The 72,089-nt window shown below is 43.9% G+C and overlaps 1 protein-coding gene across 1 annotated transcript; it reads right to left on the bottom strand.

Moving 5' to 3' along the window:
* Positions 1-16,496: 16,496 nt before the first annotated feature.
* LOC130024142 (kinesin-like protein KIF20B) lies at positions 16,497-58,118 on the bottom strand. Its single transcript, XM_056114788.1, is given in 25 exon segments — positions 16,497-16,556; positions 18,443-18,576; positions 19,397-19,531; positions 20,502-20,616; positions 22,099-22,296; positions 24,431-24,529; positions 29,987-30,163; positions 33,225-33,329; positions 33,441-33,587; positions 37,073-37,200; positions 44,252-44,312; positions 44,978-45,097; positions 45,374-45,486; positions 45,536-45,680; positions 46,258-46,417; positions 47,751-47,897; positions 48,001-48,072; positions 48,894-49,005; positions 50,701-50,928; positions 51,384-51,420; positions 52,860-53,041; positions 54,624-54,762; positions 56,898-57,014; positions 57,129-57,215; positions 57,972-58,118. Coding segments are annotated over 25 exon segments (3,165 nt in total).
* Between the last annotated feature and the right edge of the window lie 13,971 nt (positions 58,119-72,089).

Genomic DNA, 72,089 nt, shown 5'->3' with positions numbered 1-72,089 from the left:
AGAGTCTAGCCCAGATGACACCAACAGTACTTCAGTATTATGACAACCTCTTTGACAAGGAATTCAGGAGGGAGCTACTTAGGATGCTTAGGGAACTAAAAGAAACAATGGAAAGCAATGCCAATAGAAGACAAGAGGATTTGAAGGCAGAAATGAGGAAAATGCAATCAGAAATGTCAGACCTGAAAAATCTCGTAGGCGAATTGAAAAACTCAGTGGAAGGCCTCAGCAGCAGAGTAACAGCTGCTGAGAACAGAATCAGTGAGCTCGAAGATGAAGTTCAGAGACTCTCCAGAAAAGAGCAGAAAATGGAAAAGAGACTCACAATTCGGGAACAGATGGCAAGAGAAGATCGTGATGAAGCCAAGAGGGGTAACATAAGAATTATTGGAGTCCCAGAGGTACAGGAAGAAAACCTTGATGAAGAAGAAACTGTCAAAGACATCATTGCTACAACGTTTCCAGAGCTGAAGAAAACTTGTGACCATATTCAGGAGGCCCAAAGGGTACCAGCTAGAAGAAATCCGAATAAAATTACCCCAAGACACATTCTGATCAAAATGACCAAAACCTTAGACAGAGACAAAATTCTGAAAGCAGCAAGATCGAAGAAAGAAATCTCTTACAAAGGAGCATCCTTAAAATTCACAGCTGATTTTTCTGATGAAACCCTTATGGCCCGAAAACAGTGGTGGGACATAGTGAAAAAACTCAATGAAATAAATGCCTCCCCAAAAATACTTTACCTAGCGACTCTCATTCATAATAGAAGGAACAACACACAGTTTCACAGACAAACAACAGCTCAGGAACTTCATAGACTCAAAACCGTGGTTACAAGAACAACTAAATGGGCTACTTTAAGGCAAGAAAGGCCCCTCAAATACACCAAATTTCAACAAAACAATGGGACAAAATCCAATAACAATAATCTCTCTCAATATCAATGGGCTACACGCACCAATTAAAAGACATAGAGTGGCAGGATGGATTAGAAAATTGAACCCAACATTCTGCTGCCTGCAAGAAACACATCTCAATAGTCAAAGCAAACACAGACTCAGAGTCAAAGGCTGAAAAACAATCCTACAGGCAAACAGCTCCCATAAAAAAAGCTGGGGTAGCCATCCTAATATCAGACCACATCGATTTCAGAGTGAGGAAGGTCATAAGAGACAGTGAAGGTCATTTCTTATTGATCAAAGGATCTGTACAACAGGAAGAACTTACAATAATAAATGTATATGCACCTAATGAGAGACCAGCAAATTACTTAAAACAACTACTCATAGATTTGGAAAAAGACATCAACAGCAACACAATACTAGTGGGAGACTTCAACACTGCTTTGTCACCTCTTGATAGATCAACCAGACTCAAGCTTAGCAAGGACATACTTCATCTGAGGGAAACAATGGAAGAAAGGGACTTAGTAGATATATACAGGACACTTCATCCTCAAAAAGCTGAATACACATTCTTCTCAAGTGTACATGGAACATTCTCCAAGATAGACCACATGCTGAGCCACAAAACATGCCTCCAAAAAATTAAGAAGATAGAGATTGTATCGACAATCTTCTCAGACCATAATGCGCTAGAAGTAAATCACATACAAAAACAGAAAACTAAATCAAACACCTGGAAATTAAACAGTGCTCTACTGAACAATGAGTGGCTTAGACAGGAAATCAAAGAGGAAATCAAAAGATTCCTAGAAACGAATGAAAATGAGGGCACGAGTTACCAAAACTTATGGGACACAGCAAAAGCTGTGTTAAGAGGAAAGTTTATAGCTCTACAAGCATTCCTCAGGAAGGAGGAGCGAGAACACATAAGTAACCTAACCTCACAGCTTAAGAGCTTGGAGAAGGACCAAAAAAAGGAGCACAACCCGAACAGGAGAAAGGAAATAATAAAACTCAGAGCAGAGATTAACGAGATGGAAACCCAAAAAACAATCCGAAAGATCAATGAAATCAAGAGCTGGTTCTTCGAGAAAATTAACAAGATTGATAAGCCTCTAGCAAAACTCACAAAGAAAGGGAGAGAGAAAACCCTAATAAACCGAATCAGAAATGAAAAGGGGGTCATTACAACAGAAACTACAGAAATTCAAAGGATCCTCAGGGAGTACTTTGAGAAACTTTATGCCACGGAACATCAAAACCTCGAGGAAATGGATAAATTCCTAGACTCCTACAGACTCCCAAGGCTGAACCAAGAAAACCTGGAATACCTGAACAGACCTATCACCATCAAGGAAATTGAAATGGTAATAAAAAGTCTCCCCAAGCACAAAAGTCCTGGTCCGGATGGATTCACTAGTGAATTCTTCTAAATCTTTAAAGGGGACTTACTCCCAATCCTCTTTAAGCTTTTCCACGAAATTGAAATATCAAAAACACTTCCGAACAGTTTCTACGAAGCAAATATCACACTGATACCAAAAGCAGACAGAGATACCACAAAGAAAGAGAATTACAGACCGATATCCCTGATGAACACAGATGCAAAGATCCTCAACAAACTACTAGCAAATAGAATCCAACTACTCATCAAAAAGATCATACACCATGACCAAGTAGGATTCATCCCAGGGATGCAAGGATGGTTCAACATTTGGAAATCAATCAACATAATCCATCATATCAACAAAAGAAAAGATAAAAAGCATATGATTATATCAATAGATGCAGAGAAAGCATTTGACAAGATCCAGCACCCCTTTATGATGAAAACCCTAGCCAAAATGGGTATAGAGGGGACCTTCCTCAACATAATTAAAGCCATCTACCACAAGCCTACAGCAAGTATCATCCTCAATGGGGAAAAACTGAGAGCCTTCCCTCTAAGATCAGGGATGAGACAAGGATTCCCACTCTCTCCACTGCTGTTCAATATAGTACTGGAAGTACTTGCAATAGCAATTAGGCAAGAAAAAGATATTAAGGGCCTTCAGGTAGGAAAGGAAGAAATCAAGCACTCACTATTCGCAGATGATATGATACTATACTTAGAGAACCCAATAACCTCCACCAAAAAACTCCTAGAAACAATAGACTCATATAGTAAAGTTGCAGGCTCTAAAGTCAATACCCAAAAGTCCATGGCTTTCCTATATGCAAACAGTGAGAGAGAAGAAAGTAACATGAAAAAAACAATCCCGTTCACAATTGTGCCCCAGAAAATCAAGTACTTAGGAATCAGCTTAACTAAGGAAGTAAAGGACCTGTACAAAGAAAACCACAAAACGCTACTTCAGGAAATAAAAGAGGACATGAGGAAATGGAAAGATATCCCCTGCTCATGGGTCGGGAGACTTAACATTGTCAAAATGGCAATACTACCGAAAGCATTGTATAAATTCAATGCAATTCCTGTAAGGATACCCACGACATTCTTCAAAGAAATGGAGCAAACACTCCTGAAATTTATATGGAACAATAAGCCCCCACGAATAGCTAAAGCAATTCTTGGGAAAAAGAAAATGGGAGGAATCAACCTCCCGAACTTCAAACTGTACTACAAAGCAGTAATAATTAAAACAGCATGGTACTGGAACAAAGGCAGAATTGCAGACCAATGGAACAGGGTTGAATACACTGACATCTCCCCTCAAACATATGATCATCTAATCTTTGATAAAGGTGCAAGTAATGTGAAGTGGAGTAAGGAAAGCCTCTTTAACAAATTGTGCTGGCATCACTGGACGGCTACATGCAAAAAAATGGGCTCAGAACTCTGCCTAACACCGTGTACAAAAGTAAGATCAAAATGGATTAAAGACCTCAACATCAGACCAGAAACCATAAAGTACATTGAAGACAAAGTTGGCAAAACCCTCCATGACATTGAAGCTAATGGTATCTTCAAAGATGCCACGCCACTGGCCGAGCAAGTGAAAACAGAGATAGATAAATGGGACTATCTTAAACTAAGAAGCTTCTGCACCTCCAAAGAAACAGTGACAAAAATACAAAGACAGTCTACAGAATGGGAAAGGATATTCGCCGAATACACATCTGACAAGGGGTTGATATCCAGGATATACAAAATACTGGTTAAACTCCACAAGAAGAAAACATCCAACCCCATCCAAAAATGGGGCAATGAAATGAACAGAAACTTTCTCAAAGAAGAATTCTGAATGGCAAAAAAGCACATGAGAAAATGCTCTACATCATTAACCATCAGGGAGATGCAGATCAAAACCACAATGAGATACCATCTCACACCTCAGAGACTGGCCCACATTCAAAAGAACAAAAGCAACCGATGCTGGTGCGGATGTGGCGAGAAAGGGACACTCCTTCACTGTTGGTGGGAATGTCGACTAGTTCTGTAAAACAGTATGGACGATTCTCAAAAAATTAGAAATTGAGCTCCCATTTGACCCAGCAATACTACTCCTGGGAATACATCCCAGAGAGGCAAAAATGTATAGTCGAAGTGACATGTGCATTTGTTTGTTCATTGCAGCACTCTTTACAATAGCCAGAAACTGGAAGAAACCTGAATGCCCAAGAACAGATGACTGGTTAAAGAAACTTTGGTACATCTACACAATGGAGTACTATGTAGCTCTTAGAAAAGATGAAGTCATGAAATTTACATACAATTGGTACAACATGGAAAGTATCATGCTAAGCGAAATGAGTCAGTAAGAGAGGGATAGACATAGAAAGATTACATTCATCTGGGGGACATAAAGTAACAAAATATGAGATTAATACCCAAGAATAGCTGAGATAAGCACCAGGAGGATTACTCCATAGCTTAGTGGCCAGTCGGGCATTCTAGAGGAAAGGGCAGCTCAGACAGAGAAGGGAACACCAAATAAAGGGTGTTTGGAGGACCCTCCCAGGAGGGGAGATGCATGTCGAAAGTGGACTATGGACTGAACATGTTTGCTACTCAATGCCTCTTTTGCAGACCACAACACCCAAAAGGAGAGAGAGAACACAGGGGATTGCCCTGCCACAGAGGCAGGGGGGGGATGGGGGGATGGGGGTGGCGGGGATATTATCCATGGTGGTGGAAAATGGGCACTGGTGGAGGGATGGGTATCTGATCATTGTATAATCAAACCCAAGCACAAAACATTGTAAATCTACAACTGTACCTCATGGTGTTTCACTAATAAAAAAGTTATTATAAATAATAAATCAGACATTTTTATAGAAAAATTAAAAATGAATCTATAAAAAATAAAACCAGGGAAGTAAGTAGAGGAACATCTACCGCACGACTGTCTGACATCCTGACCCATCACTGTTCCAGCCATGGCCTGGGACAGGGAGCCCATGCGGGTCTGTCCAGACACGAACGGCTCCACACTACTCTCACCAATGGTCCACAGATCCTGGTAGGTCTATAGAATCATGTGCCTATAGCCCTTCCACTGAGAGGCACATCCACTCCTGTGGGGTGAAGCTCACGGTCACATCGGGGAAGGTCACCAAGTCCTGAGCCAACACACTGGGCGGCGAGAGTCAGGGTATCTTTCTACTCTGTTCCCTGGGCTGCGAGGCTAGAACACAGAGCCCTAGAGGGGCTCAGATTCTGTTCCCTTGGGAGCAACCAGTTTCCATCTACACTCCTGGTTGACAGAACCCAACATCTCTCTAAGACAGCTGCATCTGATAAAATCTGAGTATCCTCTACTAGAAGGTTTCTAAAGGTGGCAGTCTTGCTCCTGACACCAGGGCATCCCAATCACTGCTCCTATGAGCATTGCAGAGTAACAACTGCATGGAACCAGTGGGACCCAAATGAGTGACCTGCTTTCAGCCCAATACACTAAACATACACCCTCTGCACCCCACAGCCCATGTTCTAGGGAGAAGGGGACACTCAATGTCCAGTCGCCGACTATGCATGCAGGTATGTGCCTATAAGGACTCTCGTCATGGTTCAGGGCCATCCCAATTGACTCTCAAAGCGGCAAAAGTGTCTTAAGCCCAAGAGCTCTGCTGGCCACAGAGATCCATTGTTCCGGCTCTCTTGGACCAGCACATGCCCGGAACTGCAAACAGAGCAGCGAGTGAAAGCAGAATGTGTGACAGAGCAGGCGAGTCTCTCCAGAGTGCGAAGGAATAAATAAGGACTAAATAAGCAAGTCCTGGGACCTGAGTCACTGTAGCTGCCAGGGAGCAAATGGAGCCAGCAGAACCCAGGGGGCCTGTGATACATACCAGGTAGGAATCCAGAGACAGAGCCAAGAGGAAGCCCTGTGCATCTCCCCTGTGACACAAAAGTAACTATGAAAAGAAACAAAGCAGGAGGATTGTGTAACAGGACAGCAGGTTGGAGACAGCAAGTAGGGCTGGTGATCCCCGCCAACCCATAGGGTCCCTGAAGCAAAGCCAGGTACAATGCCGGAGTGCAGAGCCAAGAGTATAATCCCCAGAATCACTAGGTTTAGCACTCCAAAGTAAACAAAATACAACCCCACGACCCCCAGCAACCAATTTGGTCCCTGAGATCTGTCAGGAATGATCCTGGAGCACTGAGGTACAAGTACTCTTTGAGCTGGGTGTGGTCTAAAAGCCAAATACAACAAAACTGACACAAACGTCACCTCAAACAGCACCTCAAACAGTCTGGCACTCTGACCAGGAGGCACATCACAGGATCCTTCCTGAAACAATTCAGGGATATTTGGTCCAGGAAGCCTGAGCACTCCTGTCACTGCATCACCTCATACTGTTACTCCCCTCCTACCTGGGGATGGTGTGTCAGATGGCATGTCACCATCTTCTCCCACCTGTTTCTCCCGAGGACCAGAAACCTAGAGAAGAAGTCAGAGCTGTGAGCACTGGAGAGGAGCACAACTCCCCAACTCTGACCAGTCACACTCTTGGGCACTGGCTCATAGACCCGCCATGGGGACAATGCCAGATGCTTCTGTTTCCCCAGGAGAAGGAAAATGAGTTGACATCTGTGTTATCTTTCCCAACAGAAGGTCTGGGCTTGGCTATAAGAGAGAAAACTCAGTGCTGCCTCGACCTGGGGACTCCTCCCTGGGTCCCATAGAAGGTGCTCACAGGCCCAGCCAGGGGCTGACTCCAAGGCCAGCTCACACGCATCACCACCACCTGCAGGCCGGCAGGAGGGCTGCCCGCAGCAACCATAGCACAGAATGCAGCTCCATCACTGGGGCAGCCCCTCTTCTCTAAAAAGAAAACCAAACCTTCTACACACACACACACACACACACACACACACACACACACACACACACACGTGCACGCGCGCACATGTACAAAACCTTTTCTCAGTGTAACTTACCTTGATAGACAGGGGTCTAGACAGGGCTCTGCAACTTGATATGACAAACTCCAGGTACCTGGAGATCCACAGCTTCAAATGGCAATATCACACCAGGGCAGCCAATGAAAACGCTGATGAGAACAGTGTCTCATGCCATTGGTGGGGCTGCGACTTTGCCCCTCAAAGTGAATATAGAGATTCAACAGCAGTGAAACTGCTGGGTCACCTGGGAGGGTCTGGATGGCCAAGCCCCGGCCCTCAGCAGGTTCCTCACCCCGGAGGCCCGCAATTCCCGTGCTCCGCCGTGCACACACCCGCCGCTGCCCCATTGCCATTTTGGCACTTTGCCTCACCACCTAAAAAGGGCGAGGTTCGTTCTGATACCTCAGATGCAAGATTCTTTTGAAGGTTCTCTGAACAGTGGTCCATGGGAAGACTTTTCCTCTCCATTGTGCTTCTCTCACTGCTTTCTTCACTTATGGAGAGATTTTTGCTTTCATCATTCTTACAGGATGTCACTGAATTGTCTTGTGTGGTTTTTAGGCTTGTTAAAGATAAGTGTTTCTCACTTTCCATGTTTTAAAAAATAATCACTTCGAAGTGCCAATGCACTGCTCTTGTTTCTGGAAATAAGTGATACTTTTCTCTATTTCTGAACTAATTTTGTTCAGTGTCCCCATACATTCCCTCATGAAGATTTCCAATATAATCCGGATTGCTAGTTATTGTAATGCCCCATCTCTTCTAATAGGAGTCAGCAAAATCAATTCATCAGATATCTAAGTTCACTCTCTTAAAAAGATATCCACAGAACTTTTCTCCGTTTCTTAGGAAACAAGGGACCTAGTGATGGAACAAAGGTTAGATGTCAATACTTCAGATTTAGATTCCCTAAAACCTGCAGACAGTAACTAGAAAAAGTTTAGTCTTGACCTTACAGTAATATCCTTTGAATAAATGTTAAGACAGAAGGCTAGGGAGTTGAGATGATGTGTTCCAATGCTCAACACTGAATGGTCCCAAAGCATCGCTGGGGGTGGCCCTGGTGGCCTCCAGCATCATAGGGTCCTAACAGCACCAGATCTTGGGTTCTGATATTGAGTTGTCTTATGTAATCAGCAGATTATCACTGGGAATGACCACTCAATTCTCCAAGCTCTGCCTGGAAACCCCCTCTCTTATCCTCACTCTCAAAAGAGGACTGAGTATAGAAGTGAAAAATTCTTTTTTTTTAAAATTCAGTTTGTCTATTCTTAGTTTTTTTTCAAATTGAATCACCGTGAGATACAGTTACAAAGATTAAAGTGAAAAATTCTTTTGTTTTGTTTTTGCGTCACACTTTTTTTTTTTGGTATGTTTGTCTTTGTGCCATACCTGGCTGTGCTCAGGAGTTCAGGAGTTACTCCAGGCTCCGCACTCAAGGATCACCTTTGGCAGGCTCAGGGGACCATAAAGGGTGCCAGGGATTGAACCATGGTTGACCACATACAAGGCAAATGTCCTACCTGCTTCGCTATACTATCTCTCCAGCCCCTTGGGTCTCACTTTTTTTTTTGGCCTTTTTTGGGTCACACCCGGCGATGCACAGGAGCCACTCCTTGCTCATGCACTCAGGAACCACTCCTGGTGGTGCTCAGGGGACCATATGCGATGCTGGGAATTGAACCCGGGTTGGCCGCGTGCAAGGCAAATGCCCTATCCGCTGTGCTATGGATCCAGCCCCCTGGGTCACACTCTTAACTCTACAAAAGGATATGCAACAATTTATTTTTTTATTTTTTATTTTTTTGGGTCACACCCAGCGATGCACAGGGGTTACTCCTGGCTCTGCACTCAGGAATTACCCCTGGAGGTGCTCAGGAGATCATATGGGATGCTGGGAATTGAATCTGGGTCAGCCGCGTGCAAGGCAAACGCCCTACCCGCTGTGCTATTGCTCCAGCCCCTATGCAACAATTTTTATGTTGCTGTTGTGTCGCCATACCCACACACCCAGCATTGCTCAGGGATTACCCCTGGCTCTGCACTTAGATGGTTCTCAGGGGATTATCTGAGCTGCTGAGGATCAATCCTGTGTCAGTTGCGCACAGGCAAGTGCCTTACCCGCTTGTATATCTCTCTGGCCCCTGCAAAAGTCTTTTTAAATAAGTATTTTTGCGCTCTTGGGGTCAACGCTAAGAAGTGGAATTACTGGATCATATGGAAGTTCTGTTCTTTATTTTTGATAAATTTTTGCACTGTTTTCCATAGAGCATGAATCAGATGACAGTTCCACCAACAGTGGATGAGGCTCCTTTTTCACATCTCTGCCATTACTGATTGTTTCTATTTTTTTATTGATTGCTGCTGTTGATTGTTTCTGGGTTGCTGATGATATCTGAGGCTTACTGCTGTCTCTGTGCTCAGGGATCACCAATCCTGGCGGTGTTTGGGGAACGATATTGGGTGCTGGAGATTGAACTTGAATCAGCCCCATGCAAGGCAAGCATCCTACCCACTGTACTAATTTTCTAGCCCCACAAAATTTTGGAGCAAAAAGATAAGAGGAATTAAGAGGAAGTGAAATTCTTTAAGAAGGTCTGGGGGTGGGGCTGGAACGATAGCACAGCAGGTAGGGCGTTTGCCTTGCACGCGGCTAACCCAGTTCGATTCCCAGCATCCCATATGGTCCCCTGAGCACTGGCAGGAGTAATTCCTGATCGCAAAGTCAGGAGTAACCCCTGAGCATTGCCAGGTGTGACCCAAAAAGGAAAAAAAAGAAGGTCTGGGGGTTGGGTTGGGGGCTTGAGAACATAAATTAATAAAAAGTAACACAGGGTCAGGGAGATAACACGAACTGGAGGACTTGCTTTGCCTACAGGAGCCCTAGGCTGGATTCCTGGCACATACAGTGCCAACGTGTGGCTCAAAAACCAAAACCAAAACCCCATAAAACAACTAAAAAATCACAGATGATTCTGGTGCACAGCTTTATTGTTGCACTTTTATGAGTTATTTGGTAGCCACTATGTTGCTCTGTAACATACTACTCATGCTTTTAACTCTTTTTAACCTCCTCCCCCTCTTTTGGGGGGGGAATTCCAACTCAGGCCCTCACATGTGTAAGGTATGTGACCTACTACATTTATGCTTAATAAATGATTCTTCTTAGTTAGAGAGATAACAAGGCGTTAAGACGTTTGCCTTGCATGACTCCAGCTCAAATACCCTGTACTGCATATGGTCTCCTGAATATGGTCAGGGGTCACTCCTGAGCACAGACAGAGGAACAGCTCCTGAGAACCACTGGGTGTGATCCCAAACTAATAAAAATTTAAAAAGAAAAAAGAAAAAGAAAAAGACTTTCCTTTTTTCCTTTTGTGCCACACCAGGTGTTTAGGGGTTACTCCTGGCTCTGTGCTCAAGAATTACTCTTGGTGATGTATGGGAGACCATATGGGATGCTGGGTCTCAAACCTGGGTTGGTCACATGCAAAGCAAGAACCCCAGCTGCTGTACTATCACTTTGGCCTTCCCCCAAAACTTTCCTTAATGTGTAAACTTTTCCCCTATGTCCAATAAACTCATGTATAAGAGCACTACAGATTGTGTTTCTAAGATAATTTAGCATTGGATTGTGTGTGTGTAAAGCTTTCAATAACATTTTGATTCTGGGGATCACACCTAATGGTACTCAGAGGCTAACCTGAGTTTAGTACTTAGGTACATCATTCCCCATTGGTGCCCCAGGGAACATGCAGTACTGGGCATCAAATCCAGGGTCTCTGCTTGCCAGAGCTGCTCTCTAGCCTTTGAGTTATCTCCTTGAGCCTGAATTAACTTCCATTTTGAGTGAAATGCCTAACAGGAGAGGGGAGATTTGTTTGTTTGTTTGTAACACCTGTCGATGCTCAGGGGTTACAAACTGTCTCTGCGCTTAGGAGTTACTCCTGGTGGTGCTCAGGGGACCATATGGGATGCCAGGGATTGAACCCAGGTTGTCAGTGTGCAAGCACCACTAGGTGTGGCCCAAACTAATAAAAATTAAAAGAGAAAAAAGTTCAAGAAAAAACTCTACCCTCTGTACTATCATTCTGGCCCAGGAAAAGGGGAGTTTTAAGGGAGAGGAACAGACCACGATGATCCTTTTCCTAAAAGTTCTCTGGGGAGTTGGCCAAGAACAGGATGCTCAGTGAAAAACAATAAATCAGTTCAGTCAGCAGTGACCCGTGCAGTGCCTGGTGTCATTAACTGAGAGCCAGGTGTCCTGAGCATTTTTTTAAAAAATTCTGTATAATTTTATTTATTATTTAATTGAATCACAGAGAGATACACAATTACAAAGTTGTTAATGGTTGGGTTTCAGTCATATAATGTTCCCAGCATCTTAATGTCTGGTACCCACGGGTGTCTCATAATGAAGTGGGTCAGTACAGAGAAAATCACTAGGCTGGATATGACAGGTGACACTAGATCGGCACTCAATGCTGATGCTCTTCCTTTATCCCCTCTCCCCGGCAAGCCAACACGGATTTCTCATAGATGTCCATTTTTTTGGAGAAAAAAAGGTCCTCAACTCACCTGGAGCTGTCATCTGCTCACCTCGGGACGGCGGGTCCTGGAAAGGGAGTCAGGGAAAAAGAAAACGCCATGAAATGACAGTCCCACGACGACAGGAGTGGGGACCCCTGTCCCCCTAATTGGCCAGCCCTCCCCGGCTCTCTTCTGAGGTGCCCCAGGTGCATTCCCCACCCGTCTCTTCGCAGGGTTTTGGAGCCAACACGCCAGTGAGCACTCCCCTCGCTGCTCCCACACACATGCTCCGTCCGCCCCGAGAAGCACCTGCTTCGGCGGCCCGCGGTGCTCGACCGGGTCCGCTTCCAGACGTGGCGTCCCGATCGCCCGAACAGCTGACGGAGCAGGACCTCCGCTCGGCCCTCTCAGGATGGACTCGTTTCTACGGTGCAGGGGTTCGAAGGCGACCTCCTGTGGGCAGGGAAATGCTGCGGACACCTGGGTCCCTCGCAGGAATTTCTCTGAACCCCCAAACCTTCCGACCAGGCCGGTGACGGGCTGACAAGGTCTGTGGCCAACGAGGGGATCCTGGGGCCGCCAAGGCGGCTCCCAGCCCGGCGCGGAAATGGGCCCGTGGGAACTCTGGCAGGCTCAGCTCTGGAAGGGGTGTGTGTGTGTGTGTGTGTGTGTGTGTGTGCAGATGTGTGTGCAGGTGTGCGTGTGTGTGGTGTGTTTGGGTGTGTGCGCGCAGGTGTGTGTCGGGGTGCGTGCGTGTCGGGGTGTGTGTGGGTGTGTGTCTGTGGGTGTGCGTGTGCGCACGCGCGTGTGTGACTGCAGCGGGTCGGGTGAGCCGGGAGTGCAGCCCCGGAGCGCAGCCGGCGGCGGAGGTCGCTCGTCCCCGTCGGCCGCCGCGCCCGGCTGCTGGGCTCCGGCCGCCCCGAGCGTCCCCGCGGCAGGCCACACCCGCGCGGCCGGGCCTCGCTGAGGGCGGCAGCGGGCGCGTCTCACCTCCCACGTGGAGCGACACCTGGAAGCGCGAGCGGCCAGACCCCCGCGCGCGCCCCCGCCGCCAGCCCCAGCTACAACATCTCGAAGACACGGGCGGGGCACGCCCGCTTCCGGCGGCGTCTCAAGCAAGCTGCTGCGGGGGCCGCGCATAGGGGCCGAGGAGGGCCGGGGCATAGCCCGCCAATAGTTGGAATCTCCAGTTTAAAATATTGTTTTTGTCTTGGGGCCACGCCTGGTGGTGCTCCGGGATTACTCCTGGTAGTGCTCGGGGTAGCATATGGGGGATTGAATCTGGGTAGGCTGTGTGCAAGGCAAGTGCCGGATCTGCTGTATTACTGCTCTGGCCCGCCACTTCGACATTTTTAATTGCTTTTTACAAAAGTGAAGCTATAAATTTAATATATATGTATATATGTATATACATACACATATATATTATATTGTCTTTTGGGGTCACACTCGGTGATGCTCAGGGGTTACTCTTGACTCTGCACCCAGGAATTACTCCTGGCGGTGCTTGGGGGACCATTTGGTGTGCCAGTGATCAAACCCAATTGGCCGCGTGCAAGGCAAACGCCCTACCCACATTGCCCACTGTACTATTGCTCTGGCCCCCACAAAATAATTTTATTGAAAGAAATTCACTTAGAGAAGTGTGAGTGTGGGAGAGAGGGAGAGAGAGGTGTTCAAGAGACTGCAGCCGGTGGGAGAGCGATATAGAACAGCAATTAGGGCAGTTGTCTTGCTGGGGTCAACCTGGGTCAACCTCTGACACCCTATAAGCTCCCCCAGCACAGCAAAGAGTGATCCCTGAGGACAGATCCTGGCATAATAAAAAAAAAAAGCGAGGGATTGAGGAATTCTCCTGAGTGGGAAAAACCAGAAAAGGAATTTTGGTAAGCTATGTCAATTTTTTCAAATTGTCTTGGCCTGTAGCTCTCTGCATATATAAAAGTTAACCAGGATATTTTGAAAGGGATCTTAATTGATCCTAATGCATCTGAAGACAAAAAAAATACATCATGAAGAGATCTCGGCAGCATATGTCCTCTTCCCATTTTAACATGTACTATATTTGCATCTCTTGGGCTTTTATTTTTGGTTGGCCACACTCTGCAATGCTCTTGGATCAGGATCACTTCCGGCAGTGTTCAGTGTGGCATGGATGAATCCAGAGCATATGCTACTTCCTCTTTTCCTTCTTATGGTTTCACCATTTCTCATTTTGAAGTTTTGCATTTTTGCGCTACAACTGGAGGTGTTTAGGGAACCCAGATGTGTGATGCCTGGGATGGAACTGAAGTTGGCCTCAAGCAAGGCAAGCACTACTTACTTGTTCTTGCCCCGAGCCAGTGCCCTGAGGTGACCTGGGGATCCCCTGGGGTGTTCAGGTGCAATCACTGTTCCTTGGCCAGCCAACGGACAGAGAAATGGGGGCCACTCGTCTGGTTGGGAATCAGTGGCCGTTTATTTAAGTCTCACAGCGTTAATTATAGAGAAATAGTGAAGGATTGGGGGGGGCAACAATTATACATAGGTGTGGTTGAATATTAGCATAAACAAGGAACAGATGCAAAGCCCTTCCTTTGGGGGAAGTTCTTCTAGGAGATCCACCCGAGGACAGAATCTCCTCTAGGGGGTCCCGCACTCTAGATTCCTGCTAGATGGCCCAAGGAATTCTATTAAAGGGCGCATTTCTTTCTCCTTTCCTTAGCTAGTAATTCATATAATCACAGTAAATTTACTTTTTTTTTTTTGCTTTTTGGGTCACACCCAGCGATGCACAGGGGTTACTCCTGGCTCTGCACTTAGAAATTACTCCTGGTGGTGCTCAGGGGACCATATGGGATGCTGGGAATCGAACCCGGGTCGGCCGCGTGCAAGGCAAACACCCAACTTGCTGTGCTATTGCTCCAGCCCCCAGTAAATTTACTTCTTAATAATATTTCTGGTGATTTTGTATGAACACAGTATTATTAACACAGTACATATTAAGTTTAAAGGGTGGCTCTTCCTGAGGATATTTCACTATATTTCCCAGACTACAGTTCTCATGCCAGGTTAGTTTTTCCTAACCCCAACAGGATCCTTACTTAATTACTTCTTTTTGAGTAATGTCAGAGTTTGTTCCATGACTGTGCTCATAACTTATTAAACTTATTATACTTCTCATGGCACTTAGCCTGTCCCTTCTTAAAGCCAGGGTAGCTTACAGCTTGCCCTTGGGTCCATCTAAGTCCCTTGGTGAGAAGCCCTTTTGTGGTGTTAGGAACTAAGGACAACTGAGGCTTAAATCAAGTAAATATAACATATGCCTAGGAGTACATATTTGGAATCAATTAGCTCCCAAGTTATAAAAGCATAGCATTCACTGTCTTCCTGTGTCTATACAAAAAGGACACTGCTCTAAAATCAACTATGCAGAGGACATAAAGCAAAGAGAAAAGCAGTATTTCACTTACATATATAAAATCCATAGCCCTTAGAAGATTTGACTTTACAATTTACAGTGTCTGGATTAGAAATATTTGTGACTAACAGATAGGGAAAGAAAAACACAAAGGAGGGGTTAAGGATAAACACTGAGGATTGGGAGTGCCCAGTGGACTTGGATGTGCCTAGGGGTCACTGTGGTGGGTGTAACTCAGTAAACCTAAGTTCCCTGCAGGGGGGTAGGAGGGTAGAAAGGACAAACCAATGGGACTTCTTAAAATGTTGAGAACTATAATCCAACACTTACTTACCGACTGTACTATTTTTCCTGCCCTCATCTTGAAATTCTTTTTTTTTGGCATTTTGGGTCATACCTGGAGATACTCAGGGGCACTACTGGTCCTACACACACTATTGCTCTGCCCCTATTGTATATTTTTATTTTTAAAATTTTTTTTATTTTTTGCTTTTTGGGTCACACCCGGCAATGCACAGGGGTTACTCCTGGCTCTGCGCTCAGGAATTACCCCTGGCGGTGCTCAGGGGATCATATGGGATGCTGGGAATCGAACTCGGGTTGGCCACATGCAAGGCAAACACCCTACCCACTGTGCTATTGCTCCAGCCCCGCTACTGTATATTTTTAAAACAGAAGGTCATTGTATCTTGAGAATATAATTAAACTTTGAGTACTAGTTTTTCATCTACAAAATTAAGAAAATATTATTTCTAACGTGCCTCCAAGTCTCCCTCTATGCCCTAGGAAAACCAGAACTCAAACTTTATTAGATAAGAAAGATAGATCTCTAAATTTTGTGTGTGTACCTTTTTTATAGTTGCTGCTACTGGAATTCCTGTATATACTAGCTCCCTGGACTGTTTCTATAAGTCAAACATAAAATTGGCTGTATTTTTTCTGAAAGCTGCAGGAAAAACAATTCATAAGATACTTATAAGTAAAGCAAGTAGCTGACCTATAACATCTATTTGTAGAAAAACAAAAACAAAAGCATTTTTTCCCAGGAACTTCACTGATTATAAGACTGGGATAAAAGGAAAATACAGACAAGTAAATTTACTGTTGATTTGTTTTCTTTATTCAATTATTTCTACTATAAAATAGCAATGTATACAAATGGGAATTTAATGCGTCACATACACACACACATATATATATATACACATATATATTTATATACAACAAGCTTAAAAAGGCAAAATGGAAGTTACAATTATTATGAATATAGTATTTATATTAAAAGACTTTTCATAGGTGATTTATTTGGCTATTTTAGCTCGAAGTCATCGATTAAGAATCTCACGATCATTTTCCGGTTCATCACAATCTAAAATAAACAATTTCACAATTAAAAAAATGAAAAATGAATTAAAAGATATAATGACTGAGATGTTCATGAGCTTAACAATGGAGAAGTAGGTACAGTATGAGATCTTTTTTTCTCTTAAACTGCAGGTATATTATCTTTTTTTTGTATTTTGGGGGTCACACCTTGTGGTGAACTTAGGGTTCACTCTTGGCAGTGATAGGGACTGCTGGGTATTGAATACAGATTAGCTGTATGTAAGGCAAGTGCCCTGCCCGCTGTACCATCACTCTAGTTCCAGATATACTAACTTTATAGAAAATCATGCCTGTAAAGATTTTGCAAAAGACTCTTTTACTGTTATGATCTTTTATAGCAACAAGCATATAACTTAGAAAGTAGAAAGATTAATTATTATGTTGCAATTAAAAAATGATTTTCATGGGGCCAGAGGGATAGCACAGCAGGTAGGGTGCTTGTCCTGCACACACTGACCAGAGGCAATCCCTGGAATCCCATATGGTCCTCCAAGCTCTGTCAGGAGTAATTCTTGTGTGCAGAGCCAGGAGTAATCCCTTAGCATTGCTGGATGTGGCCTAAAACAAACAACGTCCCCCACCCCCCAATGTCTATCTTTTATCTGATGGGTAATATTGCGAATGCCTCTCCCCTGATTTTTCTTTGCCATTTTCTGTTGAAGGCTTTTCTCCAAAGTACATTTTTACATGCGAGAAAATGAGATCTTTCCCTGCAATAGCACAACCTGTTCTGAGTGAGGAGAATGAGTCATAAGTGTTAGGGTGATAAACTACAGTCTTTTCTTAATGGAATGTGGATGGATGTTTAAAGAAAAGGTGGGAGGAAATAACGTCAATTCTCCATTTTTAACAGGCACACATTGGCCCAGATTTGTATAACTTTTGTGATAAAGATAGCAAGAAAAATAACTCTGGAAGCAAATAAATTACCAGTAACAACTCTGGATGTAATTAAAATTCCCCTATGAATTTACAAATGTAAATGTAGAACACTTGTGTATATTGATGCAGCATTTATATAGACTATGTGTGTGTGTGTGTGTGTGTGTGTGTGTGTGTGTGTGTGTATGAATTTTTTGTTTGTTTTTGGGCCATACCTGGCTATACTCAGGGGTTACTTTTATTTATTACTTTTTTTGGGTCACGCCCGGTGATGCTCAGGGGTTACTCCTGGCTTTGCACTCCGTAATCACTCCTGGTGGTGCTCGGGGGACCATATGGGAAGCTGGGAATTGACCCCGGGTTGGCCGCGTGCAAGGCAAACGCCCTACCCGCTGTGCTATTGCTCCAGCCCAGGGAGCAATAAAAAACAAAGTAACTCAGGGGTTACTTTTAGCCATGTACTCAAGGATTCCTCCTGGAGGGGCTCAGGAGACCTTATGTGGCCTGGGAATTGAACCCAAGTTGGCTGCATGCAAGACGAGTGTCTTACCTGCTGTACTATCTCTTCAGCCCATATTTAGTATATATCACATAAGAAGTTACTGTTACTGTCACTGTCACTGTCCTCCCGTTGTTCATCGATTTGTTTGAGTGGGCCCAGTAATGTCTCCATTGTGATACTTGTTACTGTGTTTGGCATATCGAATATATCACGGGTAGCTTGCCAAGCTTTGCCGTGCGAGCGAGATACGCTCGGTGGCTTGCTGGGCTCTCCGAGAGGGGTGGAGGAATTGAACTTGGATCGGCCGAGTGCAAGGCAAACGCCCTACCAGCTGTGCTATTGCTCCAGCCCCACATAACAAATATTATTCTTAAAACATGTATTTTAAGAGATATGATTTAGAGAGAATAGAAATTCAATCCATTTATACTTTAAATTGTTATCAAAACTTTAGAAAATTTAAGGAAACTGAAATAGCAGCTTACCACTTGGACAGATATATCAACAGGAGATTTAATTTCATGTGTGTGCAATTTCCATTTCGGTCGAGACTCATTTTCTTTACTTGCTTCTACAGTTGAGGGCTTTGAAGAACTCATTGTTTCAATTATCTTCTTTGCTGTGAAAAAAATATAGACACTAATTCTTGTAATAATTTTCAAACTTCAAAGATCTGAAATTATTCCTTAAGAATTTCAAACCTGGGGCCTGAGAGATAATAAAATGGGTAGGGCATTTGCCTTGCACGCGGCCGACCCCTGTTTGATCCCTGGCATCCCATACGGTCTCCCAAGTACCGCCAGGACTAATTCCTGAGTGTAGAGCCAGGGGTAACCCCTGAGCATCGCTGGGCATGACCCAAAAAGAAAAAAAAAATTCAAGCTTGAGGATGGAGTGATAGTACAGCAGATAGGGCACTTGCTTTGCATGTGACCAATCTGGGTTCAATCCCCAGCACCCCTGAGCCCCACCAGGAGTGATTCCTGAGCACAGAGCCAGGAATCAGCTCTAAGCACCACTGAGAGGTCCATAAACCAAGGGGGAGGTTTATATCAAATACTAAAACCTGTAATCTTGACAACTTTAAATACTCAGATTAAATTTCATTTCTTCAGTAAAATTTTCTTTCAGATTCCCAATCACTATAGTCCTCTTTCATCCAACACTCCTATAGCACTCTGCTTGCAACTTTCATCACTAGTTTAATGTTACCTTAGGCATATCATTACTTATATGTAGATCTTTCTTCTCCACTTCACATTAAACATTAGATTTATCATCCTATTATCCCCTGAACCTCCACAGTATCTAACATAGGGACTCTTTTATTATTATTAGTCTGTTTGAAATATAATAATCAGCCATTGACTTTATATACCAGACATCAGAAAATACTTTATACTTAACATGCAAGGTCATTTAATTAATTTTCAACAAACCTTTTGACTGGAGAATTGCTAGTGAATGTTGTAAGAAGTCTCCAAATTTCTGTAACGTTTCTTCTTTCTCCTTAGTAGTCAAGCTAATACTAACATTGTAGGCTTGAATTTGTAAAGAATAAGTTTTCTTAGATGGAAGTTGTGTGGAAACCCAATAGACAAACGTGTTTTGTTACTGTTGCTGAGGAATGTCAGAAATAAATACTTGTAAACACAGCTAAGAAGGCAAGCACGGTGGGAGGGGTGGGGGGGGCAGAACAATAGCACAGCGGGTAGGGCGTTTGCTGTGCATGCAGCCAATCCAGGTTCGATTCCCAGCATCCCATATGGTCCCCTGAGAACCGCCAGGTGTAATTCCTGAGTGCAGAGCTAGGAGTAACCCCTGTGCATCGCCAGGTGTGACCCAAAAAGAAAGAAAAAAAAAAGGTGGCAGACAAAGGGCTGAAGAGATAGTACAGCAGATAAGGCGCTTGCCTGCACTGACCTGGGTTTGACCCCCCCCCCATCCCTGTACCACATACAGTCCCCTGATCCCTTCCAGGAGTAAGGCCTAAGCACAGTTGGTGTGGCTTTAAAGCCAAACCAAACCAAATCAAAACAACATAAGAAGACGGCAGACACAGGTTATGAAGCCTAAAGCAAAGAACTTATTTTATTAAGTATGTGAAGAACAGGATGAAAGGGCCAGAGGATGGCAAAGTACTGTGCCAGGCAGAGGGCTAATACAGAAATAAACACATCGAGTTGTGGCCAAATGCTGATGTTTCTATTCCAAGATGAATGAATGAACAAGAAAGAGATGCTAAATGAATTATATTGAGTAAAACTGGTAATACTAATCAATTTTGGGGGGGGGAGGTTGTGGAGGGATGGGGAGATGGTCACACCGGACAATGCTCAGAGATTACTCCTGGCTCTGCACTCAGGAATCCATCCTGGTGGTACTCAGGGAACCATACGGGATGCTGGGGTTTGAATCCAGGTTGGCCATGTGCAAAGCAAGAGCCTTACCCGCTGTCCTATCTCTCTGGCTCCAATACTAATCAATTCTGACATCTTTATTTTTATCTTCTAGTTACAGTTGTGGAAAGAGCTAATATGGGACAAATCAAAAGACAAACCTGTTGTTCCTTTTTGGGAGAATTTCTGCACTCTGGAAAAGGGGATTTCGGATTGGTTTTGGGTGTAGCATTCTTCTTATTTTCACATTTCACCAAATTCTAAGTAAAAAGGCCCTCCCGTTGATCATCGATTTGCTCGGGTGGGCCCAGTAACGTCTCCATTGGAGACTTTGTTGTTACTGTGTCTGGCATATCGAATAGGTCACGGGGAGCTTGCCAGGCTCTGCCGTGCAGGCGAGATACTCTCGGTAGCTTGCCGGGCTCTCCGAGAGGGGCGGAGGAATGAAACTTGAATCGGCCATGGTGGCTGCGTGCAAGGCAAACGCCCTACCGCTATGCTATCACTCCAACCCTCACCAAATTCTAAAAATAATAAATTTCACCAATGGTTAATTTCTTAAAAATATTTTTTCTCTACACTTAAAAAACTGAGATCTTGACCAGGTGATCTGATCCCAGGGATCCTGGCTATGTCTACAAACCACAGAGACAGCGTTGCCCCTGCCTGAGAGATCAGAGATGTGACTAGACAGAATGGGAAGAGGCCAGAAATGCTGCTCAAGATCCCGCAACGCTGAGGACAATCTCATTTGGTGATGGTAAGGGATTGCTCCTGGCTCTACACACAAGAATTACTCAGAGGACCATATGAGATACCCGGAATTGAACCCAGGTCAGCTGTGTGCAAAGCAGGCTCTCTGCCTCCTGTGCTATTGCTCTAGCCCCATGAAAATTGTTTTTTAATTGTAATATAATTATTCTTTCTACTTTCTAAGTTATATGCTTGTTGCTATAAAAATGATATGTATTTCAGTAATTATTTTAAGCTATCTATTATTAAATTCACACAGTAGAATATTGTGGTTTTAGAATCAGTATTGAAAGAATCTTCTACAAAATTTTTACAGGTATGATTTTCAATAAAGTTAATATATCTGGTGCCAGAGCAGTAGTACAGTGGGTAGGGCACTTGCCCTGCATGCAGCAGACCTGGATTCAATACCCAGCAGCCCCTGTGGTTCCCTGAACACTGCTGGGAGTGAACCCTAGGTGTACTGCTCTGAGGGTGACCAGATGGGACGCCAGGAATTGAATACGGATCAGTCATATGCAAGGCAAATGCCGACCTGCTGTACTATCACTCTAGCCCTGTGATAATATTCTTATAGAGTATAAAATATAAATTATACCATAAATGCTACTCTGTTCTGTAAGAGCAGAATTTAGTAATTTACTTACCCATTAAATATTAAATAAATATCTCCAATATTTGGATGTATCATGGTGAATGAAGTTACTCAGAAGCAGAGGGATAAGCACAGAATAATCTCCCTCACCTATTTATATAAAGTAATGTAGTAAAGAAACAAAAATACTCAAAGACAATAGAAACTGAGAACTGGTCTTTAACAGGAAGCACACCACTGCAGAGGGGATCGGGTGGAAGAGCAGGTAGGTTCTGGGATACAGCCAAGGGAAGATGACACTCTGGTGTAGGGTGTAGCATTGGAGTGGTTTTTGCATGAAACCCTTCCAGTATCAATATTGTAAATACAGTGTCTTTAAAACAAAAAAGTTCACCTCCTCTATTTCACTACTTTTCCTCTTCTGGGCCTTGGGAATCCTAACTGTCACTGGTGAGGAGCAGCCGGGGTGTTTCACTGCCATTACGTTTGGCCGTAAGGGGGTAAACTGAATCTCTAACTCGGGTTTTGAAAATCGAGTTGTTGGATTATTTTCTGTTGACACTTCACAAGAGTCAATGACGCCAGATCCATCCTACAACAAAAACTTTATTTGCCGTGTATGAATTGACATCAACTCTCATAAGTACTGATAAAAGACAAAGAACTGAAGAGGGTCCCCACCCAGAATGACGTGCAATGGCAGAGCCAGGAGTAAGCCGTTGGTGCCACACCGGTGGTACTCAGGAATCACATCTGGTAGTGCTCAGGGGCATCTTCTGCAGTGCTGGGGATCAAACTGGAGTCAGCTGTGTGCTAGGTGAGTAGCTCACCCACGTATTATCTCTCCAACTCCCCCTGTGGCACCTTTGCCTTGATAGTGAGCACATAAACTCTTAGCGAGCACAAAAACAAACATAGCGAGCACATAAAGTCTTACCAGATTCCTTATTCCTCGAGAAGGGCAATCATGTCTTCTTTGAAGTCCCTATACAACCTCTAGATCTATGCCTGTACATACTATCTATATAGCAGCAGATCAGCAAGGTTCAATACTGAGTGCTACCAATAAATGTGCTCAAAGATACATATGAAGTATTAATTTTATCTTCAAAACTTGGGGTGAATAAAATTTTTATCTACTATCAGACAATTAGAAAATTTCTTTATTTATTTCTCAAAATGATACACAGAAATCTAAAGTCCACTGAAAATTAAGGAATCTCATTGTGAATTACTGAGATTCAGTGACAAAATTATTGTATATCATTAAAAATCAATACAATTTTGGGCCAGAGTGATAGTACAGCAGGTAAGGCCTTGCATGAAGCTGACCTGGGTTTGATCTCTGGCATTCCTTCTGGTTACTCAAGCACTGCCAGGAGTAATTCCTGAATGCAGAACCAGAAGTAACCCCTGAGCTTCGCTGAGTGTGTTCCAAAACTTCCCCTCCCTAAACCAAACCAAACCAAACCAAACCAAACCAAACCAAACCTAAACCCAAGAACAATCCCCCACCCAATCATACAATTTAATAAAATGCTTATTAAAGAAACATTTCAGGGACAGGGAGATAACAATAGTGGTTAGGGCACATGTTGACCCCAGTTTGAGCCCAGCACCACCTGCATGACCGAGCACTGTTGGGATGGTTCTGATGGTTCTTGGTAACACAGGGCCCCAGCCATTCAACCAAATGACCTTCTTGGCACAGTATCACCTGGACTGGCTCTAGAACTCCACTTGCGAGGCCCTCCCCCCATAATCACCCAAAAAAGTAAAAAAAACGATGCTTCTGCAGAGGCTGAGGAAATAAATCAAAGGGCTAGAGTGTATTCTTAGATCTGGAGGGCCCCAGACATGATGTCATGCACTGCAGTGCCTCTTGGATACTGCATCACTGAATGGACCCTCCCTTGTTCCTCCCCCAACCAAAAGAAAACTTTTTTTTTTGGCGTTTTTTTGGGTCACACCCAGCAATGCACAGGGCTTACTCCTGGTTCTGCACTCAGGATTTATTCCTGGCAGTACTCAGGGGACCATATGGGATGCTGGGAATCGAGCCCGGTCAGCCGCGTGCAAGGCAAACGCCCTACCCGCTCCAGCCCCCGCCCCCCCACAAAGAAAACTCTTATAAGAAAAAATAATCATCTCTATCTTATCTTTTATAACTTTTTTAAAAAATTTTGGACCATATCTGACAATGTTCAGGGGTTACTCCTGGCTCTGTACTCAGAAAATCACTCCCAGCAAGTTCAGGGGACCCATAATTGTCTAGGGGATTGAACCCAGGGGTCATCCACGTGCAAGACAAGTGCCCTACCAGCTATAATATCGCTCCAGCCCCCTAAAGATATTTTTGATTCCCCAAGTTTGTTTATACTTATGCAGCTGCTATTTTAGGTGATAATTTGGAAAGAATAATATCCATTTGGTAATCTATTCTCCCAAAGTAGTTTCAACACTCCTGAAAAGCTTAATTACTTTCCCAGACCCCAGAGATCATATAACTGTATATTAAACTACATAATAACACTTACAAAAACTGACAAATTACCTTGCAAATGCTATTAAGTAATTAAAGGCCAAAGGTAGAGGAAAAAAAATGGACTGTGGAGGCCTTGGCTCAGTGGAGAGCACTGCCCTGGGGGAAGCCCTGGGACCGCCATCCTTGGTGCTGCCTAAAAAGGGGGAGAGGGGGGTAAAGGACCATGACACCATATACACACCTCGACTTCATTGCTACAAACTTCAAAACTTGTTGACTGGGGGTCAGCTCTGCCAGAATCTCTGCCAGGCTCTGTGCATTCCATTTCTGAGCTCTCTGCCTAGCCCTCATAAAAATTTCTTTTGGGGGGAGTGAGGGGGTTATCACACTTGGTGATGCTCAGGAATTACCCCTGGATCGTCACCGAGGAATTGCTCCTGTCAGTGCTCAGAGGAACATACGAGATGCTGGGGATCGAAACGGGTTGGCTGCATGCAAGGAAAGCACCTTACCCATTATATTATCTCTCTGGCCCTGAGCTTCAAAATTTTAAGTGCAGGTCATGTATTCCGGAAAGACTAGATCTAGATGGGGTGTGATGGGATTCTTGGAGAAGGAACATTTGTAAAATGCGTCCCTTATTCCCTTGGCATTGTCAGGTACAGCCTTTGAAGCCCCCAATACCAAGTGTGGTCCTGGTATTGCTGGGTGGTCCTGGTAGTCTTTGGCCCCTCGAGTAGTGCTATACTCTTGGGCTACTGCGTCTTGTTGGCCAGGGCAAGGGGACAATACAGGGAAGTCACTTGTCTTGTGTATGGCCAACACAAGTTCAATCCCCGGGACCACTGTGGTTCCCAGAATACTATCAGGAGTGACCCTTAAGTGCAGATACATACATGAGTAAGCCCCGAGCACTCTTGGGTATGGCCTCCCCACACTCCCCCCAAAACAAGGTACAACAAAAAAGGCCTGGTTGGCCAATGATCACTGGGTGCGGCCCTCTGGGTACCAAAGGTGCCCCTCAAAAAAAAAAAAAAACAACAAAAGGAATTCTGTTTATCAAGGGCTCCCAGCCCCAACAATCTAGCTTCTGAATGATTTTGTATGATATACATTGTGTTTATTTTAAAATAGTTTTTTTCTTTAGTAAATAGTAAAAGTAGGATGCCACCAATATTTTAAATATCAGCAGGAATTGAAGTGAAACCACATTCCACCATCCTAAAGTATATTACGGACTATATTACAAATTACTTATTTCCCAATTAAATTTAATATTTTATATGCTTGTCGGACAAGGAGAAGGAGGACATAATGGGGTACTTGAAGGCATGTCGGAATGTTGGTTCTATCAAACATCAGGCACGCATTAATGCTGCCGAGGCCTATGCCATACAGAGACAAAATCAGGGCAAATGTTTTAATTGTGGGAAATCAGGCCACTTCCGTAAGGATTGCAGGGCACCTCCCAAACGTGCAACTGTGAGACCACCACCTGGACCTTGTCCACGATGCCGTAATGGAAACCACTGGGCCAGAGATTGTCCCTTCAATCTTGGTGTAGCTGGTGATCCTAATTCGGGAAACGTACAGTGGGGCCAGCCCCAGGCCCCGCAAAATCAGGGGACATTCCCAGCTGCAGCTCTTCTCTCCAGTGTGGAGCTTCAGAGCTCCAATCAGTAGATTCACTGCAACCAGCCACGGCAAGGAGTGCCGCTTTGGATATTCCCTGCTCTGATACAGTTAGTATTTCTCTCACCCAGAGTCCCTGCAGATTAAATTCTGGTGCAAAGGGACAAGATTTGAACCCCCAGGTAGAAAGGGAGTTTGCTCAAGCAAACGGTACAAGCAGCACATCAGGTTTTCATGGTTGTCTGGAAGACTTCCTGACAGTGCAAGGAAAGGCATCTCCGATCCCTGACTCCATTCCTCATGCAGAGCATTTAGAGGCTCACCAACAAGTGGTTGAGTTCAGGGAAGAAGCTATCCCGTGTATGGGACATGCGGAGCTGAGTTCTGCACCTAACGTGCATCAGGTTTTGAGCCAGGACAAAACTGAGAAACTTTGGGATCAAAGCGTTGTGTCTATTAGTGAATTTGCACTGGCAAACCAAGCAGAACTTTGTGTAAAAGGGCTCAGCTACCCTGAGATTCCTCAGTCAGGTCAGAGGCGGAGAAAGCCTTCTCTAGTTTCTAGTCTTGATTCCCAAGAACATCTGCCAGGAACTCAGTCTGGACAACTGACTCTCAGGTCTTTTATCAGAACCAATGGTGAAGTGCTAGTTCCAAGGAAGGTTATTCAAAGACTTAGACTGGTACAGTTTAATTTTTGGAAAAGTGAACTTCTACTTCTAGTTCATGAGATGCCGCCTCTGGGAAAACGGCTTCAAGGCCAGTGGGTACGTGGTTATTCTCCCACTCGGCCGTTGCTTATTGACCCAGGAGGCACAGAGACGCCTCATTCCTGGGTGCTCACCCACTCAGCCATTACAGATGCTGAGTCTGGTGAGGGACAAAAGGCATTGTCACTAGGATACTTCTGCTTGTGTGTGTGTTTATGGTTATGAAGCGAATTATTTCTGATATCAGAAAGAGCTTCCAATGAAGGCTACAACTTCTTGCCACATTGGATTTTTCACTCGCCCATGTGCCAGGGCCTGCTAGTAATATCTCAGAATCAGCTTATGTTGTTGGTCTCTTTCCTGGTATTGTGACTGAGTTTCTAAATACATCAAATGTTATATAGCTCAACAATTGCTTCAGCAGCAACAGTCTCTTTTACAAAAGTGCTCTGAACTTGTTTTTATTACTGATATCAGATCTCATTCTGGTCTTTCTGGACCTGTGAATCGGGCATAGTTTAAAAAAAAAAAAAAGGAGGTATGCCCCGTTCAACTCCTTGTCCTTGACATTGTTCTCTTTACAAATTTTGAATTTACCTCGGGGGGAGCCATATACAGCAGCTGAAAAGCATTTTCAGGAAGATGCACAAGCTCAGAAAACTACTAATTCTTCTATTTTGATTAAAATTGACAGAGACTGGGCAGAATGAGGGAGACACCTCATTCGAGGAAGAAGCTATATTTTTCTTTCAACAGATAACTCCACCAAGAAACTTTGGGTCTCATTGCATTTCATCAGGAGCCGAATTCATCTATTTGCTTTAACTTTCAGACCTTTGCAGTCTTACAACTCTCTAAATTCCAGCTCCAAGCTATCGACAAGCTGATTTCAAGCTGATTTCAGCTGGAATTCACAGGTAAATCAGAGAAGCCAGCATCAGAAGGCCTGCAGCAAAGGATTCCAGCTCCTTCAACATATCATGAGATCAAATTAAAAGCATTCCTTATACCCTTCTCTTACAGGTTGTGGATTGGGCAACTCCAGAACCCCATATTTTGGATTAACAATTCCTTACTTTTACCCTCTCCTTAGAATTCACAGGTGTCTCAGCTCTCAAAGGAGAAAGGAATGACTTTTAATAGGAACGCCTTTTAATTTTTCTCTAGGAGAACTGTCGGAGTTCCCCCCTGTCTCTTTCTCTATCCACAGGCATGGAGATGTACCAAACCCCAATGGTTGAAACCTGATAACTTTAAAAAAGTGTTTTTTCCAAACATAAGCTAGGTTGCACATATATGACTGCCAGTGAACCTGACCAGAGAATGACTGCATTCCCCTGCTGAAGAGCTCCTGACAGAAATTGTGATGCTCCTGTTCCAGTGCTCCCTGCCTGATCCAGTGCTCCCTGAAGTTCATCAGACTCCAATAGCTACTCCCCTGGGACTCACTGCTGTGACCACTACTGTTGCTGTTGCAGAAATAACTCTTCAAATTGTGATCCGGACTCTCCATTTCTTCAAAACGTGACTAAATGACTCTGATCACCCTTGAACAGTGCAGGACTATTGGACACTTTGCAACAAGCACTGCTCTGGGTTCAGGGGTGGACTGAAGTTTTACCACAACAAATGAGACTTTGTGTTTGTAATTGTTACTCTTTCTATTTCAAATTTTGTGTTTTTTGTAAACAGAAAAGGGGGAGATGTTGGGTAACATTGCTTTGTCCTTCAAGAAGTTTAGGTTTAATCTGGTTACACCCATCACGGTGCTCCTGAAGCACTTCCACTTCCATTGTGTTTATCTGTAAACAATCTTCCCTATGCTCTCCCACCCAGTTAATCAGCTTTCCCCTTAATCAGACTTTGTTAATTTGTAAGATCAGTTTCCCAGAAATCTATGATTTTATATGTATGAGTGAAATATTGCCTTTCTCCTCTCCTTATGCCTTATGAATAGTTTACCTTAAAGTAATATCCTTTTTGTATAGATACAGAAAGAACGTTAACATTATGCTTTGTAACTTAGGATTTGATTGGCCTTGAATATTATTCACTCCTGGGCATCTTTCTCGACTTAAGCCTCAGTTGCCCATAGTTCCTAACACCCCAAAAGCAGGGTCCCGACGAGGGACTGAATGGACCCAGGGCAAGCAGTGAGCTACCCTGGCAGCGAAATGGGCCAGGCCAAAGTGCCACGATTCTTAACTATAAGTTAAGAGTTTGATCATGGACAAATGCTGTCATGATCCAAGGTAACGACAAGACTAGGATCCTGCTAGGGGTGGGAAAGACTATCTGGCCTGAGCACCGCAGTCTGAGATCAAGATGGCCCTAGGAGAGCAATTCTATAAGTTTAAGATATTTCTTACTGTATCCATACAAAATGATTTATATTATATTATATTCTTGTACGCTTGTCGGTCAAGGAGAGGAGAGGCACGCCCATGGAATTCTGCTCTAGGGTGGGTCCTCCTGCTAAGGAAGGATCTGTCCTAGGAGCGGTCTTCCCTGAGGCTAAGATTTCTACCCCTGTTGATCTCCACCCCTATTGATTGTGACCACACCTATGTGTAATTGTTCCCCCAATTCCTCAGGAGAGAGGATTTAACTGTACTGTAGGAGGGAGACGGCAGCAGGAGAAGGAAGAAGAGAGTTCAGAGAGGGGCAGGAGAAGGAAGAAGAGAGTTCAGAGAGGGGCAGAAGGAAGAAGCAGAAGTTCAGAGAGGATCAGAAGGAAGAGGAGGATGAAGGGGGATGGGGAAGGAGAATGAAGTAGCATGGGAGCAGAGACAGGAGAGACGAGGAGAAACAGAGAGAGATGGGAGCAGAGACAGGAGAGACGAGGGGAAATAGAGAGACAAGGGGAGAAGAGGAAAGAATCAGAATAAACTACGACTAATACCAACCAGCCTGGCCCTCGTTCCTTCCCCCGCCTGACCATCGCCATCGACCTCTCCGGGGTGGTAGAAGGGTGAGACTACCGAACGCGGGTGGCGGGAGAGATAGAGCCGCCGCCGTGTGGGTGTCGTGCCCCCCAAGTTGTGTGAGTTTACACACAAAACATTGGAGAATTGAGTTATTTCTTAATCATTGAAAAACCAATCATAATTCTGAAAACGCAACATTCACAAGAAATACTCAAATAACTTTTTTTTTTTTTTTGCTTTGGGTCACAGGTAGCTTGTCAGGCTTTGCCCTGCGGGCGAGCTACTCTCGGGAGCTTGCTGGGCTCTCCAAGAGGGGCAGAGGAATTGAACTCGGGTCAGCCAAGGTTGGCTGCATGCAAGGCAAATGCCCTACCGCTGTGATATCGCTCCAGCCCCAACTTTAACTTTTTTTGAAGTGAGTTCTCTCTGGCCTACTAAAACATGTCTTCTAGCCTTTAGGAATAATTTAATAATTTTTCCTAAGTTCAATTAAAAATAAATGAATGAGAAGAACAAAAGTCTACTGACTGTTTTAGAATTTTCTATGGCGCTCTTCTTCAACTGTTCAATTTCTTTGTCTTTATGTATGTTACTGGAGGCAAGAGCTTTGAGTTGTATTTCCAATGCTGAAACCTGCTGATCACGTTCTTCTCGCCACTTCTGAAGGTTACTATCTTTCTCTGTCAGCTGTGCCGTAAGCATTTCCTAATCAGAAAGCCCAGATAAAATATTTCCTTGTAAAACAAATTACAGAATATGTCCACTATGTTCATGTGCAAATTTTATCCCTATCTGTCCAAAATTTAAAAATCAGTTTATTGCTCACCTCTTTATTTGTTGTTTGGATATGGTGACACACCTGGCAGTGATCCTAGTGGGTTTGGGGGATACAGGATAGGGGATCATACCTGGGACCGCATGCGAGTCAAGCATCCTACCCACTTTACTATTGCTTTGGCCCCTTGTTCACCTCTTTTGTTGTTGTTGTTTTTTTGGGTCATTCCCAGCAATGCTCAGGGGTTACTCCTGGCTCTCCGCTCAGAAATTACTTACGACGAGGTTCAGGGGACCATACAGAAAGCAGAGGATCCAATTAGGTCAGCCTTGTGCAAGGCAAATGCCCTCCCTCTTTATCAAACAACACTTTAACATAAAAAAAAAATCCTCGGGGTCGGAGTAATAGCACAGCACGGAGGGCTTTTTGCCTTGCTCCGCCTCCCCTTGTTCACGTAAAAAAATTACAGATTTAAATTAATGTCTGCATTTGCTCAACACCTGAAACATGAGCGATGGGGTCAGAACAATAGAACAGTAGGGACAGCATTTGCTTTTCACAAGGCTGACACGGGTTCAATCCCCAGCATCCCCTATGGTCTCCCACGCAGCTTCAGGAATAATTCCTGAGTGCAGAGCAAGGAGTAAGCCCTGTGCATCGCTGGGTGTGACACCCTCATCCCCCAAAAAAGCAAAGAGAAGAAGTGAGTGGGCAAAATTGCAGTAAAATGACAACAATAAATTGTAACAAACGTTAGAAAAGTAAAAATAAACTGGGTTAGAACAATCATGAAATAGTGAAAAATTGAGGAAAATATAAGATCTAAACATGAAATATACAAGCAATACTGAAAAAACAAAATTAAGGGGGACACAAATAAATCAAGAGAGTACATCATTGTTCATCGATTTGCTCGAGCGGGCCCAGTAACGTCTCCATTGTGAGACTTGTTGTTACTGTATTTGGCATATCGAATACATCACGGGGAGCTTGCCAGGTTCTGCGGGTGAGACACTCTCGGTAACTTGCCGGGCTCTCCGAGAGGGGCGGAGGAATCGAACTCCGGTTGGCCATGTTGACTGCGTGCAAGGCAAACGCCCTACCCGCTGTGCTATGGCTCCAGCCCCACGAGAGTACATACTGTGTGTTTAAGGACAAAGGTTTAACAGTGCGAAGATGTTAGTTTCCTTAACAGATCTTTAAAGCTGATATAATTCTTAGTGAAATTTCCAGCAGTTGTGGATGTGGCATGTGGCTCCGGGTTGAGCACGACTCTTCCACTTGTGAGGCCTGGGTTTGAGCCCCGGCCCCCCTCCCTATTTCCCTCCCCACCAGATTCAGGGCAACTTCTGTGTGTGTATAGAGAAAAGCGGATTCAAAGTAATTTATATGAGGATTCCAGTAGAGTAAAAATGACATTGAAAATGAAGAAAGCAGGAGCAAATTAGGCCATTTTATATATTTTCATTTATATGAAATCTAAAAAATGAACAAAATGGGGATGGAACAATAGTACAGTAAGTGGGGTACTTGCCTTGCAGTCAGCCAACTTGGGTTTGATCCTGACACCCCATTAGGGCCCCCCGCCCGAGCCAACCAAGAGTGAGCCCTGAGCACGGAGCCAAGAGTAACACCCAAAAGCAAGGCAAACGCTCTATCTGCTGTACTATCACCCTGACCCTAAAAAGCATATATGTATTTCTTAATTTAAAGTTATATTAGTGGAGTTCATGCCCAATTCAATCAGCATAATCAGTGGTTGAATAAATAGCAGCACGCCTACATTAAAATATATATATATGTACATATATATGTATATTTTTTCACTCCTGGGCATCCATCATAATTACTTGACTCAAGCTTCAGTTGCCGCAGTCTCTAACCCCAGAAAGCTGGATCCCAGCCAGCTTTTAACCTTAGCTCCTGGACCCCAGAGAAGTAAGTTTTGGAATGTTTGTTACTGTGTGTATCGATAACTTCAAATATCAATAAGACGTAAACTTAATTTGTTTAATGTGTACGAGCAGGGAAAGAGAAACGCAACACAGATGCATATAGCCCCTGAGCGAATCTTTCAGTATAGCCTCAGGCAGAGTGTCTCCTTGAGTTAATTCCCCCCAAAGAATTGTTTCTGTTGAAACGCTTGACCTCTGTAAATGGCAAATCACAATATGTGCAGTTCTGTACCTCAGACCCCCTCAGATGTTCTGTAAGTATGCTATTTGGTTCTGAATTAAAGATTGACTATGCACAATCAAAATAAATAAATAAATAAATAAAGTTAATATTAAAGTATTGTCTGACAATTTTCTTAGAATCAATCACCAACTTCTTTTTTCTGATTAGCAACACTGGGTTTCTGAGTAACCTTTCCATTAAAAGAGAAGGGAAAAAAATCCAAGTTAAAAAATACTTAAAAATCCCCAAGTTAAGATGGAATCACTGTTCAAAAAAATAATTAGCTGTTCAACATAAAATGAAACATTATTTCTACCAGGGTTTTGTAGAAATGGTATAGCTGACTTTAAAAAAAAGTCCTGGGCTAGGGAGATGACTCAAGAGGGTTGGAGTGTAGGATTTGAAGGCAAGAACCCAAAACCCCAAATCCCAGAACTCTAAGCACTGCCAGGTGTAGCTTAACCCCCCCCCCCCAACAAAATGTCCTAATGAACTGGCTTCTAGTAGAATCTATAACTCATTATGTAGAAACTTTTACAACAGAATCAAGGTAACATTGGAGATGAAAATAGATTTTTTAGTACTATTTCTAGACTACATTTAAAAGTTTCTCCAACTTGCAAAATGAACTGCAAAAAGTTAAAGAGCAAAAGTGAACTTGGGACAAGAAGTGAAAGATAAAAACTGGAACAGTAAAATCCTCTTAGGGATTAGTAAACTGCATTGATAAAGAGAAAGCAGATGGGGCCCGGAGATGCGGCTCAGAGCCTTTCTTGAGGGTCTGAGGCAGAACCTGGAGGTCCCTAGTGCCACCCCCATGCTGCTGAGCGTAATCCCAGCAGCACTGCAGTTTGTGATCCTTGGCACCACAACAAAGTCTGCGATCTCCAGTGTGCCATAACCAACTGCGTGTAAGCACTGCAACCAAAGTGTATGAGACACAGGGCCTTAGAGCAATCACAACAGCAACGAAGAAAAGGGGGAGAAAGCAGAGGAGACACATGCAGAGAATGTATAATTGTTACCAACCACTTGCTTTAAACAACGTTCTCTGTCTTCAACAAATTTTTTCATTTCCTTGTTTCTTAGATTCTCAGCTTCTCTTGCTTGAGTGATTAGCATCATTTTTTCTTCCAACCATTTCTCTCTATCAGCTTTATATTTCTGCTCATATTCCTGTATAGATAAATAATACAGTTAGGAGTTGGAGGGATAAAACAGTGTGTAAGGCGCTTACATAAGCCTCACTCAGGTTCGACCTCAGGGATTACATCAGGTTCCCTGAGCACAGAGCTAAGAGTAATTCCTTAGCACAGCTACGTATAGCCTTCAGCCCCCCAATAATCTATTTTTATAATGCTTATAAATGCTCTGCACTTATGCAACCTGGAATAAGCTCTGAACACCATCAGGTGAGCCTCTACCACTGGTCCCCCATTGCCCAAAGTACCTAAAATTCAAGTAAAACTTGATTTAACAAAAAACACTATGTCTTGGAGCCGGAGCAATAGTACAGTGGGTAGGGCATCTGTCTTGCATGCAGCTGACCTGGGTTCAATCCCTGGTGGTTCAATCCTCATCATCCTATATGGTCCCCTGAGCAACTCCAGGAGTAATTCCTGTGTGCAAAGCCAGGAGTAACCTCTGAGCACTGTCAGGTATGACCCAAAAAGAAAACAAACAAAAACCACTATGTCTTAAAAAGACAACCAAAGCAACCCAATCGATCTACATAACTCTTACATAAGGTGGTGTTGGTAGTTGAGGAGGTCATTCCTGGCAGTGTCTGGGAGGCCAGGGAGGTTCAGGGATTAAACTCAGGGCATTCTTGGTCCTTTTCCCACTTTTTGTTGTTTTATTTTTTATTTATTTAGTTTTTGGGTCACACCCGGCGATGCTCAGGGGTTACTCTTGACTCTGCACTTAGGAATCACCCTTGGCGATGCTCAGGGAACCATCCACAGTCTTGGGGATTGAACCCAGGTCAACAGCATGCAAGGCAAATGCCCTAGCCACTGTACTATCACTCTGGCGCTCCTCCATGTTTTAAAACTTTTTTTTGCCACACTCTGCAGTGCTGAGGGGTTGATCCTGGCTCTGCACTCAGGAATTATACCTGGAGGTGTTAGGGGTGACCATATGATATGTTGGGGATCAAAACTAGGTTTGGCTATATGCAAGGCAAACACCCTACCCACTGTACTATTGCTCTGGCGCTGTTTTAAAACTTCTAAAACCACTGTTTTAGTTAAACTATGGCAGTTCATTCCAGGATTATAAAATATACTTCGAAGATATGTGATTTCATCATTTTAGAATAATGCTAAGCAGGAATGGAGGGGCTAGATCTATAGTACAGAGGGTAGGGTGTTTGCCTTGCACGTGGAAGACCCGGATTCGGTTCCCAGCATCCCATGTGATCCCCTGAGCACCGCCAGGGGTGATTCCTGAGTGCAGAGGCAGGAGTAACCCCAGTGCATCGCCGGGTGTGACCCAAAAAAGAAAAAAAAAGAAAAAAGAAAAAACAAAATAGGAATGGAGCGACAGTACAGCAGATATGGCATTTTCTCTGCATAAGGTTGACCAGGGTTTGATCCCAAGTATCCCATATGGTCCCCCAAGCTCCACCAGGAGTAATTTCTGAGTGCAGAGCCAGGAGTAACCCCTGATTATTGCTGGATATGGCCTCTCAAGATTCCCTCACCAAAAACAGAATAAGGAAAGGTATACTAATACTCCTTATATGAACTCTCACAATTAGTATGTTTTCCTTGTACTAGTGATGTTCTAGCAGCTTTTGAGTTTTTCACAATAAAAAAGTAAATAAGCACATTACAAAAGAAAGTAGTTCTTTGTTTTTTTCTTAATTTCTGACTCTAGAGACTGAATGTAGATTAAATCCCCAATCTTTAAAAAACATTTTAAATGTTAATTAATGTTAATTAAAAACATTAATGTTTTAACTCAAATTAGTTAGAATGTACTTTTAACAAAATGTATAAAAACTTATGTAGTATTTTGTAAATCCCATGAAAAAAAGAGAACCCCATGTTATATTCTATACAGTACGATGAAGCAGAACATGAAAAAGACAAAGATAGTCTTCTTTATAGTTTCGAATATATTATTGTATTTTCATATGTTATATTCGTTTCTCACTTAAAATTTGAAAAATTTATAATAGTCAAGATGATTTCCTAATGCTCATCTTCTCCATAGCAGTGTTTGATGAGGAAGCAGTAAAAAATAGATATACATTCCTAGGCATCTGCTTGAAGAAAATGGAAACTCTAATTTGGAAAGATATATCCGTTCTTCTATGTACAGCAGCATTATTCACCGTAGTTACCAACATGGAATCAACTGAGATGCCTAATGTCAGATGGCTGGACAAAGAATCTAAAGTACATACATTAAGAATTCCATTGTGATTAGAAAAGATGAAATTGTGCCATTTGGAATAAAATAGCTAGATACTAAGTACAATCAATGAAATAGGAAGTGATAAACAATTATTACATGGTTACACCTGTATGTGAAAAATGAATAAATAAAACAAAGAAGTTGGCAAACAACACCAGACGCACAGAAACCAATCTCGTAATTATCTGGCTCTTGGCAGAAATCCCTCCAGACTTACCTAGTAAAATATCAGAAATCCAAAATCTCAATAGTGGCCGCGCGACATCATATGGTTCTCATAACCAGCTATAGAAAACAAAGTATTTCACAATGCCTTTTCAGCAGTTCTGATTGTTGGGGGGAAATTCTAAACAATAATGGTGCATCTTTTGTTGAAATAATGAATGTAATCAAAGTAGAGAGTTAAGTAGAAATCATCTGCCTCACAGGCATTGGGAGGGGTGGGAGGGGGGGTATACTGGGGTTCTTGGTGGCGAAAAATGAGTACTGGTGAAGGGAAAGGTGTTTGATCATTGTATGATCGAGACTTAATCTTGAAAGCTTTGTAACTTTTCTTACAGTGATTCAATAAAGGCCCTCCCGTTGATCATCGATTTGCTCGAGCGGGCCCAGTAACATCTCCACTGGAGACTTTGTTGTTACTGTGTTTGGCATATCGAATACGTCACAGGGAGCTTGCCAGGCTCTGCCGCGCAGGCGAGATACTCTCGCTAGCTTTCCGGGCTCTCCAAGAGGGGCAGAGGAATCGAACTCGGGTCGGCCATGTTGGCTGCGTGCAAGGCAAACGCCCTACCGCTGTGCTATCGCTCCAGCCCTGATTCAATAAATAAATATAACAAAAATAAATGAATAAATAATTTTAAAAAAAGAAGGGAAATGGGGGGAAAAGTCAGAGGTCTCTTTTTTGATTGTGTGACAGCACTATGGTGAAATGGATGAGGGAAATACTTGTGTGGAGTGTCAATAAAAAAAGAAATGATAATGAAAAACAGGCAATAAGACAAAAAAAAGGTAATTAAAGGATTAATCCTGAAATTATGGAAAAAAAAAGACCCAATCATTATGTTTACATTGACATTTTGTCACTGTATCTTGAAAATTTCTTCTCCATATTATTTCAATATCTATTACTAACAATTTCTGGCTTTTAACTCACCCATATGTAAGTTAATAATAAAATATACACTGAATTTTCCTCTAATGGAAATACAATCGTCATATACAGATAAATTTCATACCTGTAACTCATCTTGAAGCTTACTGAGCTTTTTACTAAATGAATCTTCATTATCCTTAAGTTCTTTATTTGACCTTTGATCTTTTTTGGTTTCCAGATCTTTGTACCTTTCTTTCAATTTCTCCAATTCTGATTTAAAAACAAAATTGTTTTAAAATACACGTGGGATACAGACAAGAAACCACCAATGCCCAGAAGAAGAGACCAAGGAGAACTGATACAACTGATACAACTCCCAGAGCTACACGTTAAGTTTTTAGGGAAGAACAACTACTACAAGGAACTTTCAGGTACCCACTACATAGTGTTCAGGTATATTATATTTTAAAATATGCCAATCTTAAAAAAATTATTACTTTTTTGTCTTTGGATACTACTTGGTAGTGCTGAGGGATGATTTCTGACTGTGTCCAGGGATCACTGCTGGTGGGGCTTGGGGGTACCACATGGGATGCTGGGGATCAAACCCAGGTCAGCTGTGTGCATGGCAAGAGCCCTACACACTACAGACATATTGCTCCAGCTCCCAATATACATGCCAATATTATAAAAAACAGCCTGTAATTCTCAAAAAAAAGTGATGCATTGAGTGATATGATCATACTATTGATTGATCTAAACATTTAAGATGATATAAAGAATGGGACAGAGGTGAGACTTAGTTGAAAAATAATTCTTATTGACAGAAACACTGCAACTTAACATTGTATCTTGAAAATTTCCTCTCCAGGGGCTGGAGCGATAGCACAGTGGGCAGGGTGTTTGCCTTGCATGCGGCCAACCCGGGTTCGATTCCCAGCATCCCAATGGTCCCCTGAACACCGTCAGGAGTAATTCCTGAGTGCAGATCCAAGAGTAATCACCTGTGCATTGCCGGGTGGGACCCTCCCAAAAAGCAAATACATAAATTAATTAAATTGAATTTTTAAAAAGCCAAACTTAAAAAAAAAAAGTCCAAATCTTGATTGAGGAACCCACTTCGGGGAAACCTCCCTGAGAAATTAACCCAAGATGTATAGAGAGCCCTAATGAGAGATGTTTGGTTGGCCCTGTGATATTTAAGACAGTGAAAAATAAATAAATTAAAAAATTTTCTCTTCATATCATTTCAATATATATTAAATATTTGTAACTATATACTAACAATTTCTAGCTCTTAAATCACCCACATTTAAGTTAATAATAAAACATTCACTGAATTTTCCTCTAATAGTCAAATACAGATAAAAAAAATCATACCTATAACTCATTTTGAAGCTTACTGAGCTTTTGACACTTATTGTGTCTGTGTCCTCATCCTTTTTTTTAATATACAATTTTACTTAGATAAAACTACTTTAGGGGCAAAAGTGATACTACAGCAAGTAGGGTGCTTGCCTTGCATGTGGCTGACCTAGGTTCAAAAAAATTAGGGGAGAATATTTTTTAGAAACAGTACTAATACATACTATCCAGATAATTGACTTTTTGAGTTCTAAAGTTAAAATGTAATTTGATTAACTATAAAAAATGTGAATTCCATATAGGTAGAAACTTTGAGTTGTTCGTTACTGAATCCTCAATACTGGCAAATGCCGAAAACAATAGATCAAATAAATATCAGCTGTACAGATAGATACAAGAATGATGGCAAAAATAAAAAGGAAAACAATTTTTAAACAAAAAAAACTGAGCATAAATCATGAAACTTAGAAAAACTGTTACTTTTAACAGGATTATTTTGACAAAGCTATTATTTTTAATACTAACATTAAAAAACTAAGACTTTTTCCTCCTAAAAACACTTTTAGCCCCAATCTTAAAAAAAAATCACAGGAATATTTTTCCTTTAAATTTGTTCAATTTTTGGTATTTGTTGCCAGACCTGGTGGTGCTATTTCTGGCTCTATGCATGGGGAACCATGTGTTGCCAGACCGAACTGGGGCAAGCCCCTTTAGCCATGTCCCTGACATGTAATTATTTCTTCTTGAAAATTGTCATTGCTGAATACTTATTACTTTTAGAGTTGCTACTTCTGCTCTTCTAGAATGACAGTGCCACAAGTCTTACTAAAGTTGTTTCTGGGGACAGGAGTGATAGTACAGGTAGGGGACTATCTGTACTACCGCCGTACTAGAGGGTAGGGTGTTTGCCTGCACACGCTGACCTGGGTTTGATTTTCAGCATCCCCTATGGTTCCCTGAACACCGCCTGTAGTAATCCTTAAGTGCAGAGCCAGGAGTAACCCCTGTGCATCACTGACTGTGACCCAAACAGTCAAAAAAAAAGTTGTTTCTGGGTGCCAGAGTGGATAGGGTGCTTTCCAGGTTGACCCAGGTTCAATACCCGGTACCCCACTTAGTTTCCTCAGCTCTATCAGGAATAATTCCTGAGTGTAAAGCCAGGAGTAATCCCTAAGCATCACCAGTGTAGCTGAACTCCTACCCCCTGAAAAAAAAGTGACATTAAAATGTTGGGATCGGGAGTTCCCTGGCCCTGGGAGGCGCGGAGAGACCAGATAGACACAATTCCTGCAGGAGTAAAAACGGGGTTTATTTAGACCAGCATGCTGGGGCTCCGCAGCATACCCCAAAAATGGGCAGTGGCTGAGAGCCCCGAACTTCTTCAAAGGGGATCTTATATAGGCCTTCACTGGCCGTTACAGCAAAGCCCGCGCATTTCATAGCCAATAGATTTGTAACAACATATACTTTCTTAACCAATCCATTTAAAAGTACCTCACTCCTTAGCCTATAGATTCAAAGATCAGCATTTACGTACATCGATTGTCAGCACAAGCAAGGTTATAGCTGGAATCATTAAGCCTTAGGAAATCTCCCTTGACCATCCTCATTTTGAGTTACCCAAGTCTGCAGGGTGCTTTAGTGAGACAATACACTCCAGGAAAGGGCAATTTGCCCCAACCACCGGCATCCTGAGTTATCCTTTACCCAAATCTGCAGGGTGCTTTACTGAGACAATACATTTCAGGGACAGTAAATCACTTTCCAAGTCCCCTCTCCCCCAGGTGCAAAGCAGCCAAGCAGTTTTACAGAAAGCAATGTTGCAAGTTAGCTAAAGTACACAAAAATTTGATGCCCTAATGTGGATTCTTTCAAAAAATGACACAAATCTTCAAATATGATTCCCTTAATTAAGGGCACATAAAGAAGTTAAAACAAAAGAATTACAACAAATCGTATACATGATTTGCTGTGCCTCATTCCATTGACACCAGACTGCCAGGAGTGCTAATAAAACAGAATTCCTTTAAGGATTATTAAAGAAGTCTTAATTTTATGTAATTCATTTCCTTCATAAGCATGATTTACAAACAGATTCATACTATGTTACTAATCATAAATTTATTCAAAGACACTCCTTTATTTTTTAAATTATTTTTTGGTACTGGGGCCACACACCAAAATTGGGATTTACTCCTGACTCTGCGATCAGAAATCACTACTTGCGAAGTTTGGGGAACATATAGAATGCTGAGGATTGAACCGGAGTCAGCTGCATACAAAAGAAATGCCCTCCCTGTTGGAGTACACGGAGCTTAGGTTTATCAGATTGTACCCATCACAGTGCTCCCGAGTCACTCCCATTACTTTGTCTCTCTGTAACCTCTTGTATGGGGATCGGGAGTTCCCTAGCCCTGGGAGGCGCGGAGAGACCAGATAGACACAATTCCTGCAGGAGTAAAAACGGGGTTTATTTAGACCAGCATGCTGGGGCTCCGCAGCATACCCCAAAAATGGGCAGTGGCTGAGAGCCCCGAACTTCTTCAAAGGGGATCTTATATAGGCCTTCACTGGCCGTTACAGCAAAGCCCGCGCATTTCATAGCCAATAGATTTGTAACAACATATACTTTCTTAACCAATCCATTTAAAAGTACCTCACTCCTTAGCCTATGGATTCAAAGATCAGCATTTACATACATCGATTGTCAGCACAAGCAAGGTTATAGCCAGAATCATTAAGCCTTAGGTAATCTCCCTTGACCATCCTTGTTTTGAGTTACGCAAGTCTGCAGGGTGCTTTAGTGAGACAATACATTCCAGGAAAGGGCAATTTCCCCCAACCACCCACATCCTGAGTTATTCTTTACCCAAATCTGCAGGGTGCTTTACTGAGACAATACATTTCAGGAACAGTAAATACACCTGAATCCTGTCACACTTGGTTTAGAAAGAAGTTATGCCCTGTTCACTTTCCAAGTCCCCTCTCTCCCAGGTGCAAAGCAGCCAAGCAGTTTCACAGAAAGCAATGTTGCAAGTTAGCTGAAGCACACAAAAATTTGATGCCCTAATATGGATTCTTTCACTATGCTCTCTTCCCCAACCAATTTGTAAGGTCTCATCCTGCTTAGACACTGAAGCTGTACTGTAAGTTAATATTGTCTTTCTCCTCTCCTTATGTCTTTTGAGCAGTTTACTTTAATGCAATGTCCTTTTGTATAGATACAGGAAGATAATTAATTAATATTATGGTTTATAACTTAGGAATTAATTGGCTTTGGATATTATTCACTCCTGGGCATCTGCCTTCTCAACTTAAGCCTCAGTTGCCCTCACTTCCTAGCACCCCAAGGGCAGGGTCCCGACATGGAACTGGATGGAACCAGGGCAAGCCGGTAAGTTATGTGCTACCCTGGCATCACGATGGGCCAGGCCAAGGTGCCACGATTCTTAACTATAAGTTAAGAGTTTGATCATAGGCAAATGATGTCATGATCCAAAAGTAACGACAAGACTAGGGCCCTGCTGCTAGGAATAGGAAAGATATCTGGCCTGAGCACTGCAGTCTGAGATCTAGATGGCCCTAGGAGAGCAATTCTATAAGCTCAAAGTATTTCTTACTGTGTCCATATGAAATGATTAATATTATGTATGCTTATATGTTGGTTGGACAAGGAGAGGAGAAACACGTCCTAGAAGCAGTTTTCTGTGTGTCCTGACTAGCTTGGAAGAGACTGCTTTTATGGAGATGTAGATTCCAAGCTCTAGCAGACTGGTCTTTGTTGTGCTAATCTAAGTGCTTGTAGCTTGTGAAAAGGTGAGGCCAGGATTACTGGCCTGTGGATGTAAGGAAACAATGTATGGTTTGCCGCCTCAATGTTCTTTCTGTAACTCCTTTTGATGACATCATTATATTGCGCCCTTTAGAGGTACTATGATCTATATAAAGGAGATTTCAGGGCTCTCTGGGGGGACACATGCATCAGAGAACCTGGGAAGATGGGGCTGAGGACAGAAGCTGGGAGAACAAAGGCGCACGTGCTTGAGGATTCCTGAGGCCTCCATGACATACATCTCTTCCATGTAATAAACGGCTGCTAAGACCAACCAGCCTGGCCCCCGTTTCCTTCCTTCACCTGACCATCGCCATCGACCTCCGTGGAGTGGGGAAACGGCCTGACCGCCGGCCGTTTTATTTTTTGTGTGTTTACACACCTCCCCACTCTGGCCCCCCAACCCTTTCTTTATCTTTACATTTCACACTCAATTAGAAGCACAGACTTTATATTTCACTTCAAATTAATAAAGTGGCAATACTAACTAATGACCATCACCTAAAATTTTATTTATTTATTTATTTACACTACACTTGATCTTAGCCAAAAGGCCGAGAAGCCTATTTATTTAGCTTTTTGGGGCATGCCTGGCGATGCTCAGGGGTTACTCCTGGCTCTGCACTCAGGAATTACTCCTGGCAGTGTTCAGGGGACCATATGGGATGCTGGGAATCGAACCCGAGTCGGTGGTGCATGACAAACGCCCTGCCTGCTGTGTTATAGCTCCAGCCCCACCTATAATTTTAAATGTAAGGCCAGTAAAGGGAAAAAAAAAGATAATGTTATTGCCTCCAAATAACATATCACAAAACAATTCAGAAATATGCAACAAATCAAACAACTTCAATACATTTAAGAGGTAGATATCTTGGGCTGGAGACATAGTATAGAAGGTAAGGTGCTCTGCCTTGTAAGAAGCTGACAAGGATTTGATCTCCAGCATGGAAGATAGTCTTCTAGTATCACCAGGAGTGAGTCAGGAGCACACCAGGGTGTGGCCCAAAAACAAAAACAAAAGTGAAAAAGAAAAAGAGATATCTATCCCTATGTGTTATCACAGTAGAATAAATGACTGTCAAATGGACAATCAATTATTTACCATCAGAAAGAGAATCACTTAGAACAATAATATTCTGGAATACTTTCAAGGAGGAAAGGTTTAGAGAATAAATGTTCTTGAGAGAACATATGAGAATAAGTGGTAAGTGGAAAGAACATCACACACTAGAGACAAAAATGACACATAAACGTCAGGCAAAACAATGGATGAGAAATATTTCGTGATAGTTTGCACTTATTTTCTATCTGTATACCAGTTACATTTAAGACAGTACAGGACAGGAAAGACACAACAGGGGTTAATGTGCTTGCTTCACATGTGGCTAATTCTGATTTGGTCCCCGGTACCTCATATAGTCCCGGAAGTCCCTCCAGGAGGGATTCCTGAGCCCAGTCAGGTGTAAGTCCTGAGCACAGCCACGAATGGCTCCCAAGTTTGTTTTTTTTTTCTTTAAAAACAAAACAAAACTATAATGGATTAGGGAGGACCATAATCCAACAGGCAATGTCCTTTTAAGAAGGGGTAGGGGCCATGGCCCAGTGGTGCCCAGGGCTATTGCTGGCTATGCGCACAGGAGCTCACCTGGGGGTGTTCAGGGGATCATTGTGGTGCTGGGGATTGGACCAGGATTGGCCAGATGCTATGCAAGTGCCTTAACCCCTATACTCTCTCTCTCTGGCTCCTTAAAAGAAGAAAATTTGGGAATAAATATATATTTTTAGTGAAGCAAGATAGTTTTTATTTTTTTGGCTTTTTGGGTCACACCAGCAATGCTCAGGGGATCGATAATGGGACCATATGGGATCAAACCCAGGTTGGCTGCGTGCAAGGCAAATGTACCCTTCACTGTGCTATCCCTCTGGCCCTACAAGGTGATTTTTACTGAACAAAACTTACTTAGAACAAAGGAGAAATATTTCCTCTCCAGAGTGGGGGGGAAAAAAAAACTAAGACGCACTGACACAAGCAAGCAAGATGTGTACATATTCAAGGGAGAATATGGGCTTGAAGGAGAAAGGATAAATGCATTTTATTATTGGAATCAGGGATTTGTTTCTGACCTCTGCATACTTTCTCGTACTGTTGAATAGCTTCTTCTGCTTTTTGGTTATTTAACTGCTCCTGAAAAATGAAGCAACATGAATTAAATTAGCACAGCGGGTAGGGCGTTCGCCTTACAAGCGGCCAACATGGCCGACCCGAGTTCGATTCCTCTGCCCCTCTCGGAGAGCCCGGCAAGCTACCGAGAGTATTCAATATGCCAGACACAGTAACAACAAAGTCTCCAATGGAGACGTTACTGGGCCCGCTCGAGCAAATCGACGATCAGCGGGAGGGCCTTTACCTTTACCTATAACTTAAAACACACAGAAATACTTAACAATGGGACTTTCACTTTGGTAAAAAGGGAGAATGGGAAGTGTAATGGGAAGAAACCCGTTATACTTTATGGATAGGAGACAACTCAGGGCTGAGCATATGCTTTGCATGCAGGATGTCCACACCACCCTGATACCACATAGGGGATTGCCAGTGATCAAACCAGGTTTGGCCGCATTCAAGCCAAGTGCCCTAATGCTATACTACTATTGCAGCCCACAAGACAGTTTTTATTGAAACTTATTTAGAAAGATGTGAGGGGAGGAAAAGCGGTGTGTTTTTAGAATACAGCTTCCCCAGATGGGAAACAAGGAAGCAAAGAGGCAGAGATGTGTTTCAGGGCGAACACGGGCTTGAAGAGCAAGCCAACAGAATCTTTCCAAGCCATTCTTAAAAGCAAAATTTACCGTAAGTTGCTGAATGGTTCGCTGTTTCATATCTATTTCCTGGGAACCCTGGTTTTTCTTTTTCTCCAGTTCATTAATTTTAACCCTCATTAATTTCTCTTCATCATGCATTACAGATACCTAGAAAGTAAGATTTATAAGAGATTAAATATTTTTATTATGAACAAAAATATTCATTATACAAATTAATAAACGCAACAAATAGAACTTTTGCGGTAGGTTTTTTCCCTCTTGGGGTACACCCTGCTCAGGGCTTACTCCTGGCTCTGTGCTGAGCAATCAATCCTGGCAGGCTCTGGAGGCCCTATGGGATGCCAGAGATCAAATCCAGACTGGCCACATACAAAGCAAATGCCCTTCCCACTGCACTCTCTGTACAGCCCTGGCAACAAGTACTTTTATTTTTATATTGGCTTCCTCTACTGTTTTATCTAGATCGTCATCAGTTAGTTCAGTTTCCATACTTGGCTTTTCTTCATTTTTTTCTAGATCTTCAACCAAATCTTCATCTTCCAAGTATTAAATGTAAAAAGATCCACTATTGCATGGGAAAGTAACCTAGAAGATCCCATGCAATAGTGGATCTTTTTACATTTAATACTGTATTTTCTGAATTATTAATGTCTAGTGATACATCTTGAGAAGATCTGATAGATCCAAAAGATTTCTCTTGAGAGGAATTTAAAGACTCTGGAACACAAACCTGTCAAAAATTCAAAGGTGATTTTTAATAAATGGAAAGAATTGTCCACTAATAATTAAAAATTTTAAGTAAAATGACAAGTTGATTGCCTTAAAAAAACCCACAGAACACATAAGGATCAACCCTTGAGAAGGGCAACTAAAAAAAAAGTAAACTACACATGCAAAGTTATGCTCAGAAACATGTACTTTCTTCAGTTAAGTTCTCATCCTAACAGGACCTCCTAATTTATTACTAAATGAACCAGAGAGATGGCTAAGTTGAAAATTAGTGTAAGAATATCCATCAATGGTCCCCTGCAGGTATTGTGTTTGCCTGGTACGCATCTGTCCCGGGTTCGATTCCCAGCATCCCATATGGTCCCCCAAGCACCGCCAGGAGTAATTCCTGAGTGCAAAGCCAGGAATGACCCCTGAGCATTGCTGGGTGTGACCCAAAAAGCAAAACAAACAACAACAACAAAAATTTCAATAATTTCCTAGGTTTACAATTAAAAGAACAATTTCTTTTTTTTACCTACACAAAGAAAAACACAATGATATTCTATTAAGTTCTATGGAAACTTGAATATATTTACCTTTTGTGCAATGGCTCAGAACGTCAACACATTGAGTGTTTCATCATAGGCAAAACAGCACTGACTGATGTTGACAATCAGAGATATTTTCCCTTTACCATTAAAAAAGCTTTGAAAATAGTGAGTCAGTTTACTTTCCCTAAAAGGCACGTGTTGAAACCTATGAAAAAAAAAGTTTCACAAGAACTTTAAGTTAAAACAAATCAAGTGAGGGGGCGGAGTGATGGTACAGCAGGTAGGGCGTTTGCCTTGCATGCAGCCGACCTGGGTTCAACCCCCGGCATCCCATATGGTCCCCTAAAGCACCATCAGGAGTAATTACTGACTGTAGAGCCAGGAGTAACCCCTGTGCATTGCCAGGGGTCACACACACACACACACACACACACACACACACACACACACACACACACACCCCAAAACATACTCTAGCGAAGTCAAGATTCTAATAAATTTTACAGGGAAGTAATTAATCTATTATAGATTTAAATTCTAGACTAGAAATTAGTTACTCGTGTAATAATAATTTTTTGCTTACTTATATTTTTAAAAAACTACCACCACAATTAACCCACTAGGCAGAATGTTAAAAAAAATACCAAACTGGGTTGCTTTCAGCAATGTAGAGCAATTTTATATATATATAATACATATCATTAAACACTTAGAAACAGGCCAGAGAGGTGGCTCAGGGGCCTAGAGCTCATGCCTTGTGGGCAGAACAGATTAAATCACTTGCACTATATGGTTCCCTGAGCACAAGACTGGTGTAATCCTCAAGCACAGCTGAGTGTAGTCCGAAAACCAAAAACCGTAACTACTAGTGATGAAGACTAATTCATAATTTACTCAACCTAAAATGCTTAGGCAGAAATCAGTCACATCTAGAGCATAATTATAATGAACAAACCAGCATCATGAAAAGCTTATTAGCTACTGACATATATTTTCTATGAAAACCTTTATTTACTTGGCAAATCACTAACATTGAGACTGTGTTCCTTTCTTCTTCTCCTTTTTTTTTTTTGATTTTGGGCCATACCCATTGATTCTCAGGTTACTCCTGGCTCTATGCTCAGGAATCACCCCTATCGGTGCTAGGGGATACGTGATGTGGAGGATCAACCAGGTTGACTGCGTGAAAGGCAAGTGCCCAACTAGCTGTACATCTCTCTGGCTCTTGTGTTTTATTTCTATCATTAAAAAAAAAGCAATCATAAGCCATTGTCATTACATAAAAAAAACAGGTTAAGAAAAAATACTTTCTGGGTCGGGGAGATAGCTCAAAGGGATAATGAATGTTCTGCATGTCCGGGCCCCAGTTTCCATCTACTACTTGGTTCCGAGTAGTGCTTGAAGCTGGCAATGCTGGAAGTAGTCTCCAGCACTACCAGGTGTGACCCCCCATGTGAGCCCTCCACAAAGGAAAAAGAACTTCTTAAAAGCTTAAGTATTTTAATACTAAATATGCTAGTAACACTTATAACACTTACTTTGACTTTTCACTATTTTTCAAAACATTAATACACTTTCCCAGAGCCAATAAAGAAGTGTTGATGTTCCCAGTTTCTCTTAAACTTTCACCTTCATTTTGTGTCTTCATGCTTCTTTTTGAACCAGCAAGATCACACAATGACAGTCTGAGTGAACCAAAAAGAAAGAAAAAAATAACAAAAATAACTTTAAAGGCTTTTCAAACAGAACAACTCAAAATAATAAGAATTTAAAGTATGACCAACTTACTCACTGACTTGTGTTACATGAGGCATCTCAGAATCTTTGATCTTCAATATTCGTATAGTAAATATGCTGTGACTAAAAGAAAGATCAAATGTTATCTTTTATTCGTAATTTTGGCATTAAAATATTCTAGGAGGCAATTAACTAAATAAGAAATCTATTTATGTCCTGATACGAGTCATGGTTCCAGTAGTATATTTTCTAACTAGCTGCCAGAGAGCTCACTTCAGTACTTGGGTATCACCTATACATCCACCCATATAAAATGAAATCTTTCATTTCACTTAGCCCACATGCCTTAAACTGAGTAACAATAAAATCTCAATTTGCTTGCAAAAGATCATACTCTTAGTTTAAATGGTATTTATTATACACAGTTCTCTTAGAATTATGCCATTTGACCTATATATATGCTTGTCTGGATTATATATCCTCACGATGTACTGAGAAAAGAAGGACAGGATTATTTACATCTTAAGAGAAATCTGTTTGAAGTATCTCATTGCTGAAACTTGTTTTAACTTTGTCTCACATTCTAACTCCTTCCCTCTTCCCTTAACCTCAAGATCTGGGCAAACCCAGGTTGCAGAAAAGCTATGTTCATGGGATAACTGCAAAAAATAAAAAAATTCACCAATACTTGCAACTCTGAAAGGAATAAGCTTAGATATTAACATAAAGAAAAGCACCTGGGAGACAAATTAGTAAATCCAAGAATAAATGTTCCTGATAAGTTTTATTTTTAGAGTGCACTTCATGTTACAGTATTCTGCACGTCTGTGAAAAAACTTAACAGCAGATAACCTCCTACTTACTTTAATCTTAATTAGTTTTATTTAAATTAGCATAGAATAGTCTAGGTGCTTTGGGTTTATGCCAAAGGATGCCTTCTTTACCTTCTACTTGAAGCACTGTTCAGTTTAGTAAAGGCAACACTCCGATTCTTTATTCCTGGTTTTAAAAGTTTGTATGCTTCTTTGGAATCACACACTTGAATCCAATGTAGATCTTGATAAAATAAAGAAGGTACAGATAAAAAAAAACACACAGCATTTGTCATATAACATAAAGTCATATAAATATATGCCCTAGAGGTAGAATCAACTCAGCTTTTGACTATTTTGTTAGAAGGTATAGAAAAGGAAGACATAATGTCACAGACATCAAGTCAAAGTTTTTTTTTAATTTTTATTAGTGAGACATCATGAGGTACAGTTGTAGACTTACAAACTTTTGTGCTTGGGTTTCAATTAAACAATGATCAAATACCCATCCCTCCACCAGTGTCCATTTCCCACCACCACGGATCCCAGTATCCCTCCCACCCCCCATCCCCTCCATCCCACCCTGCCTCTGTGGCAGGGCATTTCCTTTTGTTCTCTCTCTCTTATTGGGTGTTGTGGTTTGCAAAAGAAGCAATGGGTGACAAAGTTAAAGTTCTTATATAGTCTGACAAACAGAAAATCTTTTTCTTAGAAGTAGAATCCAGAACATAAAAGAAAAATACAGTATAGCTTAAGTCTATAGCGGTGAGACAATGCAGATTCAAATTAAGCCGTCATAAAACAAAATTTACTCAGTCATAATCAGTATTATGTAAAATTAAGTTAAAAAAAGGTGGGGCTGGAGAGACAACTGATGTGACAAAGAGCACAGGGCTTAAGCTCTAGCACCACCTGGTCCTTCAAGCACTGCAGAGTGACTCCTGAGCACTAGGCTGGGAGCAGTCCTTGAGCACTGCCCAGTATTGCCCCAAATCAAAATTATTATATTACTACAAAGGTTATACTTTATCGTAAATAAAATCTGAGGCATAAATATACATGCATGTATTAGTGTGCATATTTATATATATATGCAGGTACTAAGTCACGGCAGTATTGATACGTAGGTATTGAGGCTGTGAGTAGGATTTTCTATCACCTCTCCTTCTCTTCCTCTCTCTAAGAGCCAAACCCAGGGCCTCACTATCAAAACATGCACTCGACCACTGCTCTGAAAACAGGTCACTTTATTTTTCTTTTTGTTTTTGGGCCATACCAGAGATGCTGAGGGCCTACTCCTGGCTCTGTGCTGGAGTAGGTCGGTCTCTGTCCTCCCGGTGGGTGCTGGGACCACATGGGGCTCCTAGAATTGAACCCAGGTGGGCTGCATCCAAGGCAACCTACTATACTATCATTTTGGCCCCTATCTAAGCATTTAAAATGGCCTGTTCAGGGGCTGGAGCAGGTTGGGAGAATAGCATTTCGATAGTTGTCAATTTGGACACTGTTATAGGGCAGAATAATATGAAAACTCACAGCTTTTCCCACTTGTGAATCCAATTAGGGATATTTGGCAACGCTATGGCAACACTCAGGTAGAGCCCTTTATATTCAGGTTTAATTAACATACTTCCTAAACACAATCTTTTTATCTTGAATTTTAAAAGAATAAAATAATTTCAATTTCTGGTTTGATTTTTTTGAGGGGAATCATTATGATCGGGGTTACTCATGCGCTGCACTCAGGAATAACTATTGGCAGTGCTTGGGGGACCATATGGGGACGTCAGGGATCAAACTCAGGTTAGCTGCATGCAAGGCAAATTCCTTACCCGCTGTACTATCGATCTATTCCTTGGTTTGATTTCTTATAGCTTTAACAAAATCTAGAAAGGAACTTTGAATCATTAAATAAAATAAAAAGTACTCATTACTATACCTTTTATAAAAGAATAGCCCTTTACATCCTGAGAAAGGCATAGCATATTTCTCTTTAGGAGCTTAGAAGATACAGGAACAAACAAGTCATAAATACATTCATTGTAAATCTCAAAGAAAGAAATCCAAATAGAAAACTTTATGCTATCATCCATGTTCAAGCAGGACTGTTCACAATCTTTCATAAATTCTTCAAACTCTGAAGTACTCAAAGAGTTCGTCGAACTCCCTACAAAAAATTTTAAAAAGGATAATCACAACAATTCAGCAACTCATTAAAAACAAGATAACAGGATAGAACAAGCCTCCTAGACTTGAAAACTAAGTATTCTTAATCATTTAACAGCAGCTCATAGATTTCAGATGAAACAGATATCTGTTTGTCAACTAAAGTTTGGCTTATTTTTCTTTTCCTTTTGGAAATATTCTAATGAACCAAACTGAAACCAAAGTCAAAGGACAAAGAAAAAAATTGTCTTGTGAATTTAAGATATTTGAACTAGTAAAGGGCTATTTATGCTCTAAATAAAACTTTAGATTGACATTTCATACTAAGTATCATTTTCTAGATTTGTACTGTCACTAAAGAAATTAAATCAATAGGAATGATTAAAATTTAAAAGCTTTTCATGTATTTCTTCAGACAATACACATTTTAAAGATTAGTGAAAAAGGACACCTTACCATGAAGAGCATCATAACTGTCATGATGCATAGCAGCCTGAAAATAAAAGATTAAAAAACTTTAAAACCATGTTAAGATAGTTGATCTACTAAATTTTCCAGCCAATTAAAAAAATACATTCTCAGGCCAGAGAAACAATATAGGGGTTACAGAATGTACTTTGCGTTCTGCCAACACTGGTTCTAATTCTGGGCACCAAATAGGGTCTCCTGAGCATTGCTAGGAGTTACTCTTGCACACAGAGCCTTGAGCACTGCAGACTGTGGCCCAAGTCACTCCCAACCCCTCATAAAGGGAAAGCTGGAGAGAAAGTACAGGAGATATGGCCAAAGCATCTCCTACTCCTCCCCCCCTCAAAAAAGGGGGAGCTGGAGAGATAGGACAGGACTAGGCACTTAGCCTTCCATACTGTTGCAGCAAAAAGTACTAAATTACTGGTTTGAATTCTTGATACTATGTGTGGTCCCCTGAGTAACACTTCTTAGCAGAGCCCAGAATAGCCTCTGAGTAACAATGGCTATGATCCCCACTCCCTAGAAAAGGGGTCCAGGGATAGTGCATTGGGTAAGGTGCCTGCCTTGCATGCAATTATTGGCACCCCATATGGTTCTGAGTGATCCCAGGAGTAAGCCCTGACTGCAGTTGGTAAGGGCCAGAAAACAAAGCAAAACAAAACTAAAAACCACCCAAAAATACAAACAAAAAAAGAAAATCTCTATCAATCCCAAGGCAAGTGTCCAACCCACTGTACTATCTATCACCCTGGCCCTATAGAAAATATTCTGTTAAAGACTTTTACAAAACTAGATACACGGGGACCGGAGAAGCAGTAGAGCAGAGAGAGCGCATGCCTTGTATACAGCCAACATGGGTTTGACTCCAAACATTTTATATGGTCCCCAGAACACCTCCAGGAGTAACTCCTAAGTGCAGAATCAGGCATAACCCTTAAGCATCACTGGGTATGGCCCCCCAACCAAAAAAACAAAACAAAACAAAACAAAATAAAACACAAAAATACATACAAAAACTTTTTTGTAAGTTCTTTCTGTATAATATGAATAGTTTCTAGTCTGGTAACTTTGTTCTTTAGGAAGAGAAATGTTCACTTTATATTTTACACATTCCCTATATTTTTTATATACAAATTACTTCCACAATTAAGAAGTAATTTTAAGGGCACCAGAGCGATAGTACAGTGGGTAGGATGTTTGCCTTGTATATAGCTGACCTGGTTTTGATCCCCAGCATCCCATATGGTCCTATGAGCACTACCAGGAGTAATTCCTGAATGCAGAACCAGAAGTAAACCCTGAGCATGAATGGGTGTAGTCCAAAAACCAAACCAAAGAACAAAACCTGCCCCCCCCCCATAGCCCCGATTACCATCATACATTCCACTATAGGCTAAAACAAATGATGGAACTTTAAAAAAGGCTATAATGTGTATATTATATACTAAGACAACTCCAAACCTCTTTAGTTTGCCGAAGCAATGCACTTTTGCTAGTAACTTCTTTCTCTTGATCTGGTGACAATTGTAAATATTCTCTGGCTCTGTGTGGTTTAAGATTCATTTTCGTATATAGTCTTCCCTGAAGAGTGTCAAATAGTACATTCAAAGTCCGAGGCAGGATGCCAACATTCTCTTTCGTGCCTGTGGAAAGAATTTTTATCTTGTTTTCTCTCAGAGTACTGTGAAGGAAAAGAATTTCTGCACTATCAGGGTTCCTTTTATGTCACCTGTAGGCACGGTAGCACTGTCCTTCCGTTGTTCATCAATTTGCTCGAGTGGGCCCAGTAATGTCTCCATTGTGAGACTTGTTACTGTGTTTGGCATATCGAATACGTTACGGGGAGCTTGCCGGGCTTTGCCCTGTGGGCGAGATACTCTCGGTAGCTTGCCGAGCTCTCTGAGAGGGGCAGAGGAATCAAACCCAGCTTCGCCGGGCCGGCTGCGCACAAGGCAAATGCCCTACCGCTGTGCTATCGCTCCAGTCCAATAGCCAAAAAAAAAAAAAAAAAAACCCAAAAATACAAAAAAACAAAACCCTACAGCAAAAGCAAGGAGTTAAAGGATTACTAATTTTTCTTTCACTCTGATCTCTGTTGTACAATCAACACTTTTTAAACTATTATTCTGATACAAAACCTGAAATTTTACATTCAGAGCAAGACTTAAAAAGTGCAACCACTCATAATTATAAAATAGAAAATGTTTTTGCTTCTTTGCTCTGCTTAATTCACTATGTTATATCAATCCTTTTACTGGTTTCTGTTTTTTATTTTTTTTCTGGTTTGGAAGTGTTTACCCGCTGTATAACACAGCAAGTAGGGTGTTTGCCTTGCACACTGCCGACCTGGGTTCGATTCCTCCTCCCCTCTCAGAGAGTTCGGCATGCTACGGAGGGTATCTCGCCCGCATGGCAAAGCCTGGCAAGCTACCTGTGACGTATTCAATATGCCAAAAACAGTACCAACAAGTCTCACAATTTGTTGTGAGATGTTACTGGTGCCCCCTGGAGCAAATCAACGAACAACTGGAGGACAGTGTGACAGTGCTTGGAGGTGTTTAGGATTTACTTCTGACACTGTGCTCAGGGATTACTCCTGGTGGTATTTAGAGGGATTTTATGTAGCGCTGAACTTCAAGTACTGTAAATCAAGTGTCTTACTGGCGTTACTACCTCTCTAGTTCCCTATTTTTAGTATTATCTACGTCTCTTTTTGTTTTTTTTTTCAGGGCACACCCAGTCCTGACTTTGTTCTAAGAGATCATTCCTGGAGGTGCTCAAGAGATACAATCAGAGTCAGCTAAATGCTAGATAAGCAAGCACCTTATCTCTCTTCAACTCCCCTTATCATCAAACTCTTTCATATAGGTAGTTGTACTAATTAAAAAAAAATCAAACTGGGGGCTGGAGCAACAGTACAGCGGGCAGGGCATTCGCCTTGCATGTGGCTGACCCAGGTTCGATTCCCAGCATCCCATATGGTCCCCCGAGCACCACCAGGAGTGATTCCTGAGTGCAAATCCAGGAGTAACCCCTGAGCATTGCTGGGTGTGACCCCCCCCAAAAAAACCCAAAAACCCAAACTGAATTAAAAGTCACTAGCAATACATATTCAATATACTTAAAAATGGAATATACTAGGTAGTGAAAATATAATTATAAACAAGTATATAAAAATCTGTATTGGTTCTTCTTTATTCTTTCCTGAATAAATAAAACAATTACCCTGAAAAGTATATGTTTTTCCAGAATTTGTTAGCCCATAAGTAAAAATCAGCCGACTTTCTCCTTTCAAGAGGTCTTTTATTTGCTGCAGAGTACAATCTCAGAAGAATTCCTTCTGTGTAGTTTCTGGGCCAAAAACCTAAAACAATTTTTAAAAAGAAGACCTTTAAAGAAAATTTCAGGACTCACAAATGAATCTTAGAAAAGAGCAGCATGCTGCAGAGATAGATATCTCCCCACCACTCACCAGGCTGATTCCACCGGGCACATAGGAGGGGGGCAGGTGTGTCCATGTGCCTGCCCCAGATGAACCCGAGCAGCCTCAAACCTCCAGAACCCAATCCCTGCCACGCTCACAGCCGACCTTCACAGGTTCTTCCTTAGGGAGCTCCCTTTGCATGAGAATGAATCTGCTAATACCCAGGAATGCAGGAACTGTGACTGAAACCCCAGGCTTCATGAAGTCAGGAATGGGCAACCCCCCCATATCGCTGCCCTTCTGTTTTCCTGGAAGGCACCACAGAAATGCCTCTGAATCCCAAATATTTAAAATTTTAGAATTCTAGGAGCACGTGGCCATGCAACATCTCATACTATTCACAACAAGCAATACAAAATAAATTAAATTTAGCATCTGCCTGTGCGGCAGGCTTGGGTAGTAGTGGGAAAATTCAAAAATGGGAGTGAGATTGGAGTTGAAATACTGAATGTAATCAATTATTGTGAATAGCTTTATGAAGATAAAAAATTTAAAAATTTAAAAAATAAAGAAAAATTTAATAGTTACTATTAACAATGGATTCCTCCCCATCTGTCACTCACTTAATCACTTAATCACTTAACTTCCCGTTAGTCGTCGATTTGCTCGAGCGGGCGCCAGTAACGTCTCCATTTGTCCCTGTCGCGTGCTAGTGTAGCCCAATGGCATCTTTTCGCTCCGGGAACATGGAGGGCCTCAAACCGATCGTTCATGACCTTGACAAAGAAGTCTGACCGATCAGCTGAAGAACTTCACATCGGAACCCATGGCCTAGAATGGAACGAACAGGGTGAGAGACTGTCTGAGTTCATCATGTCGACCAAGACCATTCATGGTAACTCACAGTTCCAGAAGGCAGAATCTAAACGATGGACATGGGAGTCTCCCGGTGGACGATTCCACAACGAAATAGACCACATCATATTCAATCGACGGTTTTGCCTGACTGATGTCGCTGTTGTCCCAAAATTTCGAACGGGATCGGACCACCGTCTCCTTCGTGCAAAATTCTACTTCACAGAGCGGGGAGAAAGGGCTGCAAAGTTCAAAAAGAGAACTCCCATAACGACCACCAACTGGGAACTCTTTGGTACTATTGCGGCAACATGGGAAGATGCCATTGTTGACAACATTGACGAGGAATACGATCGACTGGTTCAGCACCTCCATGAATGTGCGAGGAACGCCAAGAGAGAGATAGCCACAAAAAGTCGCCTATCTTCGAAAACTCTTGAGCTAATTCGCCAGCGTGGTTTGGCGCATGCCTCAGGCAACCGCAAGCTAACGTCCGAGCTTGCAAAGCAGTGCAGAGATGCGATCAAGGAAGACCTCAAAGAGAGAAGAGCAGAAGTACTGGTAGATGCGGCAGAAGCCGGGAAAAGTATTCGTAACGCCCGCCTGTCCTTCGCCAACTATAAGACCAAGATGACTGCCCTCCGACGTCCTGATGGATCCATCACATCCTCCAGAACGGCAATGGAGAAGATTATCCATGACTTCTACTCAAATCTCTTCGATAGCCATGTCCACTTGCCGACATACCAAATTCCACAGGATGGGTATGTCGTTCCCAACGTTCTCCCTTCCGAAATCCGACACGCCATTTCGTCAGTAAAGAAGCAAACAGCACCCGGCCCAGACAAGGTCAGACCTGAACACCTGAAGAACCTGCCGTCAGTACTCATCATCTGTCACTCATACTTTAAAAATTAAAATAATTTGTTTTAGAAGATTCATTCTTAATATAGTACCGTATTCCTAACTCTTACAAATATACTTGATAAAATTGTTTAAGGACCACACACTGATTTGTTCACTACCATTATACATGTATTAAATTTGGCATTTGAGTCCTAGACTTGAGAAAAAAAGTACTGGTGCTTAAGATCTAAGTTCCACAACCACAAAATACACACACACAGAGCAGTCTATATACACAATTTTGTAATAAATCTGCCAAAGTTTCCCTCTCCTAAAAGAAGACTTTTCAAGTTCACATTTTCTAGTGTACCTACCTTAGAGAAACTGAATTTCTGTGCCATCTGCGTAGAACTTTTCTCACTTAACCTATCAGGGATGCTTTAAGGATCTTTCAGCATAATAGTCTGGGAGTCTAAACTATAAACACAACCCTAAATAGAACACAACACGCAAAATGAAACATAACAAATAAATGAAAATAATGGTATTTTGTCCATTCAATACAAAAAGTAAAAGAATAAACCCCAAGCAAACTCAGCACAAACCTGAGTCTCTTGTTCTTTTTCTGATTGTGTGAATGGTCTCACCCGAAGATAAACTTGGAGATAATCTGTGGGTTCCAAACTGCTTGTCTTAAAAAACAAAAAAAAGGGAGCAAGATAACTTTATTTTAAAGATACAAAATAGGGCTTTTCATAGGTCATCTTTCTTTAAAGTGGGCTGTAAAGACATTATAGAGGGATAAGGCACTTGCCTGCATGTGACTAACCCTTTTTCAATCTCTGGCACCACAATCCCATATTCCTAATTTGGAAAATGAATGGGTGGGGGAGGAGAAGTGGGTAGTAAGAGACACTCATAACAGAATCTATAAAAAGTGACTAGATCTATTAATTGGAAAACCTTTTCCTCCCCAGATGTCTAAAGATACACCACCTGATGTATCTGTTGAATGTAATCAATTATTGTGAATAGCTTTATGAAGATAAAATTTAAAAATTTAAAAATAAAAAAATTTATAGTTACTATTAACAATGAACACATGAACAGTACTGTAAATCATGGTATCTCAATTGGGAGTAAATCATGAAAAAGTTACTAAAATGGAAGGTTGCCTCAACTCTACAGATTTTTTACTGTTATTTTTTGGGGAATTGTGGTGCTCAGGGGCTACATTCTGGTTTGTACTCTGGTGGTGCTTTGTGACCATGTCAGACCAGAGTTTAACCCAATTTTCCTGCATGCTAACGATGCATTCAGTCTGCTGAGCTACCTCTCCGACCCAAAATCCAGCCAGAAAAGCTCTATTCTAGATCTACCATATTTCCATGCAGACACACATTTCCACTCAACTAAGATACTCAAAACAGTGCTTTTCTTGTACTCACCTCATTGTTCGAAGCAACTAAGGAAAATTTATGTGAGAGATCAAGCTTAATGGCATCAAAATTTATTTCTGAAGGTCTTACCTCTGGGTCAGCACTAATAACATCAGATAGTCCAGGCAATTCATCTTGATTTAAATTGGACGCCATCCTGCAAGAGTAACAACCGTGTTAGTCAACTTTATTTATTTTTTGCTCACACCTGGCGATGCTCAGGGCTTACTCCTGGCTCTGCACTTAGGAATTACTCCTGAGTGCAGAGCCAGGAGTGCTTGGGGAACCATATGGGATGCTGGGAAATGAACCCGGGTCCGGCTGTGTGCAAAGCAAACGCCCTACCCACTGTACTATCACTCCAGTCCCTTGTTGGACAACTTTAAACCAACATGCATGCCACAATAATTTTGAAAGTCTGACTTGAGCAACCACTGCAAATGATATTCTAATGACATGCTGAACATTGGAAGGCCAGCGGCACTCTATCTCTCCTGCCGCCCATGTTCGGTAGCTCGAGCCATTTCCCCTACCCCAGGGAGGTCGATGGCGATGGGCAGGCGAGGGAACGAACAAGGGCCACGCTGGCCGGTCGTATTAATTGTCGTTTTTTCCAATCTTCACCCACCCCTTTGCTTCTCTCTCTCAAGCCTAAGCCCCTCTCACCTCTGACTCTTTCCTCTGGGGCCCAGCCTCCTCCTCAGCCTGAGCTTTCTCCCGCCTGCCTGCACCTTCTAACCCCCTCCGAGCTTACAGTCTTAGTTTATATAGTAATCATATGGGGTGGTGACACAAAGGTGGGTTGAACATTAACAAATCAGCAAAGGGAGGTAAGACCACTCCTCGAGGAGATTAACTCACGGATAAAATCTCATCTAAAGAGATTATTCCAGATTACTAGGAGATCTGCTCAAAGGTGGGATCCCAACAAGGGTATGTTCTTTCCTCAGCTAGTACTTTCAATATTTCTAGCAATGTCATTCTGTATGAACACAGTAAGAGATATAAACTTACAGTTTGGTTCTTCCTGAGGACATCTCACCATATATTCCGCAGTCCTCAGGCCAGGTTAGTCTTCCTAGCCCCAGCAGGGTCCTAGTCTCGTTGTTACTTACTTTTGGATCATGACAGCATTTGTCCATAATCATGCCCTCAACTTATCTCACAACTTGCCCTGGGTCCCTCGTCGGGACCTTGCTTTAGGGGTGCTAGGAACTAAGGGAAACTGAGTATTATTCGGAGTCAATTAACTCCCAAGTTACAAAGCATAATATTCAATGTCTTCCTGTGTCCATACAGAAAGGACATTGCTTTAAGGTAAATTATAGGAAAGACATAATTTACAATACGAGTTTAGTGTCCTTAGAAGGATCTGATCTTACAAGCTAACAATCTGATTAGGGAGAAAAGGTGATCAACTGGCTAGGGAAGAGAGCACAGAGAAGAGTTTACAGATAAACAGAGGAAAGTGAGTGACTTAGGAGCACTGTGATGGGTGCTCCTTGTGGCAATGGAGAAAGGACAAGCCAGAGTTATCCTACAAACATTGTTTATAATTTTGATAGAAAAAAGCAATCTCCATGTGTCATGCTGAACAAAGGATGTTTTTGAAGATCTGCTTTCTTTTTATGTCATTTTACATAAGTCAAAGTCTTTAAGAGCCTCCTGGCAACTTTGAGTGAAGAAGTACTGTTACTAGATCTTCAAAGGAAAACACAAGACGACTGACTATAATGACCCATGGAAAAAGCAAAAGGTTAACTAATTTACATATTTTAAGTCATATAATAACACCTACTAGTATTATTTATATAATATAATCTCTACATGTAAATTCATCTAGAGATTTAATGAATAATCTGTCAACAGAGGAAAACTCTGAATCCCTGCATGCATGTCTCAAACATGGAGGTGGAAAATTCTCTCTAAATGAAATAGAAAGAAGATGGTTAAGAAAATTACGACACTGGTCCTTCACGTCCTACCGAGGTTACGAGTTGCCCCCCACAAGCGGCTCTCTGGCACGGCCATGGCTCCAGAGGCAAAAGGACTTAATCCAGAGCCTGGAAGCTTGCGGCAGAAAAGTGAATGGACCATGCATTAAATTACAGGCTCCATGCTCCCCCAGGAGGGAAAGGGTGTTGCTCCCTTCCACCTTCCCCCCCTCCACCCCCAGCAGCAAGGTGGCCGCTACCTCAGAGTGTATTGGAAAGCCAGGTATGAGCCGGCAGTGATGGGGCAATTGCAGTCTCATGGGAAGGGGGACAGTACCGGCACGTCCTTCACGCCCTACCGAGCTCATGAGTTACCTCCCATGAGCGGTTCTCTGGCATGGCCATAACACTGGACACACAGAAACCAATCTCATAATTATCTGGCTCCTTAAAGAAATCCAAAATCGTGGCCGCGTGACATTATATGATTCTTATAACCAGCTATAGAAAACAAAGTATTTCACAATGCCTTTTCAGCAATTCTGATTGGGTGGAAATTTTAAACAATAATGGTTCATCTTTTGTTGAAATAATGAATGTAATCAATGTAGAGAAGAGTTAAGTAGAAATCATCTGCCTCACAGGCATTTGAAGGGTTGGGAGGGGGGATATACTGGGGTTCTTGGTGGTGAAAAATGAGTACTGGTGAAGGGAAAGGTGTTTGATCATTGTATGACTGAGACTTAAGCCTGAAAGCTTAGTAACTTTTCCCATAGTGATTCAATAAATAAATATAAAGAAAAAAATAAATAAAAAAGTAAGGTGGAGTTCATGCCCAATTCAATCAGCTAATCAGTGGCTGAATAAATAGCAGTACTTCTACAAAAAAAAAAAAAACATTGTGGTTGAATTTGAAATCTTTAAAAAAAAAGAAAAGAAAATTACGGCAATTGTGTGGTTATACTTATTTTGTGTCTTTTGAAGGATATTACAGATTTTGTGTGAAATTTGTTAGCACTTAACAGTTAAACTGTTTTTTTTTTTTTTTTTGCTTTTTGGGTCATACCTGGCAATGCACAGGGTTTACTCTTGGCTCTGCACTCAGAAATTACTCCTGGTGGTGCTTGGGGGACCATATAAGATGCTGGGAATTGAACCGAGTTGGTAGCATGCAAGGCAAATGCCCTACCTGGTGTGCTATCGCTCCAGCTCCTTGGTTAACCTGGGTTTAAAGAGGTTAAGTGTTTAGACAGTTAAAAGTCTAGACAATTACTTACAAGTAAATTCTTCTAAAAAAGACATGCAAAATGTCAAACTATATCAGTGTATTCAAAACAGGCCTAGAGGGGCCAGATAGAAAAGGGAGTACGGTCTTATGAAGGGTCTTGCTTTCTGCAGCCAATTCCATCCCTGGCCCCTTTTGGTTCCCAGAGCTTTGCAGAGAGGGACGAGAGCTCAGGAGCTTAACAGGACCCTCCACATTCCAGGTCTTAAATCAAGGTGAATACATAACAGTGCATCAGTAAATTATTACAACCTAATTAACTACCAAGTCACAAAACCTAAAGATAAACTTAGGGGTAAGCTTTAGTTTAAAAAAAAAGATAAGTACCAGGCGGATTACTCCATGGCTTTGAGGACAACTGCACACGCTAGGGGAAAAGGCAGCTCAGACAGAGAGGGGAGCACCAAATAACGAGTGTTGGGAGGTTTCTCTCAGGATGGGAAATGTGTGATGAGAGTAGACTATAGTCTGAACAAGACTGCCATTCAATATCTCTTTCGCAAACCACAGCACTCAAAAGGAGAGAGATAACAAAAGGCAATGCCCTGCCACAGTGGTACAGTGGGATGGGGTGGGGGTGGGAGGGACACTGGGACCGGTGGTGGTGGAGAATGGGCACTGGTGGAGGGATGGGTATTCGATCATTGTATAACTGAAACCCAAGCACAAACATTTGTAAGTCTACAACTGTACCTCATGGTGTTTCACTAATAAAAATTTAGGGAAAAAAACCCCACAACACAGGCCCTCCCCTACCCCCCCACCCCACCCTCCGCAAAAATCAAAAACACGTGATGGGGCTGGAGGGATAGTATAGCAGGTGAAGCAGTTAATTGCCTTGCATGTTACAGACCCCTTGGTATTCCATAAGGTCCTCCGAGTACTGCCAGGAGTAACCCCTGAGTATCGCTGGGTGAGGACCACCCCTACCCCCCAGCCAAAACATTCAAATATTGACTGCGAACCTGCTTGTGGGCAAAGCCAAGGAGAAAGGGAAGGAGCTCGCTGCAGTCTTTGACGTGATTTTAAAATATCCAGAACAGCGAGTTCTAAACTAAGGTTGCTGGTTCAGAAAGGTGGAAATGATGATACAAAGATGTTACTATGTAAAAGAGTCAAAGAGGGTACCTGAGACGGACCCACGGCGCTGGGACTCCAACCTGGACCTCCCGCGAGCAGAACAGGTGGAGCCCTTTGTCCTGCCCACGCTGCTTTGTTTGAAACACAAAAACGAGCCCGTGGTTTTATCACCTTAAGCAAGGATTAAAACCGAGGCTAGTTCATGAACTGCATCAATTAATATTTCAAGCAGTCAATATTGGAATCACTGAATCAGGATGCCAGACGACAGGGGAATCCTGTTAAAGGGGGAGGTGGCAGCAATCACTGCCTTCCCACACCGTGTCTCCACCCCGCTGCGTTCACTGTGGCTAAGAACAAGGACAAGCCCCAGGCACCGTGACAGCCCGGTATTAAGTGCCCGGAGGGGTGGCAAACAGGGTCTTCCAACGAGAGAGCACGTCGCCTTTCAAGGGAACCTCATCTCAAGAATGCGGGCACAGGGGCTGGAGCGATCGCTCGGCGGGGAGGGCGTTTGCCTTGCATGCGGCCTGACCCAGGTTCAATTCCCAGCATCCCATAGGGTCCCCCGAGCAGGGCCAGGAGTAATTCCTGAGTGCATGAACCAGGAGGAACTCCTGTGCATCGCGGGGTGTGACCCCCGAAAAAAGCAAACATAAATAAAGAATGCGGGCAGCTGGGCTGCGACGACAGCACCTCACCAACAGAGCAATTAACGAGAAAAACATTCAAGACTGCGAAGAGTGACTGCCGTATGCCGCACTTTATGACAGCCTCCTAGCGTTTTTTATTATTATTATCCTCGTTTAATGTATCAACAAAGTGAGACCCTCGAGGGATTTGTTTTTTTTGGGGGGGCATACCCGGCGGGAGCTCAGAGCTTCCACCAGTGCGCTGGATCATTCCTGGCAGGGTGCGCGGGGCCCGGGGGAGGACCACAGCGGTGCCGAGGCTGACCCGGGGTCGGCGGGACGCAACCGGAGACATTCAACACGCGGACTGCGTCATTCCGCTCGTGTGTGTCCAGGGAGACACTCAAACCTCAGGCCGAGTCTCGGTCCAAGCAGCCCGAGCGCACACGAAGCCCCAGGCGCCCCCAATGCGCCTCTGACAAGCCTCGTAAGAGTGCAGCCAGCACCTCCTCACCTCCGAATGCCCGCCTGCCCAGCCCGAGTAGCGGGTAGCCCCGCGCTGTTTTCGTTTTCAGATTCAAACAATGCCAGCCAGGGCGCCGCATGGAATGCTGAGAGGGAGTGGGGCTTCGCGAGCACGGCCAGGAGGTGTCCGTGGACGGGCCGAAGACACTTTCAAACCTGGGGGCGGAGCTCAGAGCGCCGACTGGCCAATGGGCGTGGGCGGGTGGAGGGCGGTGGGCAGGTGCTCTACCTGAGTTTCCAGCTGGGCTCGCAGCGTTGGGTAGGCTCTGGCTCTTTCGACGTGGTGGGAGCCACTCCCGGTCTCAGGATTCAAAAATACCAACTTGGTTTATGCCGTTGTGCACTGCCGCCACACTTTGCTCCATGCGACCCTAGAGACGGGCAGAGCTCTTGCGGGCTGGCAAGGGCCTGTCCCCTGGGCTGGCTAGGCACTGTGTCCCAGAGTCTCTGTGGCCGGCACGGATAAGATATTTAAAAAATTTCACTTAATCACTTAATCCCCGTTATTCATAGATTTATTCGAGCGGGTGCCAGTAACGTCTCCATTCATCCCGGTTGTGTGCTAGCATAGCCCAATGGTATCTGTTCGTTCTAGGAACATGCAGAACCTCAAACCGATCATTTAGGGTCTTGACGAAGAAGTCTGACCATCTTATAGGTGGGCGTCCACGTGATCTTTTGATGTCCCGTGGAATCCAATCAGTAATGGCTCTAGTCCAGCGGTTGTCTGTAAACCTCATTATGTGTCCAGCCCATCTGATTTTTGATGTCTTGGCAAATGAGACAGCGTCCCTGATTCTTGAGCGTTGACGAAGATCAGAACTCCGGATTCTATCTCTCATTTGAGTGAATCGAGATATTCCAAGCATAGTTCTTTCGATTCCTCTTTGAGAGACGCGAATAGCGTTCTCATCCTGTTTCCGTAGGGTCCAGGTCTCTGAGGCATATGTTAATGCAGGAAGAATAGTGGAATCAAAGAGATGTGCTCGTAGCTGGAGGTTCTTTGTCCTTTTAGTTATTTCTTCAATGCTCTTGAAGGCATTCCAAGCCACTCTCTTCCTCCTGCGCAACTCAGGTGCCAGGTCATTCATCATGTTGATTTCTCGACCTAGGTATATATAACTGTTGCATTCAGAGATGGTGGTTCTGTTGAGAGCGATTGGAGCGTCAGGAACAAGGCTGTTTCTCATAAACATTGTCTTCGTAAGATTCAGCTGTAGTCCTACCTTTCCACACTCACGGTCAAAGTCGGCCAGCATTTGTGCCACTTGGCTGATGTTTGGTGTTATTAGAACGATGTCATCAGCAAAGCGGAGGTGGTGTAGTTGCCGACCATCTATCTTCACTCCCATGTTTTCCCATTCTAGTCGTCGCATGATGTTCTCGAGGGTGGCACTGAAGAGTTTTGGTGAAATGGTATCACCCTGCCGAACCCCTCTCTTGATATGGATGATTACTTCTTTGTAGAATGGTGAGATCTTGGTAGTGAATCCGCAAGAGAGCTCACGAAGGATCCTGATGTATTGAGTTGGTACGCCCTGATTGGCTAGGGCTTCCATGACTGCTTCCGTCTCAACAGAATCAAAGGCCTTCTTTAAATCAATGAACGTTCGACAGAGCGGCATCTTGAACTCCCGAGATACCTCAATGAGCTTGGTTATTGTGTGGATATGGTCGATGGTACTGAATCCTTTTCGGAATCCGGCTTGTTCACATGGTTGTCCTTCATCTAGTGTTCTGCTAATCCTATTCAGGATGACTCGAGTGAATAGTTTGTAGATGACAGACAATAGGCAGATTGGGCGATAGTTGCCAATGTCGTAGATGTCTCCTTTCTTGTATAGTAGTACAGTCCTGCTGGTTTTCCATTGGGATGGAACCTTGCATTCAGACAGGTAGCGTGTGAAGAGTCAAGCCAATGTATTGATGAGTACTGATGGTAAGTTCTTCAGGTGTTCAGGTCTGATCTTGTCTGGGCCAGGTGCTCTTTGTTTCTTTACCGACGAGATGGCATGTTGGATTTCGGAAGGGAGAACATTGGGAACGACATATCCATCATGTGGTATGTGGTATGTGGGCAAGTGGATGTGGCTATTAAAGAGATCTGAGTAGAAGTTATGAATAATCTTCTCCATTGCCCTTCTGGAAGATGTGATAGATCCATCATGATGTCGGAGGGCAGTCATCTTGGTTTTGTAGTTGGTGAAGGACAGGCGGGCATTACGAATGTTTTTCCCAGCTTCTGCTGCATCTACCAGTACTGCTGCTCTCCTGTTTTTGAGGTCATCCTTGATGGCTTCTCTGCACTGTTTTGCCAGTTTGGATGTTCGCTTGTGGTTGCCTGAGGCACGTGCCAAGCCACGTTGTCGAATAAGTTCAAGAGTGTTCGAAGAAAGACGGTTTTTTGTGGTTATCTCTCTCTTGGCGTTCTTTGCACAATCATGGAGGTGCTGAATCATTCGATCGTATTCCTCATCAATGTTGTCAATGACGGCATCTTCCCATGTTGCCGCAATAGAGCCAAAGAGCTCCCAGTTGGTGGTTGTTCTGGGAGTCCTCTTCTTAAACCTTGCATTCTTTTCTCCTCATTCTGTGAGGTAGAATTTTGCACGAAGAAGACGGTAGTCTGATCCCATTTGGAATTTTGGGACAACAGCAACATCGGTTAGGCAAAACCGCCGATTGAATATGATGTGGTCTATTTCATTGTGGAACCGTCCATCGGGAGACTCCCATGTTCAACGTTTAGATTCAGTCTTTTGGAATTGTGAGTTACCATGGAAGGTTTTGGTTGACATGATGAACTCAGACAGTCTGTCATCCTGTTCGTTCCATTCTAGGCCATGGGTCCCGATGTGGAGTTCATCGACTGATCTTCTTGGTCCTATCTTGGCATTAAAATCACCGACAATGATCTTGTAGAAAGTGTGATCTTCTTTATAGAACTTCTCCAGCTCCGTGTAGAATTTCTCAGTTTCTCTTTCACCATAACTGGATGTTGGTGCATAGACAACAAAGATAGAAACTGCCGGTAGTGAGCCACATTTATTCAAGTGTAATCGTCCGATTCGGGTTGTTAGGCATTCAAATGAATCAATGCTCGTGACTAAGTTTGTGTTGACAAGGATACCGACACCACCGACGCCTCTGTTATCACATTTTCCAAGGAACAGTTCTTCTCCAGTGTCGAAAACAGCATGATGGGATTGATGTCTTCTCGTTTCGGTCAGACAAATGATGTCGTAGTTGATCTTTCGCGCTTGTACCATAAGGTCTTCAATGGATGCAGCAGATGCCAGCGTACGAGCATTAAAAGTACAGACAATCATTTTTGTTTTTCTGCGTTTTGGCAGCCTATGTCTGCCTTGGTGTTTTATCAGCCTCTCCTTCCATATCCTTCTCGACTCTGCATATTCAGGGTTAGGGAAATGAGATTCATTTATTACTGGATTTTTAAAGAAATGAAAATTCTTTAAAAATGTTTGGATACAAATGTAATGGGTATGAGAATGCCGATTCATCACGAATATGAAAATGTATAAAAATCAGGAGAGATTGGGATGGAGCTATAGCACAGTGGGTATGTAGCAAAACTTGCCTTGTGCGATCCTCAGCACCCCATATGGGGTCCTTTGAGCGCAGAGCCAGGAGTAGGCCCAGAGCACCGCCTGGTGTGCCCCTCACCCCCACCCCAAATTAAAACCAAAACAGGTGTTTTTTTTTTAAGTCCAGGTTTTGGACTTAGGGATCACTCCTGGCATCCTGGGAATGGTGCTTGGGGAACTGTAGTGTGTTGCTGGGATTCCAGCAGTGGTCAGCCACTATTGAAATAAGCACCTTAACCCTCCTCCAAACCACCAATCTGTTTTCTGTGATTTTTCGTCTTTGGTCACACCTGTTTGTGATCATTGTTACTTCAGCGCTTCTATTTTTCATTTGTTTATTTATTTTGCTTTTTGAGTCACACCCAGAAATGCTCAGGGCTTACTCCTGGCTTTGCACTCAGGAATTACTCCTGGCGGTGCCTTGGGGACCATATGGTATACGAGGGATGGAACCCCGGTAGGCCATGTGCAAGGCAAATGCGTACCTGCTGAACTAACGATCTGGCTCTATTTTTTTAAATTTAATTTTTTTGGCTTTTTGGGGTCACACCCGGCTATGTACTTCAGTACTTCTGGCATGACTCAGGGACCATATGTGGTGTGTGTGGGGGGAATCTAAGCCCCCCCACTGCGAGCAAGGCAAGCAAGTGCCTGATCCTCAGTTCTCATGTCTGCTTTTAAAAAATGATCCTGGCGAGGTGGTGGTGCTAAAGATAGCACAGTGGGTAGAGCGTTTGCCTTGCACGCAGCCGACCTGGATTCAATTCCCAGCATCCCATATGGTCGCCCGAGCACCACCAGGTGCAGAGCCAGGAGTAACCCCTGTGTGTTTCCAGGTGTGACCCAAAAAGAAAAAAAAAGATCCTCTTCCGTGTATTGTTACTGTCACATTCATGTGATAGGTCTTTGTTTTTGTTTGAACAGCATCATCTAGTCTCAGAAGAATAGGAATTTGTCACAGTTATGAAAGTTCAGAAACCCAAAATCAAGGTGCTAGCAATTCAGTTTGCATAGGTTTGTTTTTGGTTTGTCTGTTATCCTTTAATAGCAAATAAAAGAGTGACTATTTTGTTTGTTTGTTTGCTTTGGCTTTTTTGGGTCACACCTAGTGATGCTCAAGGGTTACTCCTTGGCTCTCCACTCAGGAATTGCTCCTGGAAGTGCTCAGGGGATATTATGGGATGCTGGAGATCAAACCTGGGTCTACCATGTGCAAGGCAAACACCCTATCTCCTGTACTCTCTCTTCAGCCACCCCCCTCATACTTGTTAATAAGCAGTGAAGGGGCCAAAGTGAGAGTACAGTGGGTAGGGCACTTGCTTTGCATGTATCCGACTCAGGTTCAATCTCTGGAACCCCATATGGTCTCCTGAGTCCTGCCAGGAGTGAACCCTGAGTGCAGAGACAGGAGTAAGTCCTGGCACTGATGGGGTGTGATCTCCAAACCAACCAAACAAATGAAAAACAATACATGATATAAAGTTTAACTACTGCGGTCAAGGGAAGGGGAAGGATGGCCAAGAATGAGACTGAAAGAATGGACTAAGGCCATATTCTATAAGTGTTATCTGTTATGGATTTTGGGTAATTATCTAAGAACAGTGAGAAACTGTTGGACTATTTTAAGTGAGAGCACAATACAATCCAAGTTGACTCTATCTTAAAAAGGTTAATTTTGTTTTTTTTTGCTTTTTGGGTCACACCTGGTGATGCACAAGGGTTACTCCTGGCTCTCTGCACTTAGGAATTACTCCTGGTGGTGCTCAGGGGACCATATGGGATTCTGGGAATCGGACTCAGGTCGGCCGCGTGCAAGGCAAACACCCTACCCACTGTGCTGTCACTCCAGCCCGAAAGGGCGTTTGCCTTGCAGGCAGCTAACATGGCCGACCCGAGTTCGATTCCTCTGCCCCTCTCGGAGAGCCCGGCAAGCTGCCGAGAGTATCTCGCCCGCACGGCAGAGCCTGGCAAGCCACCCGTGATGTATTCGATATGCCAAACACAGTAACAACAAAATCTCCAATGGAGACGTTACTGGGCCCGCTCGAGCAAATCGATGAAAAACGGGAGGGCCTTTACCTTTTTGACTTTAAAGAGAAGAGACTTGCATCAGCCAGCAAGTAAGCTGTTGAACCAATTAGGAGATAATTGCAGCTGTCCCAGCAAGAGATGGTGATAATATGCATCTAGAAGATGGCAGCGCAGACAAAGAAAATGGACAAATTTCCAGAGGTATTTTTCCTGGCACTGCACTGGGTTCCCTGAGCCCACCAGGAGTGATTCCAGAGTGCAGAGGCAGAAGTAAGTCCTGAGCACCCATGTGTCCCAAAGAAACCGAAAAGGGGGAAAAAAGGTATAAAGGCTATCTACTAAATAGAGGTGTTAAGATTAATTCAAGTAACATTTGTAAAATATTAAAAGAACCAGCCAAAGGGTTGGAGAGATAGCAAGGTGGGTAGGGTGCTTGTCTTGTATATGACTGACTCTGACTCGACACTACTTCCACTACCCAGCGGTCGCCACACTCCAGGACGCTTTCCGGAACCGCGTGGCAGCTCCGGCCGAGACCCACGCACGACTGAAGACCCACAGAACAAGATAAGCGGAACTCTCTGAGATCTTGGACTCCAGGCTCGGCGGACCCAGGGACAGAGCTTCTCTGCTTGCTCCCACCACCACAAGTGACAAAGGGATTCTAATCAGGAGCCCCACCCTATCCTGCCCTGTCTGCTTCCATCAACCACCCAGGGATCGAATTGTGCACAGGAGACCCACCCTACCCAGATAAATACCCCACTGGCAGACTTCCATTCTCGACACTACTTCCACTACCCAGCCGTTGCCACGCTCCAGGACGCTTTCCGGACCCGCGTGGCAGCTCCGGCCGAGACCCACGCACGACTGAAGACCCACAGAACAAGATAAGTGGAACTCTCTGAGACCTTGGACTCCAGGCTCGGCGGACCCAGGGACAGAGCTTCTCTGCTTGCTCCCACCACCACAAGTGACAAAGGGATTCTAATCAGGAGCCCCACCCTACCCAGCCCTGTCTGCTTAGCCCCGGGTTCAGCAGCGGCCCGTAGCCGGTCCGAGGGCCGGGTCAGGCTCGGGGCGGCCCGGGCGCGCGGCCCGTCCCTCTGCTGACGCGTGCCGCGGAGCTAAGCCCCGGGTTCGGCAGCGGCCCAAGCGCGGCCGAGGATCGGGACAAGAGCGAGGTGGCCCGGGCACGTGACACGGCCCTCGGCCGTCGGGTGCCGCGATGCTAAGCCCCGGGGTCAGCAGCGCCCTGGAGTGGGGCTGAGAGACCGGCCAGGCACGGGGCGGCCCGGGTGCGCAGCTCGCCCCTCCACAGGCGAGTGCCGCCCGGGCGCGCAGCCTGGCCCTCAGCCTGCGGTTGCCGCAGAGCTAAGCCCTGTGGGGCGGCCTGGGCGTGCGGCCTGGCCCTCCGCAGGCGGGTGCCTCAGAGCTAAGCCCCGAGGTCGGCAGCGGCCCGGAGTGGGGCCGAGGGCCGGGCCGCGCACGGGTCGGCCCAGGCGCGCGGCCCAGCCCTCGGCTCACGTGTGCCGCGGAGCCAAGCCGCGGGGTCGGTAGCGGCCTGGAGCGTGGCCGAGTATCGTGACGATAGCGAGGTGGCCCGGGCACGTGGCCAGGCACTCGGCCCACAGGTGCCGAAGAGCTAAGCCCCGGCGTCGGCAGCGGCATGGAGCGGGGCTGAAGGCCGTACCGGACACAGGGCGGCCCGGGCACGCGGCCCGGTCCTCCGCCGGCAGGTGCCGCGGACCTAAGCCATTGGATCGGCAGCGGCCCGGAGCAGGTACGAGGGCCGTGCCGGGCGCGGGGTGCCCCGGGCGCGAGGCCCGGTCCTCAGCTGGCGGGTGCCGCGGAGATAAGCCCCGGGTCGGCAGCGGCCCGAAGCGGGGCGAGGGCCGGGCTGGGTGCGGGGCGGCCCGGGCGCGCGGCCCGGTACTCCGCCGGCTGATGCCGCGGAGCTAAGCCCTGGGGTAGGCAGCGGTGACCCGGGCCCAGCTGGGTGCGAGGCAGCACAGGCTCGCGGCCCGGCCCTTGGCCGTCGGGTGCCGCGGAGCTTAGCCCCGGGGTGGGCAGCGGACCGGAGCGGGCCCGAGGGAAGGGCCGTGCACGGGGTGGCCCGGGTGCGCGGCTTGCCTCTCCGCAGGCGGGTGCCGCGGAGCTCAGCCCCGGGGTCGGCAGCGGCCCGGAGCGGAGACGAGGGCCGGGTCGGGCTCGGGGTGTCCCGGGCGCGCGGCCTGGCCCTTCGCCGGCGGGTGCTGCGGAGCTAAGCCCCGGTGTCAGTAGCCGCCTGGAGCAAGGACGAGTGCCGGGCTGGGCGTGGTGCGGCCCGGGCGCGCGGCCAAGCCCTCCGCCGGCGGGTGTTGCGGAACTAAGCCCCAGGTTCGTCAGCGGCCCGGAGCACGGCCGAGGGACCCGACGGGAGTGGGACAGCCGGGGCACGTGGCCGGGCCCTCGGTTCGCGGGTGCCATGGAACTAAGCCCTGGGGTCGACAACGGCCCGGAGCACGGCCAACGGTAGCGACGGGAGCGGGGCAGACCTGGCGCACTCCCCAACCCTCGGCCCGCGGGTGCCGCAGAGCGACGCCCCGGGGTTGGCAGCGGCCCGGAGCGGGGCCGAGGGCCATTCTGGGCGCGGGGTGGGTCAGGTGCGTGGACAGGGCATCCGCCGGCGGGTGCCGCGGAGCTATGCCCCGGGGTCGGCAGCGGCCCGGAGCTGGGCCGAGGGCCGGGCCGGGCTCGGGGCGGCCCAGGCGCACGGCCCGTCCCTCTGCTGACGCTTGCCGCGGAGCTAAGCCCCGGGTTCGGCAGCGGCACGGAGCGCGGCCGAGGATCAGGACAAGAGCGAGGTGGTCCGGGCACGTGACCCGGCCCTTGGCCGGCGGGTGCCGCGATGCTAAGCCCCAGGGTCAGCAGCGCCCTGGAGCGGGGCCGAGGGACCGGCCGGGCACAGGGCGGCCCGGGTGCGCGGCTCGCCCCTCCGCAGGCAAGTGCCGCGGTGATAATCCCCAGGGTCGGCAGCGGCCCGTAGCGCGGCC

Source organism: Sorex fumeus, unplaced genomic scaffold (assembly GCF_029834395.1).
Source record: "Sorex fumeus unplaced genomic scaffold, SorFum_2.1 ptg000028l, whole genome shotgun sequence".
Taxonomy (NCBI): Eukaryota; Metazoa; Chordata; class Mammalia; order Eulipotyphla; family Soricidae; genus Sorex; species Sorex fumeus.
Note: the sequence above shows the minus strand (reverse complement) of the source record. Positions and strands in the feature narration are given on the sequence as shown.